At 39.7% G+C, this 72,089-nt stretch overlaps 1 protein-coding gene across 6 annotated transcripts; it reads left to right on the top strand.

The window, feature by feature from the left end:
- The first annotated feature begins 12,212 nt into the window (after positions 1-12,212).
- On the top strand, positions 12,213-68,562 carry SCML2 (Scm polycomb group protein like 2). 6 transcript variants are annotated; one of them, XM_044441834.1, is made up of 16 exons: positions 12,213-12,444; positions 22,676-22,775; positions 25,138-25,206; positions 32,032-32,102; positions 34,125-34,359; positions 36,415-36,503; positions 38,522-38,765; positions 46,923-47,182; positions 48,721-48,850; positions 51,930-52,133; positions 55,415-55,597; positions 57,089-57,202; positions 60,298-60,579; positions 61,384-61,547; positions 62,468-62,490; positions 65,284-68,562. In XM_044441834.1, exons 2-16 carry the CDS (start codon positions 22,754-22,756, stop codon positions 65,312-65,314), a joined length of 2,121 nt encoding a protein of 706 aa, XP_044297769.1. In that variant the 5' UTR covers positions 12,213-12,444; positions 22,676-22,753; the 3' UTR covers positions 65,315-68,562. The 6 variants fall into 6 exon arrangements, with proteins under 6 accessions (XP_044297769.1, XP_044297767.1, XP_044297765.1 ...); XM_044441832.1 differs by lacking the exon at positions 62,468-62,490 and having other exon boundaries at positions 60,301-60,579; XM_044441830.1 differs by lacking the exon at positions 62,468-62,490.
- Positions 68,563-72,089: the final 3,527 nt, after the last annotated feature.

Genomic DNA, 72,089 nt, shown 5'->3' with positions numbered 1-72,089 from the left:
CTGGGACTCAGGCGATCTGGGTTCGAGTCCCCGCTCAGCCATGGAGCCAACTGGGTGACTTTGGGCCAGTTACAGACTCTCAGCCCAACCTACCTCACAGGGTTGTTGTTGTGGGGATAAGATGGAGGAAGAGAATGATGTAAGCCTTGAGCCCTTTGTAGGAAAAAGGCAGGATATAAATCAGAAAAATAAATAAAAATAAAAATAAATAAATTAAGTCTAGCCGGGAGAGTCAGGGTTTCAGCACACTTGTTTCCAGGAATCTTAGTGATCATCAGCCCGGGTGGTACCTCTTCATTGGAGAGTGCTGGGCTTAAAAGGATAAGGTCTAGAGCTTAGCGCTTTCCCCTCCTCTCCATCAGTGTTTTCCTGGTGCATTGCTAGCACTGGTGGAAGCTTGTGGGCCCAAGTGGAGAGGCAGCTGCTTCCGCTGGAGATGCTCTTGGATAACAGGGCCAGCATCTGGGTCCAGGTCTTGCACTTCTGCTTGTCTTTCCGATTTGGCTTATCTCTTCTCATCTAGATTAGAGTCTGAACTCAGTTCACCCCGAAAAGTACCCACAGCTCAGTTGTGACACACTTGTTGCAAAATAAAGTTAACAAGTGTTAACTTTAACACACAGTATAGCCATTTGTAGAGTCAATCCGCTTCTGAGGGGAGAGTATACATGCAACCTTAGCCAATCTCCACATAACTGAATTCATGACCATAAAACAAAACTATGATATCAATTAGGAGGTGCAATGAAGAAAGCCACAGGCATTTCTCCACAATCCAGGCAATTTCCTTGCCACCATGGAACACGAAGATTTCAGCAGCAATTTGAATATTGCCTGTTTGCAGAGTCCCCATGTACTGCCCTGGCTCATATTAATGTTTCCTTGCTATTGGCCACTTATCCCAGTTAATTCCCTGATACAGAACAAGCATAGCGATATTAGACATCTGTGGCTGTTCTGTACACAGCAGGACAACCCGCAGCAATTGCTCGCTTTTCAAGGATCATGGTGGGCAGGAAGGGAAAGAGGGGAAGGGGGGGGCAGGGAGAGAGCAGGGGGTGGCACACAGAGAAAGGACATAATCCACCCACTTTTGGCTCTGCTCCTGCCCATGGCTGGCTTCAGCCCCACTCAGCCCTGACATGTAGCCCCCAACACATTACCCGTATGGCAATGCAGCTATCAACATAAAAGGTTCTTAATCCATCTGGATTACATTACAGTAGATTACAATATTCTGCTGGCAGCGTGGGATCCGCAGTAGTGCTGTTCTTCCCTGTATGGATGGAACAGTGTGAAAGGCTAATCTCAGAAAACTTGATGAATGGTGGTTTGGGGTTCTTCTTGTTAGGATAGCTGTGAATCTTCTTGTGAAACAGAGGGCTGGTGCCTATTTGAATGGCTATCGGAGCACTTTCTTTTATTTGGAAGTTATTCTTTATTTTAAAATTGCCTTCTGTTAAAAAAAAAAAAACAACTTTCAATCAAGTCTAAAGATAAAGAACCATGAGATGGAAGAGCTGGAACCTGAAGCTGTCTATCAACAGCAGCTCAACAGCAAACCAGCTCACCCAGTCACAGTCTCCTACTCTATGGTAAGAAATACTCAATCGCTATTTAAATTATCATAATTCTATCTAAATTTTCATCTATACACATAAGTTAATACATGCAAATTTTATTCAGATAGTTCTCTTTTTTGGTGGTGCATGTGCTCTTTTTTTTTAGCAAGCTGCCATCTAATTCCTGCATAGTTCCCAGGCTGATCACATTACTCCAGTAATGCAGAAGGTGGCACTGCGGTAGCCTCCATATCCTGAATTAACAGCGAAATATTTGTCATAAATTAGCAGGACAGGGTTCTAATATGACCTTGATGATTCAGGAGGCATGGTAGAACTTCCCCTTTCTGTACAGGGGGCTGGGTGGATAACAAGACAAACATAAAGGGGTGTGGGGAGTGGGGGTGGGAGTGCGACAGGGTCATATTTCACTTGAATAACGATCATTGTACGATGCTATATTTTCTAGTTTATTTGTATTATTTACAGATGGTTGACTACAGCTACACTGGCTTCAGTTAAATTACACTTTCCCTTTGAAGACTCCCCTCCTTTAGCTTATCTCGCTTGTCCTTTTGGTTAAGGCAAGATCACTCTGTGTTTGGCAGTGTGGGAGGAACCCACACTGAAGCTTTCCCCATAAGGACCCCATGTCATCCCCATGGCTCCTCAGGTTACCACAGCAATGTGGAATTCAGCACTGCTTCAGTGAGGTAACATAAGAACTATTTTGCAGTAATTTATTATAGCCCTAAAAACAAGTCTAGAAGTGCTTCCTGAAACTACTACTACTTTATTCATATATGCATATATTCAGCACTGAGGACCTCGATTGGCAATGAAATCAAAGATATGTGCTTGTTTTCTAGGGCTGCAATCCTATGCACATACCCATTAAATTTACTGGGAGCTGGTTTTGAGGAAGTTTGCATTGGATTATAGTGCATGTACAATAACGCACGCTATGGCTGTTCACATTTGCCAGCTGTAAAAACGATTCCTGCATATTCTTTTGAAGCTGCGTATATTTTTTTCCAGGAAGCAGGAGACAGAATTCCTCATGTTACAAGCAAAACATAAAAGCATAATGAAAAATATATTATTAAAAACATAAGTCAAAGTCACACACTGGAGCCTTGGAGGATATCTGAAACTAAGTTATGCAGTTTCTGTAGAAATCAGCTTCATTTCTGGTCTCTATGTCTCTTCTCAAAGTAGGATCAGATGTTTTTCTTTCATGCACACAAGAAAATTCATATGGTCAGGGGCAGAAATCAATCTGAGGAATCACCCCAACCTTTGAAATTCAGTGAATGTTTGGTCATTGCTTTCAATGAAGATGGACTTCACGATAGGTGCATGTGAACTATGTTCATATTTTTACAACGCAGCAGTCAATCATATCAATGTTTTATAATATTATTTGTATATAATGCAGCTATACTACTTATTAAAATCCACAAGTGGTTCACATTAAAATATCACAATATAAAAACAAAATTTAAGAATATTTTAAAGGATTTTTTAAGTAGTTTTGCAAAATAATCTCAGAGAATGAGAAGTAGCATAAAGGCAGTTGAAAAATCCAGGAAAAAATGTAAAGGAATTGAAAGGTGCAATCCTATATAAGTTTAGATAGAAAAAAGGGTCATGCCAAGAGTTATTTTGGTCTTTTTTTCTGTCTAAACTTGCAGAGGACTGTGCCCTAACTGAAGTAATTTTACATGCTGGGAGTTAATTAGGAAGGCAAGGAAGATTACATTGCAAAGCAAATATACAGAAATCACTACAAACCTGACTGTTGATTAGTCAGTAGAATGTACGATAATATTCATTTATGTATTTATTATACTGCTTGACATTCAAATGGTTTACATAGAAACACATTTAAAAGGGCACCAGAACTGTATGCAACAATAAGTATCTTAAAACATTACAAGAAAAGCGGAGCTATGTCATGATAGACTACCAGCAGGAAAAGGATGAAAGCAAACGTGTTTTCAAGAGACATTTAAATGTGGTAATAACTTACATTGTATTGTGATGCTTACCAGCTTCCACCTCTAGAATCATATATAGGAGATTGCTCCAGAGGGTGGGCTCCAGTACTGAGAAGGCCTGTTTATGTGTTGCTACTTGAAACACTGGCCAGGTTTGGATTATCATAAGGAAATGAAGCCATCTTTGTACCCTTGCAGCACACACCTCATGTCAGCCAAAACCAACAAAGTGCATGATGCAGGTGGCTTCCAAAGAACCCCTGAAGCCATACCTTGCTGTAGGGTCCTCAAGTGCTTTGGAAGCCACATCCTGGTGCATCTCACTGAGTCTGGATGACTTGCCAGGCTGCTCTGCAAGGGTCATTAGGCAAAGTGCATGGTGCATGCCCAGCACATGTGGGAAAATAAGCCACTGTGGCTTCGTTTCTCTATGATGCTCCAGCCTGTTGGCCATGAAGGAGAACCATACACCTCTCTAGAAGATCTCGAGTGTTGATATTGTGTCTATGGGGGAAAGCAGTCAGGCAGGCAATAAACTAATATTTAGTATTTGTACAGTGTTTCCGATGGTTCAACAAATCTAAAAACATTATCTTGCTGTAAACCACATGTAAACCCACTGTAAACCATGTAACAGTCTTAACTTAACTATTGTTACCACAAAGTATAGATGGGAGCGTGAAGTTAAGAATTGCTTGCTTAAAGCTACCTTATGAATTCCAAAGATTTGAAAGATTTGCAGTGATTTGAAGAATACTATATAGAATGCTGTGTTCAGGACTATGTCAAAAAGCTGCCAGAGGCCTTTTTTGGGTGGGATGAAATGAAAAACTGGGCAGTGAAAGATTCCTAATCGAATGATTTGAATGCTGGAGGGCAGGGTTTTTTTCCCCAACAGCTTTAAGGGAATATTTGGTTTTGCGGTGAAAATAACAGTAAATTTTAATATGCATTGTTTACGCAGGACCTTTGTAAGACCAAGTGAGCTTCACTTGCATTCTTTGTAAAAGGAACATGGTCTCTAGAAGATGCACAAAAATGCTATGGAAGGACTTGCTTGAAATAAACTTTGAAATCTACACTGGAGAAGGCAGTGTAGTGAATTGCAGAGTGGTGCAGATCGTCTCACTATGTGTGTTCACTGCCTAGAGAGCTTCAGCTATGGGGCAGTATAGAAATGAAACAAATAATGATGATGATGATGATGATGATGATGATGATAAGTGTACTACCTGAGAAGTAGCTCCAAGCTGCAATACTCTTTATTAGGATTTCTGTTTCTAGTTCATTATCCTAGTTCAGTGGATAGTGTTTTTCTACCTATTGCAAAATAAGCTTCTATAACATTTCTTAGGTTTCTCATAGTTCTTGTCATTGAGTTCTTTTTTAATAGGAAAATTGCTTGTTTTTAATAGAATTAAAATAAGATGCTAAGTTCACAGGTAGGGTTGCCATCCTCTTCTATTTCTGAAGCTGTTACCACTGCACACTGAAATAAGCCTATGGTATTCATCCTCTCTGTGAAGGATGTAGAAATATAGAACAATATCATAAATATAATACAAACATCATGATAGTGAACTCAGGTGATAGAGTGCATGCCATTTTGCATGCAAACAGGGACAATAAAAATAAGGGAGTGCTTGCTATATATTTGAGGATACCCTACCAATATATGTTGTTGTTAGTTGCAAAGTCATGTCCGACCCATCGCGACCCCTTGGACAACATTCCTCCAGGCCTTCCTGTCTTCCACCATCCCCCGGAGTCCACTTAAGCTCACATTGACTGCTTCAGTGACTCCATCTAGCCACCTTATTCTCTGCCGTCTCCTTCTTCTTTTACTTTCAACTGTTCCCAGCATTAGGCTCTTCTCCAGGGAGTCCTTCCTTCTCATTAGGTGGCCAAAGTATTTGAGTTTCATCTTCACTATCTAGCCTTCTAAAGAGCAGTCAGGGTTGATCTCCTGTAGGACTGGTTTGATCGCCTTGTGGGCCAAGGGACTTGCAGGAGTCTCCTCCAGCACAATTCAAGGCCTCAATCAGCGTTCAGCCTTCCTTATGGTCCAGCTTTCACAGCCATACATTGCAACTGGGAAAACCATAGCCTTGACTATACACACTTTTGTTGGCAGGTAGATGTCTCTGCTTTTTAGTATGCTGTCTAGATTTGCCATAGCTTTCCTGCCCAGGAGCAAGTGTCTTTTAATTTCTTGGCTGCAGTCCCTGTCTGCAGTGATCTTGGAGCCCAGGAAAATAAAATCTGTCACTACCTCCATTTCTTTCCTATCTATTTGCCAGGAAGTGAGAGGACCGGACGCCATGCTCTTAGTTTTCTTGATGTTGAGTTTCAAGCCAACTTTTGCGCTCTTCTCCTTCACCCGCATCAAGAAGCTCTTTAGTTCTTCTTCACTTTCTGTCATTAGAGTGGTATCATCTGCATTTCTGAGGTTCCTGATATTTCTCCCAGCAATCTTAATTCCAACTGGTGATTCATCTAGCCCCGTCTTTCTCATGATGTGCTCTGCATATAAATTAAATAGGCAGGGCGACAGTATACGGCCTTGCCGAACTCCTTTCTCAATTTTGAACCAATCAGTGGTTCCGTGTCCAGTTCTCACTGTTGCTTCTTGACCCGCATATTTTATTTTTATTTATTTATTTATTAAAACATTTTATGCCACCCCATTCGGGGCGGCTTACAACATATAGGTTTCTCAAGAGACAAATAAGATGGTCTGGTACTCCCATCTCTTTAAGAACAATTTGTTGTGATTTTCCACAATTTGTTGTGATCCACACAATCAAAGGCTTTAGCATAGTCAATGAAGCAGATATTTTTCTGGAACTCCCTAGCTTTCTCCATGATCCAGCGTATGTTGGCAATTTGATCTCTAGTTCCTCTCCCTCTTCGAAATCCTGCCTGTATTTCTGGTAGTTCTTGGTCTACATACTGCTAGAGCCTAGCTTGTAGGATTTTGAGCATAACTTTGCTGGCATGTGAAATGAGTGCAGTGGTGCGGTAGTTTGAACATTCTTTGGCATTTGGGATCGGAAAAATATATACATGTGTAAATTAAAATAAAAGGATTTATTCAAGCCTGCTAAAACAGCTTGGCCACCACTTTTGTAGTCCCAGGATTAACAGAGTGTTGAGCCTATAAGGAAGGAGAAAGCATCCAATTATGTCTGTTCAGCCTATGGTCGAGAGCTGGTCCGATGCTGACTATGCTTGACTACATCTCTTCCTGGAGGAGAATGATCTGAAAACATTAGTGCATGCACTGGTAACTTCTTGGCTCAATTTCTGCAATGCACTCTACATAGGCTACCCTTGGGCCTAATCCAGAAGCTACAACTAATAGAAAATATGGTAGCCAGGCTGGTCTCTGGAACAAAATGAAATTACGTATCAACTATTTTAAAGTCTTTGCATCGGCTGCCGATAGGTTTCCATCACAGCTTGGGTCCAAAATACCTTTAGGAACACTATATATTCCACCTTGCTCTGGGAATAATCTTTTGAAGTTTGCTTCTGTAAGATTAATGTCAACTACCCAGATAGGTTTCTCATTGGTTGCTCCTAAACTGTCTGCCAGGAGAAATGCATCTGATATCCCAGACTGCTACTTTCAAGAGGGAGTTAAAGATGTTTCTCTTCAGACAGGCCTTCTCAGATTAGTTTTCAGCAGTTTTAATATGTTTGCTTCTAGTCAAAGTTTAATCATTATTGGGTTTGATTTCTTGTTAACCACCTAGAGGCCTATGGGCAATAGGGCAGTATCTAAAAATTAAAATACATAAATAACATGTCCCTCTCAAAACCACCCATTGCCTGTCAAACCCAATTTTTAAAGGGGAGCCATAGTTTTGACAGCCAAAGTTTCTGCCAGTTCATCAGTGATATACCAAAATCAGAGAGCCAATGTAAATGAACAAGAAGCATAAAGGTATATAGATTTGCAACTAGTAAGATAATGACATCAATTATGGCTAAAATAATTTCATAATTTATGTCAAAACATACAAAACAGAAGTTAGTATAAGAGGTATTTATCTGATTCTGTTCAGAGTATTGAACATAATACAACACAATAGCACTGGTATGAGAACAGTTGTGCTGTTTTCTTTTAGACATCTTTGAGGCTTTTGATAGCCTTTAATCAGGACACTACAAAAATTAGAATTTGGCTCCAAATGGATTCTATTAGGCAACTGGTTTCACAATCTACAGCCATGGTCAGAGTAAATTATATAGACTCCACCCCTTTCAAAGTATACAAAGGCACAAAACAAAGAGTGCCCTTTTTCACCTATTTTATTTACAGTAGGGATAGGGCATTGGCAGAGTCAGTCCATAACAATAAGAAGATTCAGTGAGTCCACATTAATAAAGATGTTTAATAAATTTATATGCAAATGAAATATCAATGGCGCTCTTAATTTTAAAAAGCTACTTCAAGGCTTAAACATATCTGAATATGAGGACATAACAGGATTAAAAATTATCTAAAATCTGTTTGAATATGACAGAAGAAGACCAGAAGGCGCTATTAAAAAAACTTAGTTTGCAAACATTTCGCTTTAAATATTCAGGCAAAATAATTGCAAAAGTTTAAAGCAACTGTGCAAAATAAACTTTGATCTACTACATAAATTTTAAGGCAGATGCCAATCATGGAAGCTACTTTTTCCTGGCTGCCTTTAATATAATGTCTCAATATGATATAAGAAATTATTCTAACACACTTTAAAATAGCAGAAAGTTATGGAAATTTTTAATACTGGGGTAAAATGCGTAAGTAAAAATACAATGTATGGACAGACAAAAAGTAGAGACTTTGGTTTTCCTAGTGTAAAACTTTATTATGAATCCTTTCAACTTAAACAAGTTATACCACTAATACAGACAGCCTGGACTGTTTCATGAAGTAGCTATAGAGATTCCCCCATGCAATGATCATAATGCTGGATTTCTTCTTTTTCATTTCTACAGAAGGTGCCATTGGAAACAAAAACAAAGCAACAATGGAAGTGGGCCTTCTGGAACAAAATTCTTGCTCCTCCTATATCCCCATGTATCTCCTTTCTGGACCACATAGAATTCAGTGATCTGGATAAATACAAGTAATATAAAAATGGAGAGGAAAAAGGGAACACACAAACTCAGATATCATAAAGGGAGGAAAGGTTATTGCAACAAAAACATTGCATGAAAAATTACAAGATAACAGGAAAGAACTGATTTCAAGTCTTTCAAATGCAAAGCATTGCTTCAAAGCTAATATCAAAGATCCCTCATCATCTTCCAAAATGAATGTGTCAGCTAGCAAGGCAGGTCTAAAGATTTAGTCTTGGTATTTGTAGCTGGTAAACAACATGTTATGGGAGAATAGGAGGATTAGAAGTAATTTGGAAGAATGATATTGGGGAACAAATTACAGGTACACACTGAGATAAAATCTGAGAGATAATTCATTTAATTAGAGAAACACATTTAAAAATAATACTGTACTTAGCTGGCATCTGACACCTATACAACTAAATTATATTACCACAATTTTCCCCAAATTTCTAGACACATTGTCAGGTCTTCCATAGTGTATTCTTCATGAAGTGGGCTTGTGAGCACATGCAAATATTTTGGAGAGCAATCTTCAATTATATTTCTCAAAATAAACAGTTATATTGCAAAACAAACAGTTCATGGCATCCTATTATTAACTTCTCCCATTTTTAATGATGAACTCGAGCAGCAAGACCTGTTTTACTATTACCAGCAGCAGCAACAAAGTATTATATCCTGATACTGGAAGGTGAAAATGAAAATAGGATATTCATTGAATGGATTGTTTCTGAAAACTTGAAAGCTGGCTCTTGCTGAAAAACTGAACCCCCATAACCAATTGTTCAGAGGGATAATTAAGTAGGACTCACTCTTAGAAACATGGTTCCATTTCATTACATACTTTGATAGAGGTTCTACAGACCAAGTTTGTAGTCATATTTTGGGAAGGATGCAACAAGCAGCAAGGTTAATAATGCAAAAGTGATTGTTTTGTTGCTATCACAGAGCTTAAAATGTATACAACAAATGTATGTCAAAGGACAACAGTTCTGAAATATGCACAGAACCTGTGATTAAATAAGGTCAAACAGGCTGTGTGTTGTTTTTGTTGTTATACCATTACCTTGTAATTCTTAAATAAAATTAGTGACTGTTACTATTGGTCACTAACTGGTGGCCAACTGTTCCTTGGAATACTGATTTTGGTAGTCTGATTCCTGCCAGCTGCTCCAAAGAAACTGGTTCCTACAGGAAAAAAGTAGTTTTACACAATCAGGAGATTCACTAGATAGGCACAAAAATACTCATTTGTAAATTAGAAAAGGAAAAGCCTGAGGAACAGCTTAATGAAGGTAGACATGTGAATTGTCCTCCAAGAGGCATAGAAAATTGATTGAGCTTTTAGAGGAGGAAGCCAGGACAATGGGAAGGGGCTCTGATGAAACTTCTTAATAGTATCCCAGAGAAGGGAATTTTGACATGTGTCCCTACACTTTAATGACCCTCTGCAGCCCTTTTAAGGGCTCTGCCATTTTGAAACTAAGAATCGTAAAGGGGGGATTAGGTGGGAATAGAGAATAGGGGATCCCAGAAGTAAGTTCGCTGTGTTTGATGGACGTACTCATAGGATAATGTGTATGGCATTGTCGTTTCAGCTAGGATTTTTTTCAACAAATTCATACTCCTGCTTAGGAACCTGCCTTTTACTGAGTTGGGTCCTTGGTCCATCTAGCCCATTATTGTTGATACTGAATGGCAGTGGCTCTCTAGGATTTCAGGCAGGAATTATTGTATGCCTACGTGGAGATGCCAGAGATCAAATCTTTATTCCAAGCAAAGCAAGTATTCTACTATTAATCTATGACACCCTCCCCCACCCCCGCTCACTGGTGTTAATAAACTATGACTGGGCACTCTAGGGGGTAAAGAGTGGGTACAGTACATAAAGCTGTGACTTGCTAATTTTACCTACTGCATTCAAAATACTAAAACTGCTTTCTATCTCTAGTCCTCTGGCAATATAGCAGAGTGGTAAAACGGCTGTTAAAGTAAGATTCTGAGGCAGAGGCAGTGTTTAAATTCCCAACAGTGGATATAGTTATTTTACACTAGATACCCTGACTAGAGAAGGTCCCTTCTTCTGTGTGTGTCCCTATTCTTACAAACTCCTTTGAAGTGTAGCTCTTTGAAATGTATTTATTTATTTGAATACTCTCTTCCCCACCTTTCTGCCAAAAGCCAAGGCCACTAGGCAGCTTGTAAACAATAAACTATTAACATCTAGAAACAATGTGGTAACTGTAAAAAAAAACTTGTGTCCCTTAGAATACTCCCTCTAAAACGTACAGCAAGCAGAGTTAAATAAAATCTGCCAAAGGAGATTGAAATAAAATGTTCACTTGCTTCCGATACCAGCAGTCTTTGAAGCTATCACCATACTGCATTCAAATGTTTGGGTGCCCCTGCTGATGCAAAGCATAACAGTTTTATGGAGCAAGAAGAAATCATTTGGGGAAGAGAAACCAATACTGTTTTGATGCTACTGTTTGATGGCATTGAGAGTCAACATCACCCTCAGGATAACTGAACTTTGGGGTATGAGATAATGGAATGGAAAAATGTCCCAATCCTATGTGGCAGCCATTTCACATAGGATTCCAGCTGATTGTGGATTAATTTTATTTAAAAGTACATGCGTATAATTTGCCGTACACAAGATGAGCACAGTGATAATTTGAAAAGTAGCAAATGATGATAAGAGAAACATACCATGTCTGTTATATGAAACCCACTAGCTGGCCAGGCATGGACTCTCAGCCTAACCTACCTCACAGGGTTGTTGTAAGGCTAAAATGATAGGAAGCAACTCATTTGCAGTTTTGAGTGCTTTAGAGGAAAGATGAGTTGTAAATGTATTACATTCACATCTGTAGTAGAGCAACAAAATGTCCTGATTCAAGCCTAACGGAATAGGATCAAGTAACAGAATTATTTTGCTTTTATTATGTTCAATCACTTCCATACCCAATATATTCAACGTACTGTTGTAACATCTATGTGAACTTCTGGGAGGCTGACTACTTAAGATCAAACGGGAAAGCCTCCCTATCTCGTCTAAAAACAATTCTGCCGGGACAAGAAGCAGGGCCTTACCAGTAAGTGCCCCCTTTAAAAAATAAACTCCCCTATGCTCGAGCTTTTCATTGTGCTTCATTACGAGAAGGCGTTTATTTGGTAGCCTCTTTTCCTATGGTTTTAAGCATAACTGGTTTGAATTTTGTTTTGCATCATTCCTTTGAAATCGAATTTTGTGGCATATTATTCCCATATGAAATTATCGTATGCTTGATAAGATACAGCTGCTGTTGCTACGCCTGGAGAGCTAATATTTGAAATATCGGTCTGGGGGCAGGCTACCGGCCGGTTTCCAGCGGGGTGCTCCTCGGCGCGCTCCTTCGCCCTCCTGGGGGAAGCGCCGTGCGGCCGGCGCGCGCTCCGGAACAGCAAGTGCACGGGAGCAGCCCCTGTGGGCGTGGAAAGCCGCCCAGAGACACTCGCACGGGTCAGTAGCGCGGTGGTAACGACGGCGGCGCTGGGGGAACCGTCGCCAGCCCCTCCGCCCCTTGTCAGAGGGCTGCGAAGGGAGGACGCGAGGGCGGAGGGAAGCCCCCAGTGCCGCTGCCGGGCATGCGCGGCGCCCCAGGAACATGGCGGAGGCGGCGGCGTGAATCCAGGCGACGGGAGCGGCGCGCAGCTGACAGACACGCGAGCCGCGCCGCCAGCGCGTTCAGGGACCGGCGGCTCCTTGCCTTTCGGTGAGTGCCGGCAGCTCCCGGGAGGAGGTTCTGCCGCGCAGCCCCGTGGTTTGCGCTGACGGAGAAGAAAAGGAGGCAACGCCGGAGCCGCCTCCCCCTTTGCCGCCTCCGCCTCCGCCTCCTCCTGTGCTCGCTGCGGCGTCTCCCTGGTCCTGCACTGTAAAGCGCGGGGAGCAGCAGGGGAAGCGGCGGCGGCGGCGGCGGCGGGCGCCTGTCTTCCGAAGAGTCCTCGAGGCGTGCGCGGCGGGGCGGCCGGGTCAGCCGACCTGCCGATCCCCTCTGTTTCCCGAGGCGTGTCTGGCTGGGGAAAGGGGAAGCGGCGCTGCCATCCCACGCCAGTCCTCCCGAGGTGCCTCTTCTTCGGCTCGGCCTCTGGCACCGTCGGCCCCTCAGCCGGCCGTTGTGGTGCCTGGTCCCCCTCGCTCAGTCGCGCTCTCCTCGCTCCCCCCCTTCCCCGGTCATTTAGTTTTATGTGCGTCTCTGTTTGGGGGACGGGAGTTGTAAGGTCTCAGCCCACGAAGACGTGGGGAAGCGCTCTCCAGCCCCCCTTTCTAAACATCCATATCCACCTTTCTGGTGATCAAAAGCTAAGCCGGGCGGGGGGATTGCATTCCTCTTCGGGGAGAGGCAGGAGGAGGTCGGAGAGCTTGCGAGGGGAGCTAACCCTGTATTTAGCCAGGGGGCATGGCAGGTCTCTCTCCTTCCCTCCCGCGCTCGCTCTGTCTCTGGAAGGGCCCCTAAATTTAAGCCTAGAAGGAGAGCTGCCACGGCAACCGCATCGCCAAGCCCTGGGCTGAGACTTCTCCTTTACGGTGACTTAACAACAGCAACAACACCAAAGCCCAATTTAAGAGAGATGGTGGGGGGAGAAACCGTGCTATCTCTTGGCCAGTGCTGAGCCATCGCAGCTGGCGCGTTTAAGCCCAAGGCGCGGAGAAATCAGGAAACGGCGTTGGCTCGTCTGTCGCTCGCACGCGTTTAACTTTAGCAAAAGTAGGGCGGGAGTGGTTGCCGACCCTGGGGGTGAAAGAGAGAGAGGAGAAGGAGCTCGTTTAGGTTCGCTAGGCTTAACGCTTTGAAATCAAGATACTCCGCTTCCCGTGCACTTTGGGTATTGGTTTGGCTTTGGCTTTTAGGGTATCGCTGCAGTGTATCTTTGACAGGAGCGTAGAGAAGACACACCTCCTTGAACTGTAGCTTTCCGCAGGCCGAAAGTTCCCTCCCTTTTCTTCTTCAGCACTAAGGAGTGGCGCCTAAAAAGTCACTTGCTCGACGATCCACTGTAGTTACTATCGACCTAGGATAGGCGACTGCAGCTGGGCAGCTGGGCACTCGCGGAGTTAGTCATGCCTTGCGCCAACAGGCGATTGCTCTGCTAAGACGTGCACTTGCTCCCTCCTGTCGTTTCGACTACAGTCCACCACGGGTCTTGAGTCAACAGGGTTTGGCCTAAAGTGCCTTGGGGATGGGTGGGGAGCAGATTTAATAAAGTTAACATGCTGCCGGTTTGGTGCACGTTGTGCCTAGAATTACATTTCTGTGCAGGACTAGGCATTACTCTGGATTCATGTGCTGCCAAGCGAGACTGGTGGACTTCACCAATTCTAAGATCAAATGCTTAAGATTGCAATACTATCTAGTGTATGTTTTCTCTGAAGTGAGCCCACCTGAATCTACAAGTGAGGGTGTGATCCAGTACACAGTTAATTGGACCAAGCCCACCCCCCATTCAGCATGATTTACTTCTGACTAAGCATGCATTAGCATGAATCCCCATTGAATACTGTGGGATTAATCTGTAAGTAAAAATGCACAGAATTGCTCTATGTGCATACTTAGTATATTGTAGGCTGCTATAATCTAGTTTGTGTTAAGCAAGTTCCATTGAACTAAGTGGGTCACATTTTTTGCTAGACATGTATAGGGCTGTTATTAATTACTTACATAATGAACTTAAACAGTGTACTGTTAAACTAAGAGTTTAGTAAGAAGAATTAAGAGTTTAGTAGCACCTTAAGACTAATAAATTATTGTGATATAAGCATACTGAAGATATTTCATTAAGATAACCCAGTATTTTAAAGCAAGCATACTGAAAACTGGGACTGTAAGTACACTTTGATCGGCTATTCCTTAGTATTCCCCTCTGAAATGCTGAATACAAATTTATGGGAACTCTTAATGTGTATTGATAACTCAAGTGTAAAAAAACCCTGTGATTATGTACTGTAAATCATTATCTTATACAGAAGTATAGAGTTTAGAGAAAAGTAAGTACTTAAGCATTGTTGATTTCACTGGGATTAAAGGTGCTTATTATTTTATGGATTGTACCCAAGTACTTGGAAATAAGCATTATGGAACTTAAATGAAAACAGCAAGTTTAGGCAGAAGGTGTAAGTGTGGATTGTCTATTGTAGAGAAGTATTTATAATGTTCTGATGCTGTATTATCTGATGAAGTTTGAGATTATACTTCAGTTGTGATAATGTGAAAATAGTACTTTATGAATTAGCCACTGTCCATTGCTTAGCAAATTGCAGGACAAATTGTAGCATGGTAGTAATTAAGTGGAACCTTGCTTTAGATAGCTACGTTTCATGCTTGGTTAAACTTCAATAATAAAAAATGTGTTTTTTCTAAAAAGTTACTTATTGTATCTTAAATATGTTAATTTCTCCTTTTCTTAAACATTGAGTTAACTACAAAAAAACCCAAACAAACAAAAAGGAAAACAAATAATTAAACTATGATTTAATTTTAGCTACAAACAATGAGCTGTTTGTAGTGATAATTCACATTTTGATACGGTAATGTGGGTTAACATGCATAACATTAGAACAGATACATGAGAAGAAAAAGTATATTTTGCAGAACTTGTATATGTATTGACATTAAGGACTAGAATTAAAATTGTAAGTTGGATGGTAGTTAGCAACTATTATTGCTTTAGATATTTTAACTAGATCATGTGTATCTATCCATTCCAAGTATTGAACATTTAGCAAGGTATAAGTTAAAATAAAAGCAAAAAGGAAATACTGCATATTGGCTCAAAATACTGGTAACTGTCTAGTTCAAGCTTGATGTCGTCCACTACTGATCATCAAATATTACTTGAATCTGTTGCTGTGCGATTTGTGGGCTTCATTTCAATGAAATTACAAATGATTAACTGGTGGTGTGATGAATATCATGTCAGTGAAGGCATCAGTTAATTAGAATGACTATAGCAAAGTAATCTAAACACAAACAGAAAGAGCTAACTACAGAAGCTGCACTGTAAGTGGTAAATAGTTTCATCCAAGCATTACCATTTTGATTTCTAACTTGGCAGGTATTCTGAACCATAATTGGGACTCCTTTCCCATGGCATCTTCCCTGTTTATTGAAATGTTCGAGGTAGTCTCTCACACAAAAATGAGTGCGTGTGCACACACACACACACACACACCCTTGTAGCAACTGGACTGCCCTTTTTGTGCTGGAGTTGTAAATGAATATATTTTGCTGTTTTCATAGGGACTTCATTCTACACTAGAGCTTGATATGTCTCTGCCAAAGGCTCTTATATTTTTCTGTTACTTGTTTTACTTAAATGCTTCAGGCAAACTATCTCTTAAAGAGGGGGAAAACAGGGAAGATCAAATGTCTGGTCACTAAAGGCTGATTCACCTATCACAGCTGGGTACTGTTGATATTTCCTTCATTCTATTCTAGCATCCATAAATGGTGCAGTCATATAAACAGTTTAAGTTTGAAATGGACAATATTGCAGTGGCAGCTTCACTGATAAAGAAAATGAACCTTATTTTTTTTCTGTTCATGGGTTTGTGCAATATTCCTGCTGTTGTGTGTTTAAAAGAATGGTCAAGTTGGAGGTTTTCAAGACTTTATTCCAGGTCATGAAAGTCTCAGTTTGACCCAGTGTTCAGTTGCACAAAATATAGCAAGCTTAATACAATCAGACACACGCCACACAAAGTGGAGAAGGCCTTATTTAAACAGCATTGCCCTGTATTTTTTGAGTGAAGTGGGATGGGACAGAACTAAGTAGGAATGAGTTGCACCAGCACCTGTAAAATACTTGCTTGTATTTTCCAAGATATAACCAAGTGCATTGACTTTCATCTCCTATTCTTAAATAACTTTCTGTCCAGGGTTAGAAATTAAATAATGAAATAATCAGGCATTTCCCAGAGATTTTCCTGTGAAAGCTCTCCTGAATTGAATGGGAACTTGCACACTGCCATTCATTTCAGTGGGGCATGTGAGGAAAAATGGTGGCTTGGTCCCTTAGGCATGAAGTTCTTAGGGATTCTCCTGCTCTGCTGTTCTTCTGTTCAGAAATTTCTTTGAGATGGATGTATTCCACTCTTTTCTCTTTGATGCTGTGATTAAGTAAATCATTAAAGGAGAAAGTCTTCATTAAATTATGTAGCAGAATATTTAATTTTTAAAAAATCTTCTGATGTATTTTTAACTAAATAAAGACAAATTGGAATCTTTTGACTAGAAAGTTCCTTCTTGCCACAAAAGTCACACACACTTTTGAAATTTCACTGATCAATGTACTTAGGCTAATTTACATTTGAGCCACTGAAAATGCAACACAAATTTCAACATAGCACTGTATGGTATAGCAATAGAGCTGCAAGGACCAGATGCTTTAATGGAGGGTTAGTACCTAAACTACAGATTTGATTTTATATATAAAAATATCAGTAATAAACTTCTATCAGTAGTTATTAATAGAGCTATGGGTTATTAATAGAAATAGGAATAATCATATATTAAAATTAGTATATGATTAATATGTATCATTGGTATAAGTTATAATTATAAAATGTTTCTCAGGTTTTGGCTGAACTCCAGGCATGCTCCTTTGAGAAAGAATAATTATCCTGAGTCAGGTTTTTCAAAGTTTTAGCATGGTCTTTTGGACCTGTTTAACAGCATGCTCTGACGCACAGGAGATGTATGAAGAAAATGTTGAGTATTTGAGAAAGCATTCAGCACAGGATCAGGCTAAGCACATCTAATTATCATTGATGTCAATGGGTATAATGAATGCTCCCATTGAAATGTGGGACATGTTTAAATATTTAAAAGTGTAGCAATACTAAATACTCTGTTCTCACATGGAAGAGACAATGGTCTCATAGTGAAGCCGTTGCACCTGCTTAGCTACACCAACAACGTCATTGGCTCACAGACCATTTGATGGGCGTGTGAGTCAATACTCTGTTCTTTTTCAGGTTTGTCACAAAATTTAAATTAACAGTAGCAGAAATAGATGTGGTATTTTGGATGCAGAAGTGAATTAGATACAATATTACATGCAAGTTTTGATTCAGGCTGTGATTACTTATACACTTATTTTTAGGTTTGTTCCATAAACCTATACAAAAGTAAATGTTATAATTTGTTTTCAAAACTTCTTAGTTTTAACATGGCTACCATTGGGATAGGTTTTATACAGAGTTTAACTTCTGAGGCTTTTTTTTGGAAAACTGCTACTATATTGAGTATGTTTCTTCACTTTGTTATAAGATCTGTATCAAAGCAAATGTCATACTCATTGCTGTCCTAAATACAAGTAGGACGAAGTCTTTCTTGAACTCTGTAGTGTTCAAGAACTATATCTGTAAGTATATATATATATATACTTAAGAACTCTGTTCTGTAAGTTCTGAGTAAATATACATAGGATTATGGTTGTTTTACCCCAAGAAAATGATAATTATTGTTTCAAAAATTCTGTGCCATTTTTCAGCGACATATAATGCTTTTTAAAAGTACAGTGTCATACTTTATACAATAACTCTAGGTAATTTTATACAATAAAAGCTGTACATAAATGTAAGCTGTATCACAGGACGTCTTGCATATTTTAAAAACAGCCAAGTGAAACTGTTTCCTGGGAGAGCAACAGACAAGGTCCCTGCATCAATTCTGGCAAGTTTCATTTTTTGACTGAAAAAAAATTTCTGAAGCCAGGCATCACATAGGCACGGAGGGTATGAGGTATCAAAAATGTTGCTCCCATGCTCTGTGGGCCCTTTCTCCTAGTGCTATGTTAGTAAAACTTTTCCTTTTTGCTGAAATGGGTATCACAATATATGGTTTAAAGTTATACTTGACACAGACATTTGTATTTGTATCACTCCCTTCTTTGAAAGAGCTCAGGAGCTGTATATTTTTTTTACAACCTGATGGGGTAGGGCAGCGTGAGAATTACTTCGCCATAGCCTCTTAGCGAACCTCATGCTGTATGTAGCAGGGACATGAACAAGTGTCTGTGGACCAGCTCCAGTGCATTATTCATTAATCCATACTGACTGTAGTTTAGACTTGGTATTTTCTTGTTTGAGAGAACAGTTGGTTATTACGTTTTTTAATTAATAGCACCTTTTCCTTAATTTGAGGTGCTCTAAATCAAGATACTTGAGATCAACTTATGATAGGGAAATTGATAAGAACATTAAAAGTTACGGAAAATATTAGTTGTATTTTGAACTTCTGATATATAAGAAGTTGTTACTTGTTTCTTTAGTACTTATTGGCAGTTGGAAATTTGGATTCTGAGTTTCAAGGACTGTTATCACTTTACTTTAAAATTTTCCTGATTGCAAGAGTAAATGAATGTCTTCAGTCTCATTTTTCTTGTTATCAAGATTGCCCCACTTAGAATACAAGCATCAACAAAGTATATTGAGTGCCTCTCAAATGGATAATTTGTTTATATTCACAGTACATAATTAATAACTCTTCCACTTAACACTGGCAGATAGAACACTTTGATAGATAAAATGCCACTATTTAATAAACCAGGTGGAAGACTAATCATGCACATTTCAAAGGATGCTCCAATAATTTTTTTGTTATGTCCTTAAGTCACATTATGATTGATGATGGACCAAATAAACTTTAGTCTTTACATGTGAACTGTTAAAGTTAATGATATGATGGTACAAGTAGAAATAGGTTTATAAATTGGTTTAAGAGCTTAGTTTTAAAGCCAAATTAGTTTAGATGACATTTTGCACTGATTGATAAATGAGAGACTAGCTCATATTAGAATGGAATAAGGGAAAGCTAATTCTCTGCTGTACAGCTTTAGGTCAGTTGAATCACCAAACTGCAAACTTTGACAAAAAGTAACTTAAAAGTCAGGTTCCAAACATCCCTTTTACTGCAACAATAAAGTTTCTAAAGTATATCTTAAAAAGTAATAAATAGGAAGGCAGTTTGAATTTAGATTTAAATTTGAATTAAGGTATTTAGTGCAAAGTCATTCTGTCAGTCTGATAGTATCTAATATTTGTTTTCATCTTAAGTATTTTTGCAGTTCTAGTACTGTGAAATTGTGGCATTTCATGAAATTCATTTTAAAATGAGTTGTACTTACACACTATAAATGAGAGGCTGAGGGAGATAAGACAGAAAGAGGAATTGCGATTTTGTAAATGAATATTCTACTGAAATGCAGTTATGATCTCATAGTAATGATGAACAAATGGTTTATACTCCTCGACTGAATTCAATGGCACTATCACACGTTTTTAATGTGTAGATTAATCACATGTTCTGAAGATTGCATTTGGCTATGTTACATGTTAGAATGCCAACACAGAACACCTAAGTCCATAAAATGAAAATGGAATGTTCACAATTCTAGCTGAATTTCATAGGCATCCAAACAGTGTATTGGGCACCTTATTGGAGGCTGTATGTTGGCCATCCTATTCTTTCAGATTGTGTTCCTGCATTAGCAAGCAGCTATGTCTCTGGAACAGCCCAAAAGTCTGAAACACTGGAATTCTTTTTATGTTTTTCTAGCAGGCAATCCAGTGGCTAAGGGGGATGATTATCACTGCTAGGTTGGAATCTTTATTACAGGAGCAAGTGCAATCTGTTGGCTAGAACAGCAGCAACAAGAAAAAGATAAAAACCGCAAAGTGTTTAAAGTAGTCTATACATAAAGGGGGCCGCTTGGAATGAGCATCACCTTTCATAGTTTATTGCTTGTAGACTAATAGCTACGGTATTATGGTATGTGTTTGACCTCAGGAACTGTTGGCAGTGTTCCCTGCTTGTTTTCGTTCTGTGTATTGGATGGAACATGAAATATGTTGTATATTCTCATGTTTTACCATGCTTTTGGTTATATGCAGTAGTTTATAGGTTTAAAATAGATGTGCAAACATTTATCAACTTTGGCTATGTAGGTAAAATATGATACTGTTATCCAAAGAATTATCCAAGGAATTTCATTATTTGTAATATGCTGACAGCCACCTTAGGTTTGTTTGTTTATTTGTTTTACAAGATTTCAACTTTAATGATTTTCTGAGTTGTATTTCAATTGCACTTATTTTCCCTAAAATCAAAGGGATAAACATTTTCTATTTTAGCTCCATTATGAAAAGCAAGCACTTTGACATATACTACAAATCTGTGAAGTGCAGTACATTTATACTAAAACCTTGATATTTCTCTATACAGTTTTAACTACTCTTGCTACTACATAAATATTGAATGAAGAGTAGTATGTTCAGAATTAAGTTTTTTAAACTTAATAAATTATACAGTAGGTATGGGCAGATAACATACTTGTGGGATTAACTTTTTGCTAGAACCCTTGAGATCTACCAATTACAGACTGTTGTAAAAGACATACACTTCAAGGATTCTAGGTTAAGGAACTTGTTTTGAGTGCTAAAACTGATTGGAGCTTGCTTTTATTTCACAAAAAATCCATTCCTGATTACCTCAAGCTTTCTTCATTTTAGAGTTATATGTTTTGGACAGAACAGTGGAGTTTGCTGCATATTATCATTGAACAATTCAGTGTCAGAAATTTAAAATGACTGAAAGTTTTGTGTTTTGACATGTTCCCTGTACTTTCTGTGCTCAGTTACATTTCTGCCAACTTTTTCAAAAGCTGGGAGTATTGATCTGTAGCTTGACACTCTACAGGAAAAGAAGAATGAAACTTTCTTGATAATATATGGAGAATAAGGATTTTTCAGATCCAAAATCTGATCATTAGGGTGCAGGTTATGCATTATTTCCTCATACAGTATTAACAACAAGGTTTAGGTTGCTAAAACTTTTTGGTGATAGCTTGTGCCTTAATATTAGTCTGATTAACTTAGGGTCCCATACCCAGTTACCTGTCAGTAAATTTCAGTGAACTCAGTGGGACTTCTGAGTACAAATGTGTAGGATTGCATTATTAATCAAGAATCAAGAGAAATCCTGCAAATTTTAAAATGTGAAGTGGTGGTTTGCAACTTCATACATTTCTTGAAGCCTCTTGTTCTTCCTTAAAACCAGCTTTAGAAAGCCACAGAACCATTCTGGAATGTTGGGGGATTTGACATGTTTTGAAAGGCTGCAGGTGGAAAGAAACAAATAGTTACCTGTTCCGCTTTAAGTGGTGATATTTACTGTTTGTATACAAGAATGCTGGTCTTACTCGACTAGGAAACTCCTAAGTGCCATTGCATCAATTCCTTGTCCTGAATTGGACAATGAGGGACAGTCCCAGCAAGATGGGGCTAATAAGTAACACAATTCAAGCACAGAATACAGACTTACCTGGGAACTTGGCAGACAAAGGTCTAGTTAAATTGTTAGGGTGATATATTTGAAAAGTGAACAAAACAATGACAATAATGTATTTGGGGAATAAATAAAAACAACTTCCAGGTTCACTGCTATCAGACATCCTGTTGCAATAATGCCAGTGAGAACATTTAAGAATGTTTGAAATGAAACATTGTGTGTACTGGAGTGAAACAACTGTACCACAGAAATGGATTTCTCTTTATTCTGATGAGCTACTACATGGAATGCTAATATCGCCTTTAAAAAGATTATAATGAATTTTAATTCCCTGTTGCTTCTTATAGAATTACTGTAATATAGGGTAATAGGGTAATATTATAGGGGAGAAGGTATTAACAAAAGGTATTGAATTATAAGTTTAAGCAAAATAGAAAATCTAATGAACTTGAAGAAAATTATATATGTTTTGTAGAAATTATAAATTCAGTGACTGAAATTAATGCTTAGGTATAAAGCTGGTTGTTCCTCCTTACATGTTGATGGGGTTAAAAAGCCGTGCCCATTTTGAATCTACTTCCAGTGTAATTTTGAATATTTTCAGTGACTTTATAAGTGACTTCTGTTTGATCTAACCTGCTGTATTGCTGTTCCACAGAGTTGCACTGAAAAAGAAGAGTGAACTTTCTTGCAGCATTCATGTTTTTATTGTGAAAGGGAGGACAAGACTTTTAACATGGGGAAAACAGCAGCTAAAGGTAAAGTTGCTCAAACAAAAAGACTTTTTAAAAGGAATATTAACACAAGAAACTGGAATTTTCAGAAGCGTAGTATAGCTAGGCCACTAGTGTGTTGAGGATACTAGCTAGCTGGATTTGTGAAAGAAGAAAGTATATTCCACTTACAATAGCGGATTTCATTCTGAAACATTTTGAAATTCATTGTTTGAAAATTAGTAACATAATGAACAGGCGCAATCACAGTCAAACAAGGTAATTTGAAAGATGTGATGTACATTTTTCTCTTTATGCTAAAAACTGTATAAGGGAATGTGTGCTATTGATCTGTCATGCCTAAGATATTTGCAATATTCAAATAAAATTAGCTTCCTGTTAAATGTTCAGTTATAATATTTAAACCACATCCGACTTCCTTTCCTTATTTCTTGCCCAAAAGCACATTGAATTTATATCTATATTTTCATAATTATTTCAGTTCAAACACCATTGACTAGATGAAAAAAGGTTTGTTGACATTTATACAGCACATATTATCACAGTGTGCAATTCTAGTTTTACTTACTAATTTTAAAGATAAATATGCCAGTCCATTTAAAGCACAAGAATATTTTGCAATTCTTTTTTTTAAATAAACATCATTTTACTAACGTGACAGATAAAATGCCAGCTGAAAGTGTAAGTAGAGTTTTAACAAGACAATCATTTGATTTTTTAAGGGTTCAGTGCTACAAAAAGGCCTGCAACTTTTGGGTTTCCTAGTCCATGCTGGGAGTTGCAGGACATCTTTACATCTAAACAGGCATAGGTTAGTGCCCTAAATTCAGTAGGCAATGAACTGTTGCTCATGCTCTACTTCTTTCATTATGTAAGCACTGTGAAACCATGTTGCAGTGATGCCCAGTAGGCCTTCTTTTGTGTGTGTCATACATGCAGTTTAAAACAAAGACTTAGTACTGTTTCCTCATGTCTCATAGGGTTGAAACAGGCATAGGCTGAAGATGCAGTAGCAAAACCATTCACTAAATGAAACTTTGTGGCAGCATCATGATGGAGGGTGGAGGGACTCATGCCCTTATCTTTGGGCTTCAGAAGGTATTGGTGGAGGTGCCACAGGCAGCATAGTGTCTGAGTGATTATTTAACCTTGAACATGTCGGCAGCCATTGTCCTCGTCAGAGGAACTATTTACTCAGCAACTGTGCAGTTTGATAGTGGCCATTGTCCCCACCTGTATTTCTTTCCTTGCCTCTTGGTGCCTAAAGGGGAGGGGGGATTTCCTTCCCTTTTTAGCAACTTTGCAAAAGGAACTTATAGTGAACCACCTTATTTATCAATACTGTAAATGCCTAACAGTTTATATTTCATTGTATTGCTGTGCTGGGATCCTTTCCTAGTTGAACTTGATTAAGTTGTTAGATTGGATTATATTAGATGGTTGGTCTTCCAGACACTGGAGCATGTATACTTGGTCCTACCATTGCATAGGATAAACATGTATAATTTGTTTTTCGGCGCCAGGCGAAGACCTTTTTATTCAAGGGGCATTTTAACTGTTAATATTATTGGATTTTATCTGGCTAGGGCGGCTTATTTTATACTGTATTGTTGTATTTTTAATTTAATATTTATATTTTTAATTTATATTACAATTATTTTAATTTAGTGATGTAAGCCGCCCCAAGGCTTCGGCGAATGGGGCGGCATAAAAATGTTTTAATAAATAAAAAATAAATTAAATAATTGTAGAAGGAATATTATGTAATACTTTGAATAAGAAACTTGTTCTTGTAACAGATATAATTACAGAAAATGCATCATCATATAGTTTATTACAGTCTTTCCTAAGTGACTAGCCCAGTACAACAAGCCAGGCAAGACACCTTTCACTTCTGTGATCTTGCAGCCATTGTTCAACTTTCCTGGGTTTATCTATATTCCACAGACAATTCTATGATATGTACTTCAGCTTGCAAGAGAATAGTTTTTTCAAGTTTATGACATTCTGCTTTTTCGAAGTGCAGCTGTTCTATACTGTACTATTTATTGTTTGAAAAAGTCTGTTCATTACAATAAAATTACTGTGCAATCTAAAGCAGGTATATTTAGAGATGACTTAATAAATTCAATAGGACTTGAACTGACTAAGCATGCTTAACATTGCTGATTTAAATTATATGCCTGGTTACCTCATTGAAATAACATATAAGATATTTCTGAGTAGACTTGTGTTATGGCATTGCATTTCTCATTTCATGTAAGCATTTTTCTAGAACTTAAACCTCAACTTTATAAATTTCATCATAGATCAAATAATCTGCACTAGTAACCTTTTTGCTATGTCAAACTGTGTAAAATTGTTTTGTTTTTTGTTTTTGTTTTAGATTCTAAGAGTATTAAAAAAGAAAAACATGGGAACAGTAATATGTCAAGCAACCAATTGTCACATAATGGTACGTAGTATAAGCATAAAGAATTTTAAAAGAAAAAAAATTGCGTTGGATCACAGACAAATCTTTCCCTCCTACTTCAGCCCCTGTAACACATGATGTGGTTCTGGAAGTCCCTGGACTCTCGAGATAATCTTTACAAGAGGCACAGGGAAGCTACAAGGGAAAGGAGTGAGCTGACCTGGGTGGGCTTTAAGGGCAAAAGGCAACCTATGTGTTTATTTAAAATAAATAATAGATAAACTTTAGGTTAGTTTTTGGCTTATGCTTATGACATTCAACTTTGTTCTCTTCATGTTTCCTTTATGAAATTAGGCTTTTAGAATTCCATTTTGCCATTATTGTTATTTGAGGGAAAGGGAGTTATTGCTAATGTGGCTGACAATTGAAAAATTTAATAAACTGCTATATTATTATCATTTTGTATTTCTGTTTCCTTTCCTGAGAGGACTATTTGCATCCATTGTTAGTCTAACTTTAGTCCCATTCATTTCATTGAGTTTAAATAGGATTTCCTTTGTATATGGTGTTGAAAGGTAAAATTATATAATAGACATGTAGACAAGTATTATATAATTCACTCTCTAGAATGCAATGAATTACTGCGCTCTTTCTTTACCTTTGTGCCCTCAACTTTCTGTACCTCCTGGAAGCTCAAAGTGCCATATTTTGGACTTTTAATCTTTTAATTTACAGACATACAGTCTTATCTGTACCAAGCAATGTTCTCTTGTATGGTCACAAATGGAGAGGCCTTCAATCATCAGAGCTCACTATTAGGAAAGAAATGGGACCTACAACAACGTGTTACCATCTAGCCTTCTTTCCAAACAAGTGCTCAATTTATGGCTCCAACAAGCAGCCCCTTTACATTGCACGTTCTCTCTACATATTCAGTTTTCACTGGATTGTTTTTGTATTTGCTGTTCCATTAGGTTTTCGGAAATTTGGTTTTTTCTTTGTTTTTCTACTCCTATAGAGCTTGAGATAAGGTCAAGCATGAGATTATTTCTTTCTTTGATAATTGAGCTTGTCTTAGCAAAAATCCCAGTGGTACTCACCAGCCAAGTTTGCTATTAGAATTTATTATTTATTTAGATGTATATCCCACTTTTCAACTGGAGTCCTCAAAGTGCCTTACTGTATTTATAGAGGAGAGGTACATGCTCAAAGACAAAATTGAACAGCGCAGCCAGTTCCACTTGTCAGCATTCTGATGTACCTTCCCACATGGCAGGTGCTATCAGTAAGTTCCATGGGGAACACACTCCACCTGGAGCATCCCTGATCTTCCCTTTGCTTGTTCCTGTCATCTACATTCGGTGATGATGACAAGGCTGTAGCAATGAGGCTGGAATGCTGCACACATTTACCTGGGGGTAAGTTCTGTTGAACTCAGTGAGATTAAACTATTGCGTAAGCATGTGAAAGATTGCTCCTTTTTGTATTACGAAGTTTTGAAAGACTAAAAAGCTGCCCTGATTTTTTAAAGAGTAAGCGTAATCATAAATTTGCAGCTGGCAGCCAATGTTATAGAGTCAGTCTGCCTTCACTTACACAGAAAAACAGGACTTTTCCAGAAACGTGCAAGGGACAACACACTATTATTTATTCATATGTAAATATCTGCTAGTGTGATTAGCTGAAACTCATACAGTTAATTGACTGAAGGTTTCTTTTGCCGGTTAATATCCTAAACTAAAGAATTTCTGCAGCATAAATTGGTGTATGGCCCAAGTTCAACTAGATTTTATCCTTGATATGACATACCTGCAAGCCCACTTTATTAACAGTTGCATGATATTGCATGTTGAGGGGATTGTCTGAGGGGTCTTTGCAAAAGGAAGATGCAGCTGTGAATGAAGTACTTTGCAATCACCCCTGTTGGTCTTGCCAGTTGCACTCAAGTGGATTTGCAAGGTGAAACAGATCAGGGACCTTCCTAATTTGGTGGCAAATGCAAAAGAGTGTGGCACTAGAGCCAGGTAAGAGGAGATAGATTGCTGAAATAGTGTGAGAGCTGTTCACATCTATGTAGTCAGGCATTATGTGCTATTGGTATAAAGGTAAAGGTTTCTCCTTGACATTACGTCCAGTTTTGCCTGACTCTAGGGGGTGGTGCTCATCTCCATTTCCTAGCGGAGGGAGCCAGCGTTTGTCCGCAGACAGTCTCTGTGGTTGTGTGGCCAGCATGACTAAACACTGAAGTGCACAGAATGCTGTTACCTGCCCACCGAAGTGGTACCTTTTTATCTACTTGCATAGGTACTGGTATATACTGCCAGCTTAATAGTAAATGGCAGAACTGCTAACTGCATCCTTCCCAGTGCTACTCTGGGAATCTTAATCCTAGAAGGACTTGTGAGTGTCAGGAAAAGAGTCTGAGGAATCAAGGGCTTGTTTTTGCCAGAGGGTATTTTGCCTTCTTATGTAAGCTTCTCGCCTAGGTTTTCTTGTTCCCCTGTCCTTGAGACCAGGTTCTGTTCATGGGGAGAGAGCTAAATGGAAAGCTTAGGCACAAGGCAAAGAGGTGATACCATTACCATTACCAAGTTTCTGTACCACCCAGTAGATGAAGCTGTTTGGGTGGTTTATAGCAACACATTTAGCAGGACCAGGAAAGGGGATCCTTCTTGATTCAGAGTACCCACTTGAGTTTGCCATCTTCCTTTGGCTCTATGATACACTGCAGTGTGCAGGGGCTTTCGCATTTTCTAGGGCAGTTGACTATATCTCAGGTGCATCAGTTCTGCCTAGGGAGAGAATATAATGTATGTATTTGCATCAGGAAAGGGGGGTGAGGGGAACATTCTTGACTTGCGACTCTACGTCTTCTGGTCATTTGGCAACATATTTATTTATTTAAACCATTTCTATGCCACCCCATTCGCAAAAAGCTTCGGGGCAGCTTACAACAACAGCCTTCCAAAACTCAGTTCCCACAAATGAGTTTCATTTCATCCTAGGCAACATTTCCCTGAACAAGACCTTAATTATTTGTTTGTTAATATAAATGACATGTATTGAACCGCATTTTGTGCTAGTATTATCATTATATATATGAAAAGCAGCACTGGTTTTTTACTTTGTCAGTAGGGACAATACAATGGGACCAACCTGAGAAAAGACAATGGTTTCTGATTACTTGGATTATTTAATATTAGTATTAAAAATACAGCCAGCAAAGCAGCCAGTTTTTCAGCAGCATTATAGACTTTGTGAGAAGGAGAGTTACAAAATGAACCACATAGACATTTCTTTGGCTGAAGGGAAGATTAAGGCAACAGAACACTATCATTCATAAATAAATAAATAAATACATAAATAAATAAAACAAAGGCAGTTAGAATGTCATAGCTAAGGTGTAGAAATTCAGAGTACCAATTTGCCTTAAAGATTTCATAACCAAAAAAAGAACAGAGCAAGGGTAATAAATCAGGGAAAAAGTCTACTTTATTAAAGTTAGCCTCAAGTTAAGTGCCAGATTTAGCAACAGTTTGAAAAAAAGAATGGTAAAAGAAGTTTCTAAAAAAAGTTAGAAAATGTTGAAACTTGTCATGTAGACAGTTAAGATCTCTAACCAGTCAAAAACTTTACAGAATAGATTGAGAATAACTAAGAAAAGGTTAGAAAGGGTGGCTGGCCAGCCAGCAGGCCAAAAAATGAACAAGAAAGGGGTTTTTGCATGCACAGAGTTGGAACATGATGTTGAGGTGTAGCCTCTTCACCTCTAGTGAATTTAAGCTAGCAGTAAGGAGATGGGTCTGTGAAATTGCTGACAATCATTACACAGTAGCTAAGAAAGCCACTAGGTGGCAGCGTGGTATCATTTTTCAGTGGTTTTAAAAAATACATCTTTAGATCCATCGGACATTGGAATTGAATGCATGAACATTGGCAATTGTGCGCAGTGTACACAGATGACCAGTTTGAACAGGAAATTTGCCACTTAGTCCAAAGTGATGACTATTCACTGGGCAATGCTCTGTTCTCAATTTGTAAACATTTTCTCAGCTTGTGATGTCTGTCAATCCTTTATGCCTTGTCTATTTTGTTGCTGTCCAGTCTCTTGAAATAATAGGAAAAGATATCAAGAACTGTAGAAGAAGAGGAGGACAAGTGAATGTTGTCCACTTGTGGGGAAGGAACTCCTCATTCACAGGCATATATTTTGGTTGAGGTTGAAGACAAAGTGGGACTTTCCTTTCCTCAGCCCTGTCCCATTCTCTCTGTGTGTGTGTGTATGTGGTGGTGGAGAGAAAAGATTCATGTTCAAATTGTCATCTTTGTATATGCACACATTTGTCTGGATGTTGCAGTACAGAGGAAATTCAGGTCTGTCTTTGCCTCTTCTCCACCATTACAGACTTATGCATACCTACTTATAAGAACCTAACTTCCATTAAGATTTCTGAGTGGAACCAATAATGAGTCTTGAATATTTGCACAAATTTGCGCTGAGGGGAAAAAGGAACAACGGTACCTTTTCTGTGAAAGTGAAAAAACTTCAAAGGATTATCTTTCCGAGTCATTTGAGCTTATGATTCTGCTGCACAAGAACCTGGCAAGTTGCAGAGCCTTTAATAACTCACTGTGACCAGTTGTGATTGCACTTGCAGAAAATGCTGCTTGTATTTGCAGTGAGTTTGATAAAGGATAAATGTTAATGACAGCCGATTTACCATCTGCTGATTTTATAACGAATGCATATCATTTAGCTTGAGAATGTGGACAGGTTCTTTGCATGTCTATGACCCACTGCTTACTCTTTGAATCAGGGTATGCAACCTTTTTGAACCTGTGGGCACATTTAGCTATTTGAGAAATTTTGTGGGCAGCATTATAAAATGGCTGCTGTGGAAGGCATGGCAATGAATAAATCATTTGCTCAAAGGATTGACTATGAGGTTAGAGATGGAACACTAAACAATACCTTTGAACCCCTTTTTCAGCTCCAGCAGAAACTGATCCATGCTAACTGCGTATAAGAAAATGTGCTAATTTAAACAAAAAAGGGAGAAGTGTAGCACCTTGTTGAGTGTTAAGAACGGTGTCTGGGAACAAATCGGTACCTGTGGATGTCACGTTCCCCGTTTGTGCTCTGGATACCTGCTCACAGAATAGTAGAGTTGGAAGTAGCCGGAGTGCCATCAGGTCCAACCACTGCTCAGTGCAGGACTCCAAGTTAAACCGTAAGATGTCTGTCCAGTTGCATCTTGAATGTTTCTGGTGTGGGAGAGCCCACAACTTTGCTAGGTAATTGGTTCCATTGTCATACTACTATAACAGTCAGCAAATGTTTCCTGATATCTAGCCAGAATCTGGGTTCCTGTAACTTTGAGCCCATTATTCTGTGTCCTGTACTCTGGGATGATTGAGAAGAGATCCTGGTCTTCCTCTTTGACAGCCTTCTCACCCTTTTTCTTTTTAACAATAATCAAGATTGTTGAAAACTTTCAGGGATGGGAAGGTTGAAGACCAGAACTTCAGAGGTGGTGAATGCTTCTTTCCATCAAGACAAGGGCCCTTTGTCTTCAGGGAGGCAATTATGGAAGCAAAATTGGAGAAATTTAGCTTATATCCCATGGAGATGGCCAACTACTGTCTGGTCCCCAGTCTGTCCTTTCTAACAATACTCTAGAGAGAGTAGATTCCATGGAGTTCAGGAAGAAACTGATTCCATTCTGTAATCTGGTCATATTTGGGATAGAAGCAGGCTTAGTAGCTTTAGTAGATAATATTTGCTGGACCTGGCTGGTGCAAGTGCAGTTTTCTTGTTCCTCTGGACACCATGGATCAGTAGCCACCATGTTTTGATTATTTGTTTGGTTTCCTGTTAACTGATTCACTGTTACAGTGGTTCTGCTCCTATCTGGATGGTTGATCACAGAAGGCTGTGTTGGGTGGATGCCTCCCTATTCCATGACTTTATTAGTGCCTAAGGTTTCAGTCTTACCTGTCATGATTTTCAGTAATGATATGAAACTGCTGGCCATGAAAAGCCTGAACTGCACACCAACACACTGTGGACGTACAGATCTTTCTCTCTTTTCCACATGAATCCCAGAGAGACTGGGGATGTCCAGGATGAGGGTTTGATGTTGGAAAATGGGCTGAAACTATCCAGATAAGATAGAGGATTTGTGAATTAGGAAACTGGCTCTTCTTGATGATGACTCCAAGTTATGTCCAGGTGATATTGTACTCTCTTGAAAGAACAGGTGTGCCAGTTGGAGGTTCTGCTGGACTTGAACTATCTGATGACGCCCAGGTGGTGATGGTGATGCCCCACATCCATCCCACCCGTGTAGAGTCTTCCCACCCCTCACTGCTTCACACAGACACATTCAGTCATGCCTCTTGACTGATTGTCATTGTCTGACTTTCACATGCAGACACACATGCTTTTCCCCATCACCTCTCTGAAGGAGGCAATCTTTGTCGACACCCACACATTAAATCTCCTCTCCCTTCCTAGGTTTTTTTTTCTCTTTGCTTGGAGAGGAGTGTTAATGCTGAAGAAAAAGCCATGAAATACAAGCTAGAGCAGTGGGAGATGGTCAAGCATGACATACTGTGTTGCTTCTCTTTGAGGAATGTTATTCTTGAGATAGAAACCACATATTATGTTCGAATGGCGCACCATTTTACACCCTAGAGATCCAGAAGAGAAAGAAGTGAGAAGGGTTCTAGAGACCCCGGAAACCTCAGGAGAGACTCCGAGGGATACCATGCACTCCATGGATTGCTTTAGATTGATGTATTTATATATTCTTTGCATGTAGAAACAAAGGGTTTAAAAGTAGCTTTTTCATTTCTTTTCTATAGACTATTTCAACTGGGATAACTACCTGAAAGAAACAGGATCCATAGCTGCTCCCTCACATTGTTTCAGACAGGTAAATTATTTCAAATATAAATGAGTATACATATTAAATTTACATTTCTGGTATAAATAGCAGGCCTAGATGCCACTTTATACTTCTCAGATTTGTTAAATTTAATGTAGGTATATGTTAGTATTTTGCAAGCTCTGTATATTCTTAATGTAACCATTGGTAAATATTTGAAAAAAGATGGGCTTTTAGAATATTAGTATTAATCACATACATGAAAGGTTTCTACTATAGAGATATTAAGCCTTCTACAGGGCTGCTATTCAAAATGTACTTCATTGAAAGTAAATTTCATTAAAATCAGGGATAAACTAAATGCTATGCTGAATGTGTTTTGTGCAGCTACATCCAGGGGTTTTTTTTGTCTCTATTCTGAAATACAGATGTTGGAGGTAGGATTTTGTAGTAAGCAAGAGGGCCTTGGGATTATGCCTCAGCTATGAGCCCAAACAAAAATAAACTTAATCTCTCTCTCTCTCTGTCTCCCCACCCCAGTGTACACATGTGGAGAGGGAGAGAGGATATAAATTTGACAAATAAATAATAAAATAATAGGGAAGAATGACATCCCACTCACAATCTTTTCTCACATCTCTAAATAAAAAGCAAAAGTGCAGCTGTATTTTGTGCATTCAGCATAAGGTAGCTTGGTCCTCAGTGAACACAGTGCAAGTTCCAAAGTTCACAGCTGAAGTATCAGCTTACTGGAAAAGTGCAAGTTATGAATTTGGGTAAGAAACAATATATTTGACTTGAAAGTGACATAGTGGAACCTTTAAATTCACTGGGTTTGTGTGTTACTATCTCTTAGCTTATGTGACCTGATGTGGTAGGACCTCTGTATTTGCTATCTCAGTTACCTTGCTTTCACTCTACTGCAGTTGAGTGCAGTTCTCAACATTCACAGGGGTTAAGGGTACAGGACCCCTGCAAAGGTAGAAAAACCACAGATACCTCTAGAGAAAAACTATCTGTGGTTTCAGGCATCCACTGGGGGACATGGAACGTATCACCTGTGGATACAGGGGTCCTATTGTAATGTGCAAATATAATAGCAACTATAAATTCTTTGTTAAATTTACAAATGATTTATAAGAAATTTAAACTGTATTTACTTTAGATAGGATAATTGCCCAAGGCTAGAAAATTTCTAGGTGGGATATCTAGGTGCTAGCCTTTTAATTGAGGTGATAGATTTGATTTAGAGCCAGTGTGGCGTAGTAGAGCCAGTGTGGTGTAGTGATGAAGAGCATGGGACTGGGACTCAGACGATCTGGGTGCTCAGCCATGGAGCCAACTGGGTGACTTTGGGCCAGTCACAGACTCTCAGCTCAACCTACCTCACAGGGTTGTTGTGGGGATAAGATGGAGGAGGAGAATGATGTAAGCTGCCTTGAGCCCTTTGTAGGAAAAAGGCAGGATATAAATCAATAAATACATTTTTTATTTATTGGTTACCTGAAGGAGCGCTTACGTCCATATATGCCCAGCCGCCCCCTGAGATCAGCAGGAGAGGCCCTCCTCCGGGAGCCCTCAGTGAAGGAAATTAGGAGGGTGGTTACTCGGAGGAGGGCTTTCTCAGCGGTGGCGCCTAAGTTATGGAATGCGCTTCCCAGAGAGGTCCGCCTGGCGCCGTCGTTATTTGTTTTTCGGCGCCAGGCGAAGACCTTTTTATTTAAGCAGCATTTTAAATGTTAATATTACTGAGTTTTATTTGGCCAGGGCGGCTTATTTTATTCTAATGTATATATTTTAATTGTTATTGTTTTAATTTATTGCGTATTTTATTCTATGTTGTGAGCCTCCCCGAGGCTTCGGCAAGGGGCAGCATAGAAATGTTTTAATAAATAAATAAATAAAATAAATTTTTAGCGTCAAAGGATGTTAAGCAGTTAGTTACAGAGACCAGGAAGCTTAGTAAAGCTTTCAGACTGTCCAGAATTACTTCTGACTAGCTAAACAATTTCTGCTGAATCTCTCCGGAGAACATAGTCCAATCAAAGCCTTATCTTTCCTTTCCTGTAGTCTAGGATTCCACCTAGCAATGATTTCAAAGTGGGGATGAAATTGGAAGCTCATGACCCTCGCAATGTTACCTCAGTGTGTATAGCTACAGTTATTGGAATCACGGGTGCCAGATTAAGGTTGCGACTTGATGGAAGTGACAACAAGAATGACTTTTGGAGGCTGGTGGATTCATCTGACATACAACAAATTGGAACCTGTGAGAAAAAAGGAGGCATGCTTCAGCCACCACTAGGTAATAAATCAGGAGGCTAACATGTATGGCATCATAGTTTGATTTTGAGTCATGATTATTTTACGCAACTTAGCAAAATGCAAGCTAGCAAAGAAGAGAATCAGAACAAACTAAATCTATTTATGACTTGTCTTCTGTGGTGGCTTTGTACTTGTGGAAAATGTTTATGCTTGTACATGGCAGGGCATCCAGTTCTCCCCCACTTTATCCCACATCAGCCCTTTGTATTGCATCACACCGTCTTCCATGTTAAAGGATTCCCCAGTCCCCAGGAGCAGCTTTTGGGGGACTGCAGTAGGTAGCAGCAATTAACAAGCATCAGGGGAAGACTAGATATGCTTTCACCATCGGCTATAATGCTGTATATTGCCGTGTCCAAGCAATTGTACACGATATTTCCAGGTAACTCCCTTCTAAAAATGGTGTACACTTATGAGTTGCCTTTCAACCCAAATCAGTGTGCCAGCATGACTTACAAGTATATTTTTGAAATACTGACGCCAGAACACGCTGTCGTGTATGCTGGATCGCTGTGCTGGGTGGAGATGACTGGGATATTGTTTGTCCTCAAAATTCACCAGACCAGTGTCCTACAGCTGTCCCTTGGAACACTGGCATCAAGCATTTATATTCTTTACTTCTCAGCCTTTTCTTTTATGTCCCTTTGCTTTTCCATCCAGGATCTCTGTACTTGGTAAAGATCATTGCTAAATGTTGCCTTCCCCCTCAATTTTTCCCTGTACGAGTTGACCTACACAGCTGAAGACTTTGAATCACCCCTTCATGATTTTCCAACTCAGCCGTTTCAAGCCCACTGTGTTTTGAAATAGCACTCCCTTTTCTGGTTCAGTTTGCCTGTTTGTTTTTGGTCATTCTTCAGCATCTTTCACATTTGCATGGCAGGTTTACACTTTGAGATATCCTAACAGAAAAAGATGGCAAAAGTCATGGTTGTTGTTACATATAAAGAAAGCAAACAAAATGGAAGTAAAATTAAACATGGTTTTACAGTTAATTTACTGCTGCTTAATTAAAACATGGCCCCTGGTAACATGTCTGCATGCATGATGGCTCTGTTGTGTCTCCCAAAGCCTGATCCTTACCCTTTTATTGAGCCAGCTTGGCAGACAAGGCTTTTGTCTTACTTAGCTGCTTGTGTGTGGGATGGCTGTATTGTGTAGTATTTAGACTCCTGAAAGAGAAAGGCAGAGACAGAGAGAACCAAGCTTGCAAAGAGAGGCCTTGATAAAAGGTGTTACGTTGTATTTTGTCCTTTTGTGTTTTCTGAAGATAGGCAGAATTCCAGTTCCAACACTGTTGCTTAGCTGAAAATGTTTTTAAAACATTTTTGTTGGCAGTTTTACAATAGGCTAAGCAGGGAGCTAATTGTGTGTATAATTGCCTCCTGCTAGCTTTATTCAAAAACTGATCTTTCCCCAGTGGTATAGGACCTCCTGGTCTCAGCAGTCCTATTCCTCTTGTAATATGATCAGTCTCAAAATGCCCCCCTCTCCAACATGAAATGCAGTTGATTCTCACATGTTGCACCAGGTGCTTAGCTTGTTGTTGTTGTTAGTCGCGAAGTCGTGTCCGACCCATCGCGACCCCATGGACAACATTCCTTCAGGCTTTCCAGTCCTCCACCATCCCCTGGAGTCCACTTAAGCTCACACCAACTGCTTCAGTGACTCCATCTAACCACCTTATTCTCTGCCGTCCCTTTCTCCTTTTGCCTTCCATCATTCCCAGCATTAAGCTCTTCTCCAGGGAGTCCTTCCTTCTTGTTTGGTGGCCAAAGTATTTGAGTTTCATCTTCAGTATCTGGCCTTCTAAAGAGCAGTCAGGGTTGATCTCCTCTAGGACTTACCGGTTAGCTTAGCTTAGTTTTGCTTAATTGTGGTTGTAGTTTTTAGTGGAAAAAGCCTCCACAGTATGTACACTCCTCCTCATATTTTGTTTTAAAATTGATATTTATCCAATGGAGATAATACCACTTATGAAGGCTTTTTGTTTGTTAAAACCCTAATTTTGCAAATCTGTTTTTGCACAATTTAGGGTTCCAGATGAATGCATCTTCTTGGCCAATGTTCCTCTTAAGAACACTAAATGGAGCTGAAATGGCCCCTGCATCATTTTTTAAGAAGGTAAGAAATTGAACTGCAGTTGCTTCTGAGAATTTTAGTACATCAAACTGTTCACCATGCAAGAAAAGAAAGTTATGTAAAATGGCTGGACACAGGGAGGAAACATGCTATCTTAATAAATGTAAAACTATTTTCCCTGAGTTTGCAGTTAAGAGCTTTTGTAATATATTACTAGTAAAGTAGTTTCAAAGCATTTTATAAGTCATGAATGCAAGACAAACCTTATTGCTTAAGGGAGTGATCCTGTTGCCCTGTTGCGGAAGCTCATGAGCTTCTGCATTCTGTGGTTTATTGAGCATCCAACGGAAGGCACGTTAGTGTGATCTTCATCCCTGCCACATCTTGTGCCCTGCATTTTATCCAAAGAGCTTTTTTTCAGCAGTTTTATCTATTGGTATCAGTCTTTTTCCCTTCCTGCCATGCCCTGCTTTTCCTTCCAAGGGCCAGCTGTGACTGGGAGTGGGGAAGCCAAAATAGTTTGTTCTTCACCAGCTGCAAGGGGTTTGTCTTTCAAAGCCCCAGCCATGAGATCATAGGATTTTTAATGCCTGTAATATAAAATTCTGTTACCATATATAAGGAACATGACAATTGAAATTTAATAGGAAACTTTTTTTCAACCTTTATATGGCTTCCAAAATGACATCTCAGCAATTTAACATTTTTAAGCATTGTGATTTGTCTTATCCATGTAAATTCAAGTGCTGTTCTGTGCACAAACATGGCCAGTCATAAGTTTCTCGTTTTGACTGAAAATTATTGTTACACAAACGGTCTTTATGTCTTGGGTAAAATGGAGGCATAACTCTTACATTCTTAAATTGGAGGGATTCTTTGCCTAGAAAACGAAAATGAAAAAGTAGCGTTTGTGACTCTAAATATTTTGCATGCATTTAGAAATTCTTGAATTAGATAGGGAAAGCAGAATGTTAGAAAGGGAAGCAAGGACACACAGAATATAACCAGTATAGAGGGACAATGGAATAGGCAAGATGTCAAATGAGAGGTCATGTGAAAGTGCACAAGTCAAAGGAAATATAGGCACAATGTCTATATCATCTAACAGTATACTAATATGTGTCAAGTATGGGTAATATTGCTGTGTCCTTTATCTCAATCCTGCTATTTCTTTTTTCTTTCCTGAGAGTGTAGAATTGTCCTAAAGCTAGAAGCATATATATTGATGTTTTATGAAGAATAGGAACTGGACTGTTTCAGAAAATCGTAGGAATCTGTGTAAAATAATGTGTGTAAACTTAGAAAAGAATAATAAAGTTGTTGTCACATTAACTTGAAAGACCTAAATCAGGCTCAAATGCAGGATTTTTATTAATGTTATATTCAAAATACTCACTGTGAAATATTAACTTCTCCCCATCAAATTTGCCAAGTAACCCAATAAACAAACAAAAATGCAAGGAGGAGGAAAGAATAAAGCTCCATCATGGAAGCAATTCATCACTTGAGCATCCATTGAAGTCACATTATGCAAGTTTGAATGGCTTTATAAGAGAGCCTCCTGCTAGTTTACAAACATGCTTGAAGCATAATCTTGAAGCTTGTAAATGGCCAATTCATGGCCTCTTTTGACACTGATAAGTGTGACACTGGAAACTATTTTGGCATTTTAGCTACACTGTAACTCTGTCTTCTTTATTCATTAATGAGGGTCTACAAACTTTATCTTGCTTGACAATTCTCTTTCTTTCATTGGTAACTAAAGGAACAAATACATGTCTTGAATTGTGAGAAATCTCCAAATAATTCTGTTGCATTTATTCTTAACTCTCTACATGTTGTGCTCTATAAAACCTGTCATTTAGTTTTAAAGCCTGCTTTCCCCCCCTTACTGTAGTGATCTGGGCCATAGAAAATATAAGAAAAATGTTTGACATATGAGTGTTGAATTCTGTTTATCTTTTGGAACATGAGTAATTTTGCCTAACAAAGTCATATAAACTCATTTCTTTCAAGATTTTCCTATATACATAAATGTTTGGCTCTTCTTATTTTGGTAGGAACCTCTGAAACCTTCTCCAAACTGTTTTAAAGTTGGAATGAAGCTAGAAGCAATAGACAGGAAAAACCCTTATTTAATATGTCCTGCAACCATTGGGGGTGTTAAAGGCGATGAAGTTTTTATTACTTTTGATGGATGGCGAGGGGCATTTGACTATTGGTGCAAATATGATTCCCGAGATATCTTTCCAGTTGGATGGTGTGACTTAACAGGAGACGCTCTGCAACCACCAGGGAACAGTGGTAAGCAATTTTTATCAGTTCAAATTTCATCGTTTAGTGGTCTTGCTAGAAAACATCAGAAAATGCATACGTTCTTGGTAATCTTTTCTTCACTATATGACAGTGCAACAAAAGTCAAAATAGAATAAAATAAAACCCAAGGCTAAGGCTAAATCTAGTCATTAATGTTATTTACATTGCAATCCTGTACTTGTTAATTCACAAGTAAGCCCCAGTGTGTTTAAAGAAGATTAATCCAAAGTAGGATTTAAGTTGGTATAGGATTGCAGCTTAAAAGAATGGAATATTAGGGAGCAATCCTATGGACCAAATATAACATGTGAGAGGCCATAGGAAAGCTTGGATTCCCCAATCCAAGGCTGAAGTCAGCACTGACCTGAGAATGGGGAATTGGAAAACTGATCCTCTTCCCCTGCTCCTTGTAGCTGCTGTGGAAAGTATTATGCCAACTGGCCCCCAAGGTGAGAAAAGTGACCTCAGAGAAGGGAACAGGTGGAGGGGCAGAGACTGGTGAATCCAGGATACTGGCTATCCTGAAGCATGTCCAGCCTCCTTCCTATCCCCTATGAAATGCTCCAGGTAGATGGTCAAATAGTGACAGATTTTATTTTCCTGGGCTCCAAGATCACCGCAGATGGGGACTGCAGCCAAGAAATTAAAAGACACTTGCTCCTGGGGAGGAAAGCTATGGCAAATCTAGATAGCATACCAAAAAGCAGAGACATCACCCTGCCAACAAAAGTGCATATAGCCAAGGATATGGTTTTCCCAGTTGCAATGTATGGGTGTGAAAGTTGGACCATAAGGAAGGCTGAGTGCCAAAGGATTGAGGCTTTTGAATTGTGGTGCTGGCGGAGACTCCTGTGAGTCCCTTGGGCAGCAAGGCGATCAAACCGGTCAGTCCTAGAGGAGATCAACCCTGACTGCTCTTTAGAAGGCCAGATACTGAAGATGAAACTCAAATACTTTGGCCACCTAATGAGAAGGAAGGACTCACTGGAGAAGAGCCTAATGCTGGGAATGATGGAAGGCAAAAGAAGAAGGGGACAGCAGAGGATGAGGTGGCTAGATGGAGTCACTGAAGCAGTCGGCGTGAGCTTAAGTGGACTCCGGGGGATGGTGGAGGACAGGAAGACCTGGAGGAATGTTGTCTGTGGGGTCGTGATGGGTCCGACACGACTTCGCGGCTAACAACAACAGATGGTCAAAAGAAGCTACCCAGCAAAAAACGTACAGCATGAGAATAGGAAGGCAAAGATTTCCTCTGCTGCTTCCACTGCTCTGCACAGGACTGCAGCCTTAGTCTGTTTGTTGGCTTGTTAAGCATTCCATTGGTTCAGACCTTATAGAAAATTACAATCTTCTGCTAGGTGATCATGCTGACTATTGTTGGACTCACATTATTATTCATTACTTTTCAGTACTGCATGTAACCAAAGCTCTCTGGGTGGTTCACAACATTAAGTTACTCATCCAGATTTCAAACAGGCCCGACCTTGGTTAACTTCCAAGATTAGGTTGGATCAGGCACTTCAGGCTATATGGAAGCCTGTATATGTCCTCCCTCCTCTTGTTTTGATCCCATGAAGAAATTATTGGATCTTTTTATTTTAAATGAATTATACATTTTTTCATGACAAGAAAAGATTGTGGTTTCAGATACTAGCTTGCTCCCACTAACTTTAATGTTCACTAATTTTAATTCACCTGAATTCTGATCAATTGAAGTTTAATTTAAAACACTGCAAGTATAACTATGATAACACATGTGTAATTCAGAAACTATGTGAAATGATGACGTTCATTTCCAATTTTAAATAAACCTTTTTTTCTCATAATACTCAACCTCAGAGAATCAGGCCTATGTTACCACACTTAAAAGTGAAAGTATTTCACATCATTTTGTCTATCCTTTGCATATTTCACAAAGGCTCAAAAAAGACATTACTATGAAACACTATTTAGCAAATATGCCTTAAAAATACTGTACTGAGTTGTACAAAAGGGCTTTGATCCTAGCCTAGTGGTAAGGGGCCTTAACATCCATCCATCCATCCATCCATCCATTTATGAAATTTGTATGCAGTCCAATTACCAACGTCTCTGGACGGCTAACAGCATAAATAAATTGACAACCCACTCTGGCTGCAAATACAATATTAAAATTCAATATTAAAATATTGATTAGATAAAAAGGTCTTAATCTGGTACCGAAAAACATATGATGATGGCGCCAGGCAGACCTCTCTAGGGAGCGCATTCCACAGTCGGGGCGCCACTGCAGAGAAGGCCCTCCTCTGGGTACTCTGTCTCCTAACTTCTTTTAGAGATGGTTCCCAGAGGAGGGCTTCTGTTGCCAATCAGGGTGCGGGAGGGCAAATAGGGAAAAAGGCGTTCCTTAAGGTATCCTGGTCCCAAGCTGTTTAGGGCTTTATAGGTAATAACCAGCACCTTGAATTGAGCCCAGACTTCAGTGGGAAGCCAGTGGAGCTGATAGAGGACTGGGGTTATATGAGAATAATGCCCAGTCCCCGACAGCCTCATGGCAGCTCTATTTCGAACCATCTGAAGTATCTGGACTGTCTTCAAGCCAGCCCCACGTAAAGCGCGTTACAGAAATCCAACCGGGAAGTAACCAATGCGTGTGTTACTGTTGCTAGGCAATCCTCCTCCAGGTAGGGATGCAGCTGATAGATTAGCCGAAGCTGAAGGAAAGCACTCCTTGCCACTGCTGTCACTTGGGCTTCTAAGGACAGCTCCGGGTCGAAGAGCACTCCCAAGATGTGGACCCTGTCCTTTAGAGGGAGTGCAACCCTGTCCAGGGCAAGGCCCAAGTCACCTACCCAGGTGCTCGAATCACTGACCAACAGAACCTCCATCTTATCTGGATTGAGCTTCAGTTTATTGGCCCTCATCCAGCCCATTGCCTCGGCCAGGCACCGGTTCAGTACAGTCACTGCCTCACCTGGATTAGTTGAAAAAGAGAAGTAGAGCAGGGTGTCATCAGTAGAAGTAGAGCAGGGTGTCAAACCTCCTGATGACCTCTCCCAGCGGTTTCATGTAGATTTTAAATAGCAAGAGAGATAAAATGGAACCCTGTGTTACTCCATGGCATAGTTGCCATGGCACAGAGCCAGAGTCCCCCGGTACCACCTTCTGGAATTGGCCTTCAGGGTGCCTCCTACTCCCAACCCCGCCAGCCTATCCAAGAGGATACCATGGTATCCTTGATGGTATCAAAAGCCGCTGAGAGGTCCAGGAGAACCTAGAGGGATGCACTCTCCCTGTCTCTCTCCCTGCACAGGTCATCATACAGGGTGACCAAGGCAGATTCAGTACCGTACCCGGATCTGAAGCCAGACTGAAATGAATCCAGATAATCAGTTTATACTTGGAGTTGTCCCACCACCACCCGTTCCAACACGTTGCCCAAAAACAGGATGTTGGCCACCGGTCTATAATTGGCGGCCATCTCTGGATCCAGAGAAGACTTCTTTAGGACAGACCTGATTACCGCCTCCTTTAAAGGAGCAGGCACCCAGCCGTCCCTCAGAGAGGCATTAATAACCTCCAGGATCCAGGAACCATGTTTGGCTTTGGTCAGCAGCCACAAAGAGCAAGGGTTGAGTAAACAGGTGGTAGGACATACTTGTACAAGCACCTTGTCCACATTATCGGGTCGCATTAACTGAAATTCATCCATTAATACCTGACCAGATGGGGTCATTGGTGTATCCCCTAAGGGATCTGAATCAGTTGTGAAGTCCAGCTCGTGACGAATCTGAGCGATTTTCTCCTTGAAGTGCTGGGCAGGTCGTCACAGCGGGCCATCGAAGGTGGTACAGGATCTTTCTTAGGGCCGGGGTATATCAGCCCATGTACCACTTGAAGAAGCTCCTCTGGATGGCACTGTGAGGAGGCAATGGAAATGGAGAAGAATTTCTTCTTCGCCGCCCTCACTGCCACAGCATAGGCTCGATAATGAGCATGTATGCGTGTTCAGTCAGATTCATCCCGTGATTTCCTCCACCTCTGCTCTAGTCGTCTCCCAACCTGCTTCATCGCCTGTAATTCAGATGTATACCATGGAGATGGACGGACTCTGCTTGGCAGGAGAGAACGCTTAGAAGCGATCGTGTCAATCGCTCTGACCATTTCCCCATTCCACAGTTCAACCAGAGCATCAACAGGAGTGCCAGCTTTTTCAACCGGAAAATCCCCTAGAGCCCTCAGGAATCCATCCAGATCCATCCGGCTCTGAGGGCGGACCATCACAGTAGGGTCCGCACCCTTACAGAGCGAAAGGCCAGCTCTGAGCTCAAACCTCACAAGGAAGTGATCTGACCATGACAAGGGAGTCAGAAGCAAATTCCTCACCCTCAAATCACCCTGCCCCGTCGAGCAAACCAGATCCAGCATGTGACCACGTTCATGGGTTGGGCCTATGACATGTTGAGACAGCCCCATGGCCGTCATGGAGGCCATGAAGTCCTAAGCTGCCCTGGTCAGAACAGTCTTGGTGTGGAGATTGAAGTCCCCCAGGACCAACATCCTGGGGGTCTTCAACACCAGGTCCGAGACAATCTCCGTCAGCTCAGGCAGGGAGTCTGATGGGCAGAAGGGTGCATGGTACACCAGCAGAATCCCCAATCTGTCTCGATTGCCCAGCACCAGGTAGAAACACTCTAGACCTGGTTTCGACGGAACAGGAAGCCCCGTGAGGGAAATTGAGGCTCGGTGAATTAAAGCGACCCCCCTCCCCTCCCCTCCACTATGGGTCCAATCTGGATTGGGACCCCTACACTCTACTAAAGTAACTAAAGAATAAGGGAAACATGTAGCAGTTAGACACATTTAAAGTAATGGCTTTAGTGTGCTTTATATATTGCTTTCTGTTCATCACATTCATGTCAGAGACACCATCTAATTGGTGCCTATGAGACGAACACCATTTTTCCATTAACAGATGCATTAAATAAGTTGTGAATGTTTTGCAAAAGTTCAGCCATATTTGTTTTGCTGCTGTTCAAAAGATGTTTATTGCCTTGAAGTCTTATTTGTATGGACTTTGTAAATCAGGCTTCTTCGTAATTTAGGATATGGTTATTTGAAACACTTTTACTCCAATCTTCAGGCAAGACAATTTGTGGATCAATAGAAGGACAAAAGACAAGACAGTCCCTGTCCTCCAGCTTATAATCTAAAATACATGGCACAAAAACAACAAAAAGGATGTGGGGGGAGGGAAAAGGTAACTACCGACACCAGTTGTTAAAGTTACAAAGAGTTTTTAAAGTTATGAAGAGAGAGAAGAGGAGCCAAAAAGAGAGGGTGTCTCAGCAGAGCTGATTTAATGGCCCTGCATCCCTTTTCTTTTTTTGGCTCTGCATCCTGAGGCAATGGCTGCTGCTAGTTGTCAGTAGAGGAAGACAAAGGCATTCACATAATGGATTTGACTGTTTTGAGTCTGTTTCGTATAAATTCTTAAATGTCTAGCTCTTGAAAAATTGTACGCTGTTGAACATTCCCCCTGCAAAAAAGATGCTGCCAATATCTACAAACGTATAGTATTTTTTAGTTCTGAATACAGTTCCTTTGATGAACCTGCGTAGAATGTTTGGAGCATATTCTCACGAGAGTAACTTATCTGAAAACAAGCATACTATACTGCAACTTGTGGAAGCAATTGAAATATTCAGTGCACTTTTGTGTACTGCAAGGAATTATCTGCATCACTAAAAACCTATATAAGGTATCAGTATTCCAAATGTAGGCAGTCATGTAACCATTTTTTTGCTTCCCGTTCCTCTTGTTTGCCTGGCATGCTGCAGTTTCCATATCAAAAAACTTTAATAATGTTGCTTAGGATCAGAGGCTGCTGCTGCATACAGGCAAGAGACCCAATGGTTGATGTCTTAATTGTTTTGCTAGTGCAGCAAGAAACAAAATGCTTTGTTTTGTTTGTGGACTGGCAAGGGCTATTGTCATGCAAAACAGTTCTCCAAAATGAGCAATAGCGCTTTCCACTCCTACCAGCTACACACTCTGTATTAATAACAGAGTGACACTACCACCTTCTTTTTTTAAAATACATGACCATTTTTAAACAAAGTCTGTTGAGACTAACAAATCATTTTAAAGGTTTTGGCTCTTGTGGCTCAGTTGAGATAACTTTGTCTCCAGATGTAGTAGACTAGCAGCTGTTTTTTGTTTTGTTTTGTTTTTTCATGCCCTTTCACTTCTTTCCAGTTTCTTTGACCTCATGTAACCTTTGTTCTCCTCCTGAAGTCAGGGGTGAAAGAAGTAGAAGCAGGTGACTGATGGTCAGTGTCAATAGATCCTTCAGACAATATGTGAATTGCTTTAGCAGTCTCAACTCCACTCTGTTTCCTCCCCCTTTTTCTTAAACCAACAAATGCAAATTGCTTCATCCTGATTTGCTAGCATAACAATTCAGTGCCTGCTGCCCAAGCAGTGTGGGAGTTGCTTTTTCAACCTCAGTTCCTGTAAAAAGAAAGTAGTTTGGAGTTTAATCTTTTGGGTGGCTAATATAAATGACAGTTGACTCTCTGGAATATAAAGGTAGGGAAGAGCAAATTTTATATGGCCTTCCAGGAAAGGCTCCTTATTATTGCATTTGCAGCCCTTGCTTAGCAAGGACTGTTAACCCTTTTTGTTGAGAGTTTGTGTGTGTAAAAGCATATAGTTGCTCATTTTCATCTTGCAGCACTGAAGCAAATTTTCTTTACATTTGTGAATGCTTATTTTCTCAGCTTTTGGATTTACAATGATCCGTTGACATTTCAGCACAGATAGACTCATAGACTTACAGCTAGATTCTAAACCAAATGTATTCTTGTAACACGTTCTTAATTGTTTACAATTTGTATTATTTTACTGCACTATATTATGCATGCCTATTTGGAAGTACATTCCATTGGTTTAATTGGAGATTACTCCCAGGTAAGTGGGTGTAGGATTGCAGCTTCAGTAACTATAGATGTTAGAAATAAGTTAATACTGATTGTTCTGTTTCCAGAAAAAGGATGTATGCCTATGTTTGTGTGTGCAACCACATGTTTATAGTATATACATCTTGAGAAATTCACTTGCTTTTTAAGTTTGGCTTGTGAGATGGCAAAGCGTTTAGCTGAAATGAATAAAATTTATTTTATTTAAAATCAAGCACATAATTTTGAGGCAGTATGCTTTTTCAAACCACACATTGTGGACTATTTGTGTTTGGCATGTGTATGTAATGAAATCTATACCTTTATCATTATACTATTTTTAAAAACCTTGAATCAGTATTTATTTCCTGATTATCAAAGTATATGGACAGTAACTTGAATAGGTGTACCTTGCCATTAAATCTTCATGGCATACTGATAAAATGTCTGGCTTTTTTCCTGAAGTACAAATGATTGGTTACTTTTGAATGTAAAGAGCAAACAAATAAATAAACAAATCACATGCTGGCTGGAGATTATGGGAATTGTAGCTGTACGCATCTTCAGGCCACCAGGTTGGGGGATTCTGTGGGGGCCATTTTTAATTGAAAAAGTAGTGTTACTACATAATGAAAGCACTAGTTTCCAATTCCTTTCCACCCCCTGTGTGGGGTTTTCTTGTTTAATACAAGCAGTATATGCAGATATTGTTAATTCTTAATCCTTAAGAAATGGTCAACAATGCATTAATTGAAAAGTGTCATGTTCAAGTCATCCAGATCTGGGAGGTACCAAACATTTTTGTTTGTTTGTTTCATATTGAATCAGCTGCATTAAGATATGGACAGTGTTTTTTTTTTTAAATAAAATGAACCACAGGAATCCAAGTGAGCACAGAGGACGGAGGAGAGAAGAAGCCCACAAAGATGCCCACATCTGCTGTAGCTGTATTTTGATGCACAGAAATAAAAATTTTCCTAGCATACATATGATTACCTGCAGATTTCTGCACATTAGGCTGCTGGTAAAGGCGTTGCTTCCTTATCTGGTGAAAAATCAGCAATCCTAGTCTCTAAACTTCTTAAGATACTAGATTGAATGCACATGTTTAAAGTGTAATCACAGGTTGTAGAAAGTCATTTTAAATGCTGGTACCTAGGTGTTTGCTCATAGATTTTGATACAGTAATTTTTAATTTTCCCCTCAGTTTCTAGTACAAAGAATAATACAAAAACCCAGAGTTCCCCATCCAAAGTGACTCGACGCTCCATGCAGTCTCCACAGAAATCAGCTGCTCCAGTTCCTGCTCCTACACCAAGAGGCAGGAAACCGAGTCGTGGAAAACCACCAGCTCCATCTGCAGTCCTTAGGAAAGGCAGGTCTCCCAAAACTATTCCTGTGTCAAAAAACGCATCTCATAAGGAAAATCTCAAAAAAAGGAAAAAAGGCTTAAAGCCAGGAAGGAAGGTTAGCAAATTTGTTTACCTCCACATTCAATGGCAGATTGATTTTACATTTTCCTTTTGTACTGCTCTTACTATTTAAAGAAGCCCACATCATTTCAATTTCTCTCTCTCCCCTGCTTCCTGTTTTGTGCAAACTCTTTACTAAGTGTTTTAGTAAACACAGAAGGACAGTTCATATGGCATATATAGTATAATCCAGTTTAAATGCTGTAAACCACCCTGAGACTTTTAAGTATGGGACGATATAGAAAAATTTATAAATATTTGCTCTATCCACTGCTTCAGTTACTGTGGTTTCATTTAACCATGGTTGACTGCAGTCCAAAAACTTAAATAGAAAATTCCAGGGCCAAACTATTGGGGATATAATAGAGGGAAAGCCGGCAGTGGGTGACAGGGTGAGAAAGAGGGATTAGTCAGCTTTCTGAGTGTGCTAAGGCAAGGAGTGAAGCATGTACATGCCAAAAATAGCGGAGGAAGCAATCATTTAGTGGGTGGAACCATTGTGGGAGATGATGGGATCCAGTATTAAGAGTTAAGGTTTGGTGGGTGCTAGATATATTCACAGTGTTTCTACTTTCATGGGGATTCTGCTGCCCTACCCCCTGCAAATGTGTGTGTTCACTATTGTTTGCAGTTTCAGGCATCTGCTGGATGTTGAGCGGGGGGGTTGGAAACTGTGCCCCTTGGATATGGGGTCCTACTGTACTGTGAAAGCCCACAGGTTAGCTAACTCATAGTTGCTTAGTATTACATGTGAACCAGGTCAGAGTCTTTGTCTGGGTGTCTAAAATTATGAATTACAAGGGATATATTATATTGTTTCAGAATGTCCCTCTTAAGCCAAAGACACATACACCTGCTCTTTGATTCCTAGTTTCTCTCTCCTTTATCTCTCATTGTCCTGAGCCATTAATTTAGTCTTAACCTGAATGTGGATCAACCCTTTACTGAATTCCCTGCTGGCTCTGTGCCTGTAAGTGGTTAGAGCTTCTTCGCTACAGGCTAGTTCACTAATAGGATTGCTAACCATGCAATGTGCCCTTGGAAATTCCATCCTTGCCTGGGAGTTACTGTGTTTTGGACTGTAGCATGGCAGATTTATATGTTTCTGTTAGAGCTCACAAGGACAGTGTAAAGGACACTGAAATTGATATTTGCTATTCTTGCAGGGCTTACTTTTAGCAACTTTGAGTCCAAGAAAAAAAAAAAAAACGCAGTTGAGGCTTGTTGACATAGCTGAGTTTAGCCAACTTAGGCTGACTTTCTATTGAGCAACCTGTCCTATGAATGCTTTCACATGGTAACTGATTCAAGTTGATGTCATTGGTCAGCCCATTCTCAAGAATGCCTCAAATATGGATTGGGATTGGAAGTAGTAGAGCTGAAATTTTGATGTTATTCTGAGTGCATTTTACAGTTTAGAGATAAGTGTCAAGTTTTAGTGGATATTGATTTTAAGGTAGTCTGTCTTCTTGCAGAAAATACAGGTTTTTTTAATATAAAGTCAAGGCTATTTCTTCTCTTTTAAAAAAACAGAAAAAAATCTTACCAGTGCAGTCTCCAGTATTTTCTCCTCCCCTTACTTCTGCAAAAGTGGACAACAGCACCTCTCAGATACATAAAGATGGGCCTATCAGTGGTTCAATGGCAGCTGTCATTTCAACAGGTAAAGAGATCATCTATTGCACACACACAAAAGATGCTTGTCCTTTCTGGGGCCATAAGCTGAAGGTTACAGAATTACCAGAAAAGTAGTTTGGAGTTCTGCATGGTTAAAGACATTTACGCAAAGCAAAGTTCTGAAGATAGCTAAGAGGGTTTGACACTGGTTTTGAATATTCATTTTACTTTTGTGTTTGAATGGATAAGTGTTTTAAATGTATTTATTGCATTTTATACCATTCAGTAGTCCAAGCTTTGTAAGCAGGTTGCAACCATTAAAAACATAAAACACAAGATGATAGAATACAATATAAACTATTAAAACCGCAATATAGAAATAATAATGAAATAGAACCTATCTACACTGCAGAGAATAAAAATCCAATACTAAATTTAAGGGGATTTCCACATCAGAAAAGCCCCTCCTCTTTGTACTTCATTTCCTTTAGTGAGAACCACTAGAGAAAGACTGCCAAGTTGATCTTAGGGTCCAGGTACGTGTATATATGAGAGAAAGAAATCCTTCAGGTAACTTGGTCCCAACCCTTTTAAGACTTTGAATGTTAATACCAGTACTTTGAATCAGGCCCTGACACAGACTTAATAACCACTGCAAATGACGCCCTGAAACTATGAAGCCAATCTTGAGTGGAGACACCCTCCCTCCACGCACACACCTGGACTATCCAGTAACGGTATTGTTGTCTTGTTTAAATTGAGTATCACTTTCTTGATCCCTTTCCAGTCCATTATTACACCTAGGTACTGGTTCAAAATCCAGTTCCTTACCTGCATTTGATGAAAAGGAGGGAGAGAGCTGGTGTCACTGCATAATGGTGGCACCTCAATCCCCATCTCTGGAGGACCTACCCCAGTGGTTTCATGTAATGGGAAATAAAACACCTTTGTGGCACCCCATGACAGAACTGCCAAACGACAGCAGCAGACCCCCAGCACCACTTTCTGGAATTGGCCATCCAATAGGAGTGGCATAATATTGTACTACATCTCAACTCTGAGCTTAGGTAGCTTCCAGAAGGTTAATGGTATCGAAAGCTGCTGGCTGTCCAAAAGAATCAGCATGCATGCACTTTCCCTGCCCTCTAAGGCAGTTTGTGTTCCAACACCAGGCCTGAAGCCTTTTATGCATGCAGGAGAACTAACATTGGACTAATGTGCTGTTAGTCCATGCCCGGCTTTCAGAGTTGGATGCAAAGGGATATTTCCAGATAGTACACCTACTATACCATGCAGTGTCACTGGAAAATAGAGCACATGCCTCTGTGAGCCCACTGATGTCAGCAACCTGTCCTTTAGCTTCAGTCCCTTCTAAGAAAATAAATTACTGTCCTCAGTGCTAGCAGTGTTCTGCTCCATGGGGAAGGTCTGAATTGCTGAAGGAGCTCTGCTGTGTTTTGTGATATTCTTGCTTGGCTGAGCAGTTTGCTTCTTCCTTGCCAAGACCGAAGAATTATCTTGCTCTGTTAGAAACAGAAGTGTACATCCATTGAAACATTGTGGGGTATGGTCCTATTCTCTTGGCCCATTCCACCATTGTTGCTCCTTTTCATCCTAACATTTCTATTTTCATAAGCCACTCCCTGTGTTTTATAAATTACGATCTACTTGTTTATAGAGGTACATAGAGTTTGTTAAATCCATTACTTTTATGCTTTGCAGGTTGTTGGGTCTCTTTGTTTCAAATATCCACTCATTGGAAGAATCAGATCTTTTTAAAATCAAAATTTCAATATAAATGCATCACTACATGAGTGTGAATGCAAACTTGCACACTTTTATTAATGTGAATTAATGTCAAGTGTCTCTAAAAGCTTTAAAATAATCAGTATGAAAGTCATTGTAATGGGGAAAAGCCAGTCCACTACAGAATTTGTAGGTTGACTCTGTTGTGGGTTTGTCTAACATCCCTAGTTGCTAACAAGTCTTTCCACTTCCTGTTCTTTCACTTTTCTGCATCTCTAAGTATGTTTATCTTAGGCCCTTTCCTTTCCACCCTTCTTGCTTTGTTCTCAAATTGTGCTTGCTTTTCTCCCTTACTTCTTATCCCACTACATTTCTTTTTTAGCTTGGCTGTCCTGCAGCACCTTTCTGTTCTTATTTTTCTTTACTCTAGTTATTCCCCTGGTTATATCCTACTCACGTGCTACTGAACACTATTTGTTTCCTTCTCTTTCTGACCTACTTCTTACCTTTTGTTTACAATCCGTAATCCACAATTGTAAACAATTTTAGTCATCCTGTTGTTGTTCCTTCCTTTCTCACAGTGGACATTTATTACAGTATGCAGTGGCAGCAGCAATTCCAAAATTACCCCACTAATCAACAGCAGTAGGAGTTTCAAGCCCATCTCTAATAGGGAATTTGTCATTTTAAGCCCCATCTTTAACACAATTTTCCCATTGTTGAATGGAAATTAAACATAAGTATTGATAGCAGACTATAAATTTACTATACATGTTGAAGGATTTTTAGCCACAGATCCAGTGCAACTTTAAGGCCAGGCAATTTCAGACCCTGTTGCCAGTCTGAATAAGGGAATAGGATATGATCTACATCTTCGGTATTCTCAAAGGTATTTTGAGGACAAAAAAGAAAACCGTGGAGTGAGCACAGTTCATTCTGAAGACAGTTTTGTTTCCCTTTAATTCTGGGTGAGGCAATGGACAGCAATATCTTTTTGACTAGTACAGCGAGCTGTTTAACATGTGCCAAGAATGTGTGACCCTCCTCTCACTGGGTTTGAAAGTAAAGTCAAGTGCAGAGTAGTTTATGTGGACACTGGGCAGGGATGGATTTTAAATGCAGAGCACCAGCTGCCCCTCTTAATTTCTCAAATGCAGCCTAATTTGTAGTCACAGGCAAGCTTTTGAGATATATGCAATTTCTATACCACCTGATAGCCAGAGCTCTCAAATAGATGCAACAATGTATAAAATATATTTGAATATGTAAGTGTTGACCAGTCTCACAAGTGCTTATAGAATTTTACCAGAATATTGCTTGTTGTTATAAGATATGTTCCAGACTCAAAAAAGGTATTTATTCATGATTTTGCCTTTCAGTTTGTGTCTATGTTAACAAACATGGAAACTCTGGGCCTCATCTGGATAAAAAGAAGGTTCAGCAGCTTCCTGATCACTTTGGACCAGGTCCTGTGAATGTGGTGCTTCAGCAAGCTGTGCAGGCCTGCGTAGATTGTGCCTATCAATCAAAAACTGTCTTTGGATTCCTCAAGTCAGGACATCATGCAGGAGAGATGATCACAGGTACTGCTTTATTTACTTACAGATTGGTATCCTACTGTTTTACAGTGGCCACATTTGCAAATAACAATGAGCTAAGATTGCTCGTTTATCCTGGCTTATTGTGAATGAGTATCTTGCTGCTATATGCTCCTCATGTATTCCTGCTTTTTTCCTATCTTATGAGTCTGGCTTGTTTGGGAGCAAAATATCAGCCGCAATTTGGATTTCCTATGAAGTTTTCCATCTCTGATTCTTTTTACTCATTCACAGAGGAACAAATGAGTTCATAGTAAACCAGGATAAGTGAATAATTCTGGCTTATTGTTATAGGAAAACATGGCCAAAGTTTTAAGACAGTAAATAATGAAATACAATTAAATTGCATCAGAAACTAAACATAATAAAATACTATAATTGAACCTGCAGGAGACAGCAAAATCAATAAAACAAACTAGGAGCCACTAAAAACTAAACACATGGGTAATGATGACGTGTATAACTGTTTCTATTGTTTTTGAAAGAGCTGTCCTTGACACAGTTCAGGCAGAGAGTTCAGGAAGTAGACAGGCTGTAGCAGCACTATAGTTTAGCTTCTCAGCTGTATTCAGTTTTGGTGAAATAGTGCAAATTGTTTTGCTAATTTTGGTGCAGTACTAAATAGGAAACTACTAGGTATTCTTTATATAAAATATGCTTATATTAACCTAAGCATTTAAAAAGCAATGGAAGTAATATTTGTTATTTATTACTTCCCTATATTTGCATGTCCTTCCCTACATTTGCATGCCCTGTAGTTTGCTCTTTTAGTGAAGAGTTCCTATTCCCTGTAAATAGGTTCATATGTCTAAACTGAGTTGCTGTTGCAGTTTCTCTTTTTCTATGAAACTGTGTCATCTTTTTCTCAAATAAACCTTAAAAGCAGCTGTGTTAATTTCTTTAATTTTATTTTGAAACTTCTGCTTATCCCTTTTCTGCTGTTAGGAGAAACTGTCAGGACACAGGTTAACACAGTAATGCATAAATCAGGCATTCAAAAGGGGTTACCCTACTTCAGTATCCCTATATGAATACCAGATGGGGACGGTGTTCTCTGGTATGTAGGTTTAATTAAGATTCCATAAACCCCCTGTGTAGCAGTATTAAAATATAACATTGTGACCTGCATGCTATGAAGGGTCAACTAGTCTTTGTACAGATCTTCTGCATATGCTTCCAAACACAAAGGGAAGTGTCAGTCTCATAACAAAGATGTAACAGATGTGAATCATGCTTCAGCTGTAAGAAACCATTATTTTATATACATTTATATAACATGGTTAGAAGATGTATAAGTGACATTTTATGTTAGATTGATAAAGTAATTCGATTTTTAAATAAAATTGTAGAACTGTTATTTAGTGTTGTACTGGTACAGTGTTTTCAGACAGAAAGCAACCATTCCCAAGTATAAAACAAAATAGGCAGCACCTTCAGCTTGTAATATCTGATGTCCTTGGCTTATGAGAGCAGAGAACACAAAATGTACAGGCAGGCAACAGAGGAGCTGGGTACTGTGCTTCTGCTGGCCCAAACACAACACTCTTTTATTGTGAAGATCAGAAGCCTTCACTTTCAACTACCTGCATCTGAGTGGCACCATATTTTTGAAAAATCCACTGTAATAGTTGAAGCAAATTGCTCAGAATTCCCACATGGATAAGTGATGCTGTTCCAGGCTTTGAAACTAAGTGCTGCAATGAGAATTTGAGCAATACAGAACAAGGTTCTGCCTCCTTTGGTGACTTTGTATCAGCCAAAAGGGGATAAGTTCTTGTTTTAGGCTTTACTCTTGTTTGGCTCTGTTTCATATCCTATTTCATATTCTTAGTACTCTTGGATGAAACTGATTATCTGGACCCATTTCAGTCCGGCTTCAGACTCGGGTGCGGTACTGAATCTGCCTTGGTCGCCCTGTACAATGACCTGTGCAGGGAGAAGGACAGGGGGAATGCGTCCCTGTTGGTTCTTCCGGACCTCTCAGCAGCTTTCGATACCATCGACCATGGTATCCTTCTGGATAGGCTAGCGGGATTGGGGGTCGGAGGCACTGCTTTGCAGTGGTTCCGCTCCTATCTCAACAGACGATTCCAGAAGGTGATGCTGGAGGACTATGGCTCTGCACCATGGCAGCTATGCCATGGAGTACGTTAGGGGTCCATTTTGTCCCCTTTGCTGTTTAACATCTACATGAAACCACTGGGAGAGGTCATCAGGAGGTGTGGGCTGCGGAATCATCAGTACACTGATCCCAGCTCTACCTCTCGTTTTCCACCAATCCAGGTGAGGCAGTGGCTGTGCTGAACTGGTGCCTGGCTGAGGTAATGGGCTGGATGAGGGCCAATAAACTGAAGCTCAATCCAGACAAGATGGAGGTCCTGTTGGTTGGCAGATCGGGCTTCGGGGAGGGTGAATTGAACATAGTCCTGAATGGGGTTGCACTCCCTCTTAGGGACAAGGTTCGCAGCTTGGGAGTGCTCCTCGACCCAGAGCTTTCACTGGAAGCTCAGGTGACAGCAGTGGCGAGGAGCGCTTTCTTTCAGCTTTGGCTGATCCATCAGCTGCGCCCCTACCTGGAGTACGACTGCCTGGCAACAGTGACACACGCGTTGGTGCGTTCCTGACTTGACTTCTGTAACGTGCTCTACGTGGGGCTACCCTTGAAGACGGTCCGGATACTTCAATTGGTCCAAAATAGAGCTGCCAGGCTGCTGACAGGGACTGGGTGTTATGTTCACATGACTCCAGTCCTCCGTCAGCTTCACTGGCTTCCCACTGAATCCGGGCCCAATTCAAGGTGTTCGTGATGACCTATAAAGCCCTAAACGGCTTGGGTCCTGGTTACTTGAAGGAGCACTTACGTCCATATATGCCTGCCTGCCCCCTGAGATCAGCGGGAGAGGTCCTTCTCCGGGAACCCTCCGTGAAGGAAATTAGGAGGGTGAGTAATCGGAGGAGGGCTTCCTCTGCGGTGGCGCCCAATCTATGGAGTGTGCTCCCCAGAGAGGTCCGCCTGGCGCTGTCGTTATTTCTTTTTTGGCGCCAGGCAAATACCTTTTTATTCAAATGTCATTTTAATTGTTAATAGTATTTATTCATTTTATTCTTTGGCCAGGGCGACTTAATTTATACTGTTAATTTGTATTATTCTATGGAAGTTTATTTATGGATGTGAGCCGCCCCTAGGCTTCGGCGAATGGGGCAGCATAGAAGTCTCCTAAATAATAAATAATAGTTTGGATGTTTTAATTTATTTTTACTAACAGCTTCATTTGATGGGGAGAAGCATGCCATCAGTCTTCCTTCCGTAAACAGTGCATCGTTTGTCCTGCGCTTCTTGGAGAAACTCTGCCACAGCCTCCAGTGTGATAATCTTTTTAGTAGCCAGCCCTTTAGTCCTTTCATGGGAAGTGCACATAGTCCAACAGAATATGATCGAAACAAGCCAGGTAATGGTCTAAATTACATTTATTCTTCCCCTGCTCTCACCGTTTACTTTCAGGATTTGTTGTGGGCATTTTTAAAAAAGTATAGTAGAAAGGATCTTTGTGAATTTCAGTGTTAGCTAATTTTATGACCATTGTGCTTAAAGTGGTATTGTTTGTGCTTTACAGCCTTGCCTTATGTTCACCTAATTGGAAGCAATTCAGTGGATTGCAGCCTTGATCTGATAATAAAGCCTGTGTGTGCTTGTGTGGCTGTCCTGCCGTGCTCCTTGATAAGACAAGTCAGGATGATGGCTGCCTGAGATTACTCCCAGTCTTGAAATGGACAGCAGTAGGCCCTATAGTGAAAGGGAGAAGGCCTACTGCAGATTCACCTTACACTGTGATATGAGAGCCAGTGTGGTGTAGTGGTTAAGAGCATGGGACTGGGACTCAGACGATCTGGGTTCTAGTCCCCGCTCGGCCATGGAACCAACTGGGTGACTCTGGGCCAGTCACAGACTCTCAGCCCAATCTACCTCACAGCGTTGTTGTGGGGATAAGATAGAGGAGGAGATGTAAGCTGCCTTGAGCCCTTTGTAGGAAAAAGGCAGGATATAAATCAATCAATCAATCATGTGCGCAGCTACGCAATCACATCTTCCATCTAATGGGGCTTACTCTCCGTGTAGACCTCACATTGTAGATAGATCTGAACCTGATAGAAACATGCTAGAACTTTGAAACAGGGAATATTTAGCTCAGTGGTAGAGTACATGCTTTGCATGTAGAAAGTCCCAGCTTCAATTCATGACATCTCCAGGTAAAGCTGGAAAAAAATCTTGTGAGATCTTAACTTGTGAGATCCATGGCTAATCAGTGTTGGTAAAAGTCTGCTGTATTCTTATGAGGCAAGTTATAGCTGTATGGGTTTTCATCTCAGAATACTTTGTCTATGAGTTTTCATTACTAAATAAAACAGAACATTAATTAACATGCTATAAACAAAGAGCACAACATATTTCTATCAAAACCAACTTTTCAATACAAATGAAAACACTGCAACATGCATTTAGCTTTTGCTGTACTTCAAACTTTTTGATTTAGGCTGATAAGGTGAACGTATAACTTTACTGTCAGTTTGCATTATATGTAATTTTGATTTTAACCCACCTTCCAGTTTATAAAAAGATCATGCATGTGTGAGATAAATAGAGATCACATAGCTGAGCAAATTAGCTGAGGCCCTCTAGCACATGATCAACCTCTGATTCAGTGTTCACTGTGGAAGAAGCCGCTCACCTTATACTTGAGCTGGCTATTAGAGCCATCATGATTTTCTTCAGTGAAAGTGCTTTGGAAAGATTTCTGTGGAGGTTTACATGTAGAAAAAGTGAGACTAAAATGAAAGCTCAATGTGAATAACAAATTCTCAGAAGTGGACATTTTACTGTTTATGTATTTAAAGAAAAACTGCTGAATGTGTTGATATTTTTATTTCTTGAATTTTGGCAGCAAAAGAGGAAATCTCAGACAATAGAAGTGCAAAGCGGTATTCTCAGGATTCACCACCTTATACTGTCCCCCTGTCTCCTAAACTCCCAAGAACTGAAGCCCACCCATCAGAAGGTAGCTACACCAGTATTTTCTTTGATAATGGAGTGAAGTAAAGTAAGTCATACAATGCTTGCTGCAATTCTGAGCACGTTTGTCAGGAGCATAGTAAAACTATCTATCTGGTTAGCACTTGAACACTATCAGATGTATGACAAATGAAATATACTTCTCATCTTCCCCTGGCAACAGTTCCCAGACTGATTTGAACATATGTACAGTGGATAGTCAACAAACAGGTGCATCAGGTTATCCTTGATGGTTGCAGACTGTGAAATACTCTCACTGTAGACCATCATGGGCAGCTCTGGGTATATATATACAGGACTATGATGGGCTCAGAAGCCAATATGTGTAATACCAATGGTAAGCTGTATTGATTTCAGCTTGGTTTACTTTCATGTAATTTGTTCACCATTGTATTGTATTGACATGTCCTGCTAGGAAGAGATTTCCACAGCATGTCTGATTTTCAGACAGAGTGGTCATTTTCAGAAAGATGCAGCTGCCATTATAAGTTAGTAGATCTGAATTGAGACAAATGAAAAGCTTCACCCTGGGGAAGAATTTTGTTCATATTAAACAGAAGACAAAAGTTTTTCTTCAAAGTGCCTTTATTTGTGTACTTATGTAAAACATTTTTATCCTGTCTTGTATCGGAAAAGGCCCTCTAGATAGCTTTATAAATTCTTGATGTGCACAGTTAGCTTATAATTGTGCCCATATATGCTGTCTTCTACCTTTCCATTGCTTTAAGCATAAAACAGAATTTTGCTTCCATTTATTACATTTGAATTCTGTTCTTCATTAAAGAAATCAATTACTTTAACAACTGCCTTTGGAGAAAAGATTGTAACATTCGGCAAAATATTGACAAACCCATGGCTCCATGATGAGCTTCATAGTCAATAGGGATAAACATGGGATAAACATGAACACCCCACATTTCAACCCCAAATTTTACTGCTAGGCATGGACAAAATCTTTCCTTGGCTGAGTTTGAATTGTGACCAGTGATAATAAGTGGTAATGAAGAATGCAATCATACTCACCTGGCAGGGCAAGATAAGGCATACGATACTCCTGGGAAAATTTGTTCTTCTTCATGGTCTCTGTGCAATATGCATATGGGCTTTGCACCTGCTCAGAGCCTATTGTCAAGAAGCTTCCATAGCTAAGCAGTCATGTAGATGGAAGCCCCCCCTTCCTGTTCTCAAGAAGCATGGGAAGAGGCTCCCACCCATCCCCTGAATTCTTTTCAACTGCCATCACATCTAGATTGGGAATCACTTCTCTTTCTTCCATCCTAGGTATTCAGCATTCTTTGTTGTGTTTTTCCTCTCCTTTACCTACAACAAACCTCCCTCTGTTCTTCCCTTTGACAACCTGTCTTCTTCACTCTTTATTAAAAAGAAAAACATCTACAAAAATCCAGTTTTCTACCCACTTTTTCAACCACCATTCATCATGTCCTCTCGAGTTGCCTGCGCCTCTCTTTATCCAACTTTACTTATTATTTTTTCTATCTGCCCTGGTTGTTGTCCTGCCAACATTGCCTCTTTATTTTTCATCAAAACTTGGATCCTTTTTCTCTTCCCCTTGGTCCAGACATACATGGTGATCTTCATAGGAGCTGAGGGATGGGCAGGAGCCTCTCTCCACACTTCCTGGGAACAGGAAGGGGAGGGGCTTCTGCCCACATGGATGTTTATCTATAAACGCTTCCTGATAGTAGGCTTTGCAGAGGCATAAAGCCCATATGTGTGCTGGTCATAAGGGACAAAGAGGCCAAAATCCTTGACCTCATGATGCTATTGGAGAAGAATGGCAGATGGTAGAAGGAAGCCAAACTGAACTACTCAGAACCTCTCCCTTGTTCCCTAACCTTTGCCCTGCAGGAAAAAGCTTTTGCTTCCAATCAGCTGCTCATTGGAGATTCCCTCCATGCCAGAGGGGAAGAAGCTGCTAGTCTCCATGGGAATGGGCAACTTGTAGCTCTCTACAGGTTTTGGCCTACAACTCCCGTTAGTCCTACCAGGGACAGCCAAATGATGGGAACTGTAGGCCAGAACATCTGGAGGACTATGAGTTGTCCACTCCTGAGTTAGCCAATGCTTTGCTTTCCAAGTGCCATAGACAAGGAAGGGGAATGAATAGAAAGGTGTGGCTTCACTACAGTATGTCAAGGTTTTTTTAAAGTGCAGTGTTTGATCCTACAAAAGAATTTGCTAAGGTTGTTCTTCATTCCTGACATCTTATGAAACATTTCTTCATTACCATTTGACAGAGCAGTCCAGTTCACTGAAATAGGTAACGGCCCTGTGAAGGAGCAGGTAAAGATGGTTGGAAGTGCATATCGCTATAAAATAAAAATGTCAGGTATAGATTCATCACTACATATTTCTAAATCTGATCTGCCAGTCACCTTTTTATTTGGCATGCATTTAGTGGACTTAACAGTGTTGGTTCACTTCTATCTGACCTGAATCCTGTTGTCTTTACATTGTGAAATGTGTTGGCTTACACTGTTTGGCTATTACTTCAAATGCATCTCAAAGATATAAATAGAGCAAAATAGAACCAGATTTCATAATCCTCTTGAATTTTTTTGAGGAGGAGGAGGTTATTTACTGATAGATTTTGTACTGGAAGAGTCCTTCATATTTGCTGATGTATGCACATGTCTAAACTTTACCTGCTTCATGAAAGTTAAGGAATTGTCAGCACAGAGTCTCTGCACCCTGTTGACAGCTAAAAGACTTGATATTCACCATTAGAAAGAGAAATGCTCACCTCTTGTACTGCAATGGATTGAGGATAATACTTTCAGCATTTGAATGAGTGGCATATACATTACACCCTGAAATGGATACTTACTGCTTTTCATATGCATCCATTGCTATGTAATTAATTCAATGTATGTATGTATAATTTTAGAAAACTAAAAAACGAATAGCAAAATAAATGCCTGCTGGAAGAAGATGCTCTTCACCTGGCTTCTGAACATATATAGTGAAGATGCCAGGCAGATCTCTCTAAGAAGGCATTCCACAGATGCAGGCATGGGGACACTGTATAATAAACTGTTTATGTTATATCATCTTATGTAGCAGAAATCCTGCCCAGTGAAGAAAATGGCACCCCCAAAGAACACAGGTTTTCTGAGGACTCAATGGATTCTGCACTAAATTCAGTTAATCCTTCAAGCCCAAACTGCCGGAATTCCACTGAATGTCGTACCTCAGGGAGTGTAGCCTATTACAGGAATTCTCTTCCGCCAGTGACTGCTACCTCAAACACAGCACCAATCCTGCGGAGACTATCATCAAGTTCTGCTGGGAACAACAGTTACTATGAAGTCAACAGGAACAGACTGCAAAGGAGGATTGAAGGTATGTTTGAGCCTTTTGAAAGAACCTTGTACCCTTTTCAATATGTAAGTGGACTCCAAAGGCACCAGGTGTACAAGTCTTTGAAAAAGGAGTAAAAAATTTCTTAGCGGACATGCTAAAATATAGACATTGAGTTGACCTAGAGTGTTTTCTCATTAGACTTGGCTATAGAAGATCTAATGTTGAAATGACCAAATATATGTAGGAAAAAAAACACACTTGAAAATTTCTGCCCTCTTTGAGAGAATTTTAGGTACCTGCACCAGCCTGATGATCTGTGAGGAGTTAGTTAACAGTTTTTTCTCATTTACCTCTGTTCTGGTGTAAGTCCTGTTTTTCAAGCCTTCCTAACCCGTGACTGTGTTGCAAAATTATCATTTCTTGTTCCATTTCGTAAGTGACAGTGTACACAAGACAAGACAGTCTTGTCTTTCTTGTAGGAAAGAAGCCTAATGGGCTGTTAACGTATTATTTATAACTGTAAAAAGCTTTGTATAATAATTTTCTTACATCATTCTTACATGTGAATATTTTCCCTTGACTTCACCCCAAATGTATTGATATGTATATTCAGCCACAGTACAAATTATACCACAAGCACTTAACCAGAATTAAAGATAATGCTGATCATATGGAGTGGCATTCATAAAGAACAACAGGGAACAATGAGATGTGGCCTATTTTCTTTCTGTTCACAAATGGATATAAAACTCTGAAGCACACAGAGATGTGTGGCCATGCTCAAAATGTAACAGTTGCAAGGACATTCTGCCATCTTCATTTTCATCATTTTGTATACTTAAGCTGCAAGCTCTACAACAGGACCTGACCTCAGTGCATTAAAAAGGGAGCCTTCCCGTTTACACAGTAAGGACCCCACAACATGGTCGATAGATGAAGTGATGCGATTTGTGAAAGAAGCTGATCCTCAGGCATTAGCACCCCATGCAGAACTCTTCAGAAGACATGTAAGAAAGCTCTTTGCTCCTCTTCTACTACTGCTACCTCATATGCATACATTCTAAAATTCAGTATTCTGTATTACATGGTAGAACAGCTGCGGGGAGGAGGGGAAAAGTATTTCCAACTTTAACTTTATTGAAGTTGGAAATACTTTAGATTTTCTGCCTTTCCCACCAGAGTGCACTTGCTTTTTAAAAATTAAAATATACCTGCTTTGAATGATCCATTATGCTCGATCATATTCTGCATTGGACTTCTTACCATGACTTCTTACCATTTCAGAGTGGAAGTGGGTTAGGTAGTAATGGAGAAGCCCATGCTTGTGTCATTTCATGATGCCACCTCAGCATGTTTGTTTTTGTAGGTATTAATGCCCTGGTTATTTGATAAAAAGTCCCCTACATAAAGTTTCCTGCAGCTTTTGTTAGGAAATATTTATGGGAGTTGGCGCTAAGTTCTAATTTTGTATCCAGTTTGTGTAAGAATTTGGGGCTAGAATTCTCACTTGTAATCATTTATAGGAGCATCATAGAAAATACACAGATTAGACTGTGCAGAGTGTGTATAACCTGTGTGGAATTAATGTTGTTTTTCAGGTTTTGCTTGAGCATAAAATACCTTCTAAAGCTCAGTTGTTCAATCTTTTATCTACATATTATGTACCAAACTTTCCCCTTTCAGCCTGCCCTCTTGGGGTTTAAACATAAGCTATAGCAAAATAACATCCACCTCCCCCCCCACTTTTTTTCCACCCTGCAGTAACTCTAAAAGTATCTTCCTGGTAAGTGTAAAATTAGTTGATCAATTAACCAATATTTTGTTTGTTGTGAGATACAAGTGCAATGTTATAGTAATAATATTTACATTTCACTTCATATTTCAGTAAATATTTTCTTTAAAATTGGTCTTAATTTCTCTGTTTCAGAATAACAACATACTATTTATCAGGTATATCTTCACTCTCAATTACAGGATTAGATAACTTTCTAATTGAGTCATGCACTAATTAGCACAGAGTAACCTAGAAGGATAACTGGAACGCTTCCCTCCTTGACATCGCACATATTTGCAACTACAGTATATTATGTGGTTTGTCTTCCTGTCATCCAGGTGATGTCAAGAACCTTTTATTCAAAATCATTAGGCACTAGCACTAATCTAAATCTCGTAGAACTAGTATAAACTACTTCTAGTGATGTTTTCAGGATAACACAGGTTAACACAATGTAATTTACATTAGTGGTGGTATTAAATGGATTGGTCGTAGTGGTTTGGGACCCTCTGAATCATCTCAGGTGGGTCACAACAGCAGGCCCAGTGCCATATAAGGACTTGGTTAAAAATAAGGGTGAATAATAATAATAATTGTTAATAATAATGGTGAATCCTGGGTCTGAAAAGATTGTCCTGAGTCACAAGTGAAGCAGCATTCATCATGCAAATGAGAAAGCACTTTTGAGCAGCTTGATAGTTGGCTCTTTTGCAGCATTAGTGTGCAACATCATAAGCTGGTGGCGTGTTAGGTTAAAGAGAGTCATGCTATGCATAACATTGTGCTTCAGCTGGTAATGAACCTAGGCTGAATAAATGATACCAGAAAATGTCAGCCTAAGATAGGTTTATTCTTATCTTGGGTATGACCTCTTTCCCAGGTTCAGGTAAAAGCAGAAACTCTTCCTTTTTACATGCTGCCACAAATGCTTTTTCTCTTTCCCTTATCATAAAAGGCACTTGTTAAATCATGTCCTATAAAGCTCTGGTAATCAATGAGATGTATATATCTTGTAGCCTAGAGCTACCGTGACATTACGTGAATCAGCAAAATGGTGATCACCCTTGTGAATGAATGAATAAATAAATACATTGACAGGCAGTTATGACTTGAAACTAATGTTTACAATTGCAAGAACTGTATCTGGATGTTCAGAGTACATTCTAGTAGATCTTAGCAACATGTTTTGCACTGTATCATATTCTTCACTGTCACAGCTTAAAACATCAATAAATTCTGTCTCTGACTAAACCAACTTATATATTTTTCTCAGTACATTTCTATCCAAGAAAGACCCTTACATAACAGTTTTTAAATTATAAATGCACTGGACATAGAAGCATATCAATGTACAAAAATGACAACAACATAATTGAGCAAATTATGCCAAATTTTAGCTTGAGTGTGGAACAAACATACTAGCTACTAACGAAATGCCGATTTGAAAAAACTGTGTTCTTTACACTTTTGTAAAGGCTTGCATTGAAAGTGCAAAGAAGGAGCAAGGGAGTTCCAGAAGGGAGGGAGCATCACTGAGGAAGCTTTGCCTCTTGCAGTTCACCAGTCAAGCCATTCTAACTGCCAGGCACATTAGCAGGATCAATGATAAGGATCCAACTGTAAGATCAGGCTTGCATAGGTTATGACACGAAGTGGAAATGCTTTCCAGTGCTGTGTAGTCTGCAAGGTCCTTTTGTACAGTTTTACAAATATTTCAGTACATTACGTATATCTTCCCATTTTGAACACTATGGAGCTCAAAGTGTTGTAGTCTTATCTCAAACTCATACAGTGCCTGGGTGAGGGACAAAGGAGGGTTTAGGGCTAGGCCTTTCAGTGCATTCTTCCAGAAACCCTGCAGGAAATATTTCAGAGAAACCTAGCCTGGTGAGCCACCGGCTGCAATGAAAGAGATGGCCATCCATGTGAGGTGGTGGAATTCATTTTCTAAGCAGTTTCTCCAGTTCACCTCATGCCCTGCATCTTAATTATCACCTCTTCTTCATCCTACTTAATTAGAAATCTAAAATGGTTCCTGTTTTCCAAAAGTTTCTGTCCATATGGAGTATTACAGTTTTCTTGATCTACCCCTGGCTACCATCTCCCAGTCTTAACATTAAAAAGGAGCTGCAATTAAATTAGGTGCACTGAATATGCCTATGCCTGAAAATGAAAACAGAACACATGGAATTCTTTCCTGGAATACAGCTGCAGTATACTGACTAATAGGGATCAAGGCTACAAATGGTTGGAAACTATTGCCAATTCCTTTTATATGGACAGTGTCGGTCTATCAGGTAGCTGGGAATCTAATGGGAGCTTCCTGTGTTCAACAAATGAATGTGGCAGCTTAGCTCTAAATTATAGTTATACATTTTAACATTTCTAGCATTTTTATACTATCAATCAAATGGGGCACTCTAAAGCCCTAGCTGGAAATAAAGGTAGATGTGAAAATTATTTCAGCTTGACCATGTGTTTTGAGTGTGTGTGTAGAAATAAATGTACTGATGCAACATTCAAAAATGCGGTCTAAGACACAAACTGTTGGGGTATAGCAGACTCCCACTGGAGATCCCAGTATGCACAACAGCAGTATCCACATTATATCCAATATTCTCATTAGCACAGGATTTTAAAAAAGGAGGTCCAGAGGCTCCATGCTAGATTGGTAATTAGCTATTGATGATGGATTCCCAATAAAACTGTAAATGCTATGTTTGGTTCCCTTATAGTAAAAGTATGTGAGATTCAGAATTCAGAAATGTTAGATTACAATTTGTCACCCTCTCCCCAATATGGCTGCTCCAGTTAGAATAATCTGTACTCCCGTATATTGTTTAGACTTTTTTACAGATGTGCAAGTTTGTCAAGTCCAATGCGATGCTCTTAATCAAGGATGCGGAAGCCAAATTTTACCAATGTATTAATCAGTGTTATCTTCTCTCTCCCCTGTCCTCCCTCCCCAGGAAATTGATGGAAAAGCTCTGCTGTTACTGAGGAGTGATATGATAATGAAATATATGGGGCTAAAGTTGGGGCCAGCATTAAAGCTGTGTTACCACATTGAGCGACTTAAACAAGGAAAGTACTAGACAATGGATGCACAATGATAAGGTTATGTGTTTCGCTGACAACCTCTTAGGTTCACAAAATGGGAAGGGGCATAATACAGAAGGAACCTTGGCTGACCAAGTGACTGAAAAGGATGGAGGATGGTCCGATTCGCTTCAACAGAACAAGTTTCCAGCAACTTGCGTTCAGTGTTCTATTTAAAAAGTATGGTCTGAAACCATACTGGTTGGGATAGATTTCTTCTCAAAATAGGAAATTTGTTGTAAAGGGAAATGTTTTACATTTTACTATTTAATTACTTTTTTAAGGTGCAGGGGGAAAGGCAGTGCTGGGAGTATTTATACTGGAAGCTGCCAAATGTATTCTCAACTGTTTGGCTTCAGCTGGTGCATTTTCATTCAGAACCAAAACAGCTGAATTCCAAAGGATTTTAAAAATAATCAGGATCTGAAAGTTTTTGCAGAGGTGGTTGGATTAGTATGATAAAGTGGGAAAAGATGATAATGTTTGTGCTGATTTAACTCCTCAGTTACTATTTTATATCTGGTACTCCAGGAGGTTCATATTCAGATTATGCTATATAGATTTCCACAAAGGGAACAGCCATATGAATTGTTCTGTGCGGGTGTGCTGTGTGTTTAAAAACAAATAAGCTTTTATCAAACTATAGTTTTAAATTATGAGGGGAAATTTTGCAGTATGTTGACAATTTAAGCTGGCAGTATTCCATTTTTTGAGAAGGAAGTTCTCATGGCTTATTTGAGTGTGAATCCAGATGAATAAACAGATTTCCAGCTTGCTGAATGGAATATATCACCTACCATTTTAAAACATTCCATCTCTGCAGAGCTCAGCATGAACCTATGTTCATGTACTTGCGTATTTATGTGTGTCTGTGTGGGTGTGGTACATGCATATATATTGTACATAGTGTTCGATTTTTTAAAAAGTCTTTTAAAAGGTACTTTTTGCACTGTGACATATGAAACTGTAGAGATCAACTTTTTAGCAGTAAAAAACAAACATACACACCGACCTTTTGGCCTCAGTTCACACAGTATCAGGCTATGTAGATCCTGCTGTGCACTAGAATATAGTATATAGATAACATAGATAACAACATCACACGGCTAGATCAGTGTTCAAGATTGCCTGCTGGAGGCCAGTATGGAGAGGGGAAGGAAAGGGCCTGGATCCACTTCCTCTAGCGCAGGGGTCTCAAACTCACCTTCCCTGGGGGCTGCTGGAAGTAGAGTCTGGGTGAGGCTGGGCTGCATCAAGGATTCCACCACCGCGGTGGTGGTGGGCCGCTCATCCCACGGCGCTTTGAAGGCCGCAGGGCCCCTCCGCTGTGCCCCGTCCATCCCGGCAACTGCCCCGCGGGCCGCGAGTTTGAGACCCCTGCTCTAGCGCTCCACTGCAGATGATTTCTCGCTGGCAGGACTGACTAGACAAGTTCTGTGTAGTCCTTAGGTGAAGGTATTTCTGCATGTGCAGCTTTAAGTACTAGGTGCAAGGATTTTGTCCCACAGCACCTTTGCAACATGTAGATGGCCTTTGTCGGCTAACAATATGTCCTCTTTCTTTTAACTAATGCCTGTCCGCATTATGGAAGGGGATAAGAAACAATCAATCAATGGACAGGGAGCTCATAGGAGGCAATTCCCTGCACTATGCAATATTCTGAAGTCTCATGTTATGCTGAGCCATTGTTTTGGGAAAACTTCTGGAAAAGAATGGGGTGACATTGTTCTGATTGTGTCTTTTTTTTTTTTCTTCTCCAACTTCATTGAAATATAAAAAATGAAGATTTTTAAATGATGCTGAATTCTGTATGAATGTGTGTATTTTACCGAAACTTTGGTGCTCTTTCTATAAGCTACAAGAAGTGTGGATAGTGAAACAGTTGCTGTCACTGCCAATATAATATCAGGGACAATTATGTACAATTTCTGAGTAGGGAACTGAATGTACTGTATGTAATAGTACAAGTGATGGTAGAAAAAACATAGTCCTAAAAGGAGGATAGATTTTATATTTCTTACTGCCTTTTTATATCAAAAGCTTCTAGTTAAAGGGAAAAAAGTATTTTTTACACATTACTCAATGGAAAATGCCTTGCTTATTGGTATACTTAAATGCTCAGGTTTCACAAAATACTGCAAATTCATAAAACCATTTTCAGATGTATGCATTTCTGTAAATGACTGCAGTGTGATTTAAATAATTTCACTCTGGAAGCGTGTCTTTATGATGAGAAGCCTATTAAAAATTCACTATGCCAGCTAAAAAGTTGCTTCTGCTGTGAGTGTACAAACCATTTCCCCACCCTGATAGAGCTTTACAACATTGTTGCAAATACATAAGTTCATGCATTTGTTTAGAAACTAGCAGAAAGGCTTGCAGTACCTTTTACGAATGCTTCATATGCAAGTGTTTTTCGGTAGACATTACACAAGCACATACATTCATCTCAATGACAGTCCCAAGGATAGTAGGTATGTGGTATAGTTATTGATGGTTGTGATCTTTAGGAACCATTTTTTGCAGCTTTCAGCTAGGCTGCTTTAGACAGATATAGCCACTCAAGGAATTGTCAAATTACTTTTTGAACTTGAAGAAAATCACATGCTGCAGAGTTAACACCACTTCCATAAAGGATGCTTGGATCATCTTGTCTGCAGTGTCACACTTCTGAATGCTGCTTATGTACAAAACAGGTGGATGAAAGACACTGTAAAAACTAACATATATTTGAATCAGTGTGAATCAGTCCATTCACTGATATAGAATATTAAAAATTGATTAGTTTATGAAGGAAATGAAAGCATTGCATGCATGTGCTTATTTCCTCTACTTGATGAAAAGTATCACAACACAATGCAATTGAGTTATATAAGCTACAGATGGTTTTAAAATACTCCAAACAAAACCTTTATAGAATGAGACACTAATGCATTTGGCTGATGTGCTGTGTTCGTTACTATTGAAGAGTACGAAGTGTATGTACTGCAGCAAATACATACATCTCTACAAGAACAAAGATGCCTACTGACATTTTCTTACAAGAGCATGATATCAAAGTCTGTCAAGTGTTTGTAACAGAATATATTAATTCTTTATTTTCAACTGGATGTTCTCATCTAAGCGGAAAATAAAACTTGTTCAGTGTTTACTGGTCAGTTGTTTTAGTGATACCATACACAACTGCTTAATGCAAATCTGCAATTGCGCAATTTATATTCTACACTCTGTCAGGCTGTTCATAATAATGCTTCAAGTAAGATGAATAGCAGTTCATTGCACATACTTGAGTTCAGTGACCAGATGAAGAAATTAAATGAACTTAGTATCTAAGTCCTGCTCATTGAAGGGGAGCATCATGATACATCTGGGTGTAAATACTTTTTAAACAGATGTAGTTGATGTTTGTGCATAAACGCATGGGGCCTTTTTTGGTTGTTGTCAAGAAAGGCTGAAGTCAAAGTGTTTAAATTAACACACTTCAACACAAGTGCCCAGTCTTGAATATGTTTAAGACATTGCTTAGGGGTACAGCCTTTGCTTTACATGCAAAAGGGGCCAGGTTCAGACCCTATGATTGGGAAGGACACGCTACCTGGAGAACTGCTGCCAACCACTGTAGAGAACAATTGAGCTAGATTAGCAATCTTCTTAACAATATTGCTAGACAAGTAGAGAGCATGCCTTTCTCCTCTTCTATGGGAATGGCCAGTGGTGGCTGCACTTAGTCTTCAGGTGGAATCTAGAGCATTACTGGACCAAGAGTTTGCCAGGCTAGGACCTCTTAAGATTTGGCCACTGACACAATGGCAACTGTTAATGCAGCTTGTTGTGTCTAAGGTTTTCTAAGGTTTATTTCCTCTTCATTAACTATGGGATTGGTATACAATAGAATCTGTCTATTGTGGAATTAAAGATTTCTTCCAAATTTATAAAAGTGATCTTTCCTATGGGGAGTAAAAAATAGGTAGGCATGGATAAAAGTGTTATTTTTGGTACCCCAGTTTATCATTTTTTCAATCTTACATTCAATTCTTCCTAAATGATTTTGTGTGCATGAAAATGTGTATTTTTGTATGCAATTTTGCCTAATATAATGCATTTCTGAACATTATTTTCACTAATACATGGACTGCAGAATTCCATTGCAAAATGTGAAATGCAAATTTCCAGGACTAACTTTTGGTTTTGGTTAGAAAGTGTGAAACAAGGTAGGCTTGCTTTTTAACACATTTTTTCCCCTTCTTGATAAAGCAGTAATTGGTTGGTTGTGTGTGCCATCTTTTGTATCAGGCCAAAAAGTTCTTGTCAAAGAAATCCAAGAGATGTATTAAAGGAGTAACTTAAAATCAAAACAGGTGGAAGCTTAAGTTTCTTGTGGCCGACCCATAGCATATTAAACAAGTTCAGTAAGAATCTGTGACAATTAGTCACAGAATTAAAAAAGTGAAGGAGCCTGTCACCTACTGCTTAAAAAATAAGTTCCATTGAACAGGGGTGAAAGGGCTGTGAAGGTTCATTTCAGCCAACCTTTAACGACATGGCTGGTGTTCAAAGTACTAAGTTGCATCCTGATCATACTTAGTTGCATCCTAAGCTTCAGAAATGTAGCTTAGTATTTTCTTTAAGTTGCTTAGCATTCCACTGGCTTTGCCTGATGCTCCCTTGCTGCTTATAGTTCCTTGCAGTGAGATCTAATCATGATTTGCTTTAAGATGTCACTGTGAGGCTGACTTGTCTCCCATCCCACAAGCTATATTGACAATTATGCACACCCTGCTTTTGGAAACTCCCCAGCTGCTTATTTTTGCATTAGAATTAAGTTAAAATCATGCTTCTGTTGCACAATATCCTGCCCTAGCAGAAACTTTCAAAGCAACTATAACACAAAACAAAAAACCTTGACTTTACAGCGCAATACAATAAAACAGCTTTAGCTATTGGATGCAATAGCAGTTAAATTAATCAGCATAAAACCAGAAATCAAGAAATCTGGAATTTAAAGTCTCTCACCAGCAGTAAACCCAAAAGCCTGTTGGAAAAGAGATTTTCAGATACTGGCAGAGGACTAAGTTTGTAGAACTGCACACAGGAAGGGCTGACATAAAAATTGTGTGTACAGTCATCGTTATTCCTTAGAAGGCAGTTTTTAGAAGCATGAGAGGCCCTCACTGAAGTGGGTATATTACTGTGAACGGAAGCAGTCCTTCAAGTAGCTTGTCTCAAACTGTTCAGTTTTAAACATAAGTAAACAGCATCTTGAGTTGCACCAGTATAGATGATACAGCAAAGTAGTAATATATTCCAACTCCTGGCACCAGTCAATATTCTGCACTAATGGAAGTTTCCAAGTAGTTTTCAAGAGGAGTCTCACATAGCATATGGTTCAGTAGTTTAACAGAGCTGTTAATTATGGCATGTATGGTTGTGGACACGTCTGACTTCTAAGTGGGCAGGAACAGCAAAACCACTCCTGGGCTCAGCCACAGTAAGTAAAACTGAATCTAAGAATATCTTCAGATTGTCAACTGATCTTTTAAGGGAAATAGAAACATATCCAAAGCAGCCCAGCACTCCATTCCGGGCCCAGTAGGCTTGTATGCTACTGTCATTAGTATGCTACTGTCAACTGGATTTAATTTCTGCTCATCTGCCCTCCAATGCCAAGCACAGGTTCAGAACTTCCGCAATATCCCCAGATTGAAATGGTGAAGACTGACAGAACTGAGTAAACTGGTGACAGCCCAGTGCACTCTCTATCAAAGACACACTGCTTTATCTGACTCGCATCGAGTGCTGGCTGATCTATTGGAGGCTCCCTGTGTGCCCTTTTTCTGAATTATTTTCCATGGCGTTTCCCCCCAAGATTCCCTCCATCTCATCTCACTATTAGTCAATAAAACATGGGGTTTTGTTTTGTTTTATCACTGTAAATATCACAAAGCTGGAGTCATTTGTTTCTTACACTTTATTTCCCAATTTTGTTTCATGTAATTTATTCCTCTTAAGTTCCACTATTTAAACGTCCACTGCCTTTTTTTTTTGTTTCCCTGAAACCCCAACCCTTCACTAGCAAGTAAATAGTTTGTCTTTGGCACTTCTGCAAACTGCAGCAGCATATGGAGGGCGGCCTGCCAGACTCTTGGCTAGAAACCAGGTCACGAGTCACAAAGTAGGCTGCTAGAACACTGACTAGCAGAAGTTTCTTTTCTTGAATGGCAGAACTCCTGGTACTGGCACTGGGTTCAGCAGCAGCCAGAGGAGAAAATTGGGAGTGATTGGCATAGAGGTTATTGGCCGTTGCAGGGAAATCATCTGCAAGATTGGGGTGCTGTTGCTTTTGTTTAATGTAAAATTTAAAATAGGTGGGGACACAAAGATCTTGGGGGACTTTTTGCAGCTCACAGGCTGCAGGCTGATAAATATGTTTAAAAAAGAATATAAAACAACCTGCAGGACACCACAAACCAGCAGCCAAGCACGGGCAACAGTCCTCCAAGAGCAACTTTCAAAGAGTCTTTCCAGTATTACCCAGAACCAGATTACTGCAGCTGATGGTATCCAATGCCACTGGAATATATCACCCCAAAGTGATCAATAAAACAACACAATCTGTTTCCATCCAAACCCCAAGAAACTGCCAAATTATATGGTTCAGTATGATCAGTTTCATCCA

This window comes from Varanus komodoensis, unplaced genomic scaffold, assembly GCF_004798865.1.
Source record: "Varanus komodoensis strain SLA01 unplaced genomic scaffold, ASM479886v1 scaffold4, whole genome shotgun sequence".
Lineage (NCBI taxonomy): Eukaryota > Metazoa > Chordata > Lepidosauria > Squamata > Varanidae > Varanus > Varanus komodoensis.
This window is presented reverse-complemented; position numbering and strand designations above follow the sequence as displayed.

Bases quoted from the DNA above. Each gene is read 5' to 3' on its own strand.
- SCML2 (XM_044441830.1), top strand. From the start codon at position 22,754: ATGGGGAAAACAGCAGCTAAAG. The intron at 34,360-36,414 runs GTAATAAATCAG...TGCACAATTTAG, and splicing joins CATGCTTCAGCCACCACTAG to GGTTCCAGATGAATGCATCT. The intron at 36,504-38,521 runs GTAAGAAATTGA...TTATTTTGGTAG, and splicing joins CTGCATCATTTTTTAAGAAG to GAACCTCTGAAACCTTCTCC.